This window comes from Mobula hypostoma, chromosome 5, assembly GCF_963921235.1.
Source record: "Mobula hypostoma chromosome 5, sMobHyp1.1, whole genome shotgun sequence".
Taxonomy (NCBI): Eukaryota; Metazoa; Chordata; class Chondrichthyes; order Myliobatiformes; family Myliobatidae; genus Mobula; species Mobula hypostoma.
The window spans coordinates 6093830-6157682 of NC_086101.1; the positions used below are offsets into that span (position 1 = coordinate 6093830).

The 63853-nt window shown below is 44.7% G+C and overlaps 1 protein-coding gene across 2 annotated transcripts; it reads right to left on the bottom strand.

The window, feature by feature from the left end:
• Positions 1-14241: 14241 nt before the first annotated feature.
• LOC134346522 (nuclear factor 7, brain-like) lies at positions 14242-49888 on the bottom strand. 2 transcript variants are annotated; one of them, XM_063047933.1, is made up of 6 exons: positions 49348-49888; positions 44046-44141; positions 43427-43654; positions 39780-39802; positions 39566-39684; positions 14242-14875 (listed from the first exon to the last, which is right to left on the bottom strand). In XM_063047933.1, the coding sequence occupies exons 1-6, from the start codon at positions 49756-49758 to the stop codon at positions 14343-14345; spliced, it is 1410 nt and encodes a 469-aa protein (XP_062904003.1). In that variant the 5' UTR covers positions 49759-49888; the 3' UTR covers positions 14242-14342. The 2 variants fall into 2 exon arrangements, with proteins under 2 accessions (XP_062904003.1, XP_062904002.1); XM_063047932.1 differs by having other exon boundaries at positions 43427-43660.
• Between the last annotated feature and the right edge of the window lie 13965 nt (positions 49889-63853).

Below are 63853 nucleotides of genomic sequence, written 5' to 3' on the forward strand. Positions count from 1 at the left end.
TCTTCCAGTCCTCCGGGACCATGCCAGAATCAAGTGATTCTTGAAAGATGATGACCAATGCATCCGTTATCTCTTCAGCAACCTCTCTCGGGACTCTAGGATGTACTCCATCTGGTCCACGTGACTTATTCACCTTAAGACCTTTGAGTTTGCCTCGCACTGTTTCCTTTGTAATAGCAATGGCAATCACTGCTGCTGCCTGACACTCACAGACTTCTGGCACACTGCTAGTGTCTTCCACAGAGAAGACAGGTGCAAAGTACCCATTAAGTTCATCTGCCATTTCTTTGTCCCCCATTACTACCTCACCAGCATCATTTTCCAGTGGTCCAATATCAACTCTCACCTCCGTTTTATTCCTTACATAACTGGGGGGGAAAAAAAAACTTTTAGTATCCTGCTTTATATTATTGGCTAGTCTGCATTCATATTTATTCTTTTCCTTTCTTGGAGTTTTTTAGTTGCCTTTTGTTGGATTTTAAAAGCTTCCCAATCATCCAACTTCCCACTCACTTTTCCTACCTTTTTGCCCTTTCCTGGACTTTTATGCAGTCCTTAACTTCCCTCATCAGCCACAGTTGCCTACCCCTGCCATTTGAGAACTTCTTCCTTTTTGAGACATATCTACCCGTGCCTTGTGAACTATTTCCAGAAACTTCAGCTATCTTTTTTTTCTCTGTCATGATCACTGCCAGTCTCCTCTTCCAATCCACCTGACAAGCTCCTCTCTCATGTCCCTGTAATTCCCTTTGTTCCATTGCAATACTGATACGTCTGACTTGGGCTTCTCCCTCTCAAACTGCAGTATGAATTCAATTATGTTATGATCACTGCCTCCGAAGGGTTCCTTTACATTAAGCTCCCTAATAAGATCCGGGTTATTGCACAACACCCAATCTAAGATAGCCTTTCCTCGAGTAGGCTCAAGCACAGGCTGCTCTAAAAAGTCATCTCGTAAGCATTCAATAGATTCCCTTTCCTGCAATCCAACACCAACGTGATTTTCCCAGTCCCCTTGCATATTGAAATCCCCATTACAATTGTGTCATTGGTTTTTCTTAAGTGCCTTTTCCAGCTCTCTTTGTAATCTTAACCCCACATTTTGGCTACTATTTGGAGGCCTATATATGATACCCATAATGTTTTTTTTTTTCACTCTTGCAATTTCTTAACTCCACCCACAAAGATTCAACATTCTCTGACCCTATGTTACCTCTTTCTAAAGATGTAATTCCATCTCTTACCAACATCCACACCACCACCTATGCCTTCCTGTCTGTCCTTTCGATACAAAGTATGTCCTTTGATGTTAAGCTCCCAACTATGACCTTCTTTCAGTTACGACTCATGCTGACCAGTCTCAGATTGCGCCACGAGTTTGTCCACCTTATTCCGAATGCTACACACATTTAAATACAGTACCACCAGTCCTCCATTCTTTGCCCTTTTGAACTTTGTCTCTGTGGTACAATTTAACTCTTTGCTCTGTCTGCATTTGTACCCAATCATTGGCTTGTCCTTCCCTACGTTCATGTTACATCCATCATCTACTTGTAAATCTGCTGGTTCATCCTCAGCTCTATCATACTGGTTCCCATCTCCCTGCCATGTTAGTTTAAACCACTTCCAACAGCTCTAGTAAATCTGCCCGCAAGAATATTGTTTCCCTCCCTTTTGTATATGTCCCACCTGCCCCAGAACAGGTTCCGAATATTCAGAAATCTGAATTGCTGCTCCCCTGCTCCAATTATTCAGCCATGGATGTATCTGCTACCTCATTCTATTCCTATCCTCACTGTCGCATGGCACAGGGAGCAATCCCGAGATTACTACACTTGAGGTCCCGCTTCTCAGCTTCCTTCCTAACTCCCTGTGTACTTTTTTCAGGACCTCCTTCCTTTTTCTTCCAATGTCGTTGGTACCAATAGGTACCTCAGCATCTGGCTGTTCACCCTCCCTTTTCAGCACATTGTGGACCATTGAGCACATCCACTTGAAACGCTGTCGTAGGAAAGCAGGTCCATCAGAGATACTCACCACCCAGGCCATGCTCTTTTCTCACTGCTGCCATCGGGTAGAAGGTACAGAACCCTCAAGACTCGCACCTCCAGGTTCAAGAACAGTTATTACCCCTCAACCATCAGAATCTTGAAAAGATCACAACCAATGATTCATATTAAAGGCTCTTCAACTTGTTATGACATTCTCATTGTTTATTGCACTGTATTGATATGAGCATTTACATAGTTTGTCGCCTTCTGCACTGGTTGATTTTTCATTGATCCTGTTAGAGTTACTATGCTTCAAAGTTGCTGGTGAATGCAGCAGGGCCAGGCAGCATCTCCAGGAAGAGGTACAGTCGACGTTTCAGGCTGAGACCCTTTGTCAGGACTAACTGAAGGAAGAGCTAGTAAGAGATTTGAAACGGGGAGGGGGATATCCAAAATGATAGGAGAAGACAGGAGGGGGAGGGATGAAGCCAAGAGCTGGACAGTTGATTGGCAGAAGGGATATGAGAGGATCATGGGGCAGGAGGCCCAGGGAGAAGGAAAAGGGGGAGGGGCAAAAAACCCAGAGGATGGGCAAGGGGTATAGTAAGAGGGACAGAGGGAGAAATTCCCATCCCATTCTGATATGTCTATCCATGGCCTCCTCTACTGTCAAGATGAAGCCACACTCAGGTTGCAGGAACAACACCTTGTATTCCGCCTGGGTAGCCTCCAACCTGATGGCATGAACATCGACTTCTCAAATTTCCGCTAATGCCCCAGCTCCCCCTCGTACCCCATCCGTTATTTATTTATATACACACATTCTTTCTTTCTCTCTCCTTTTTCTCCCTCTGTCCCTCTCACTATACCCCTTGCCCATCCTCTGGGTTTCTTCTCCCCCCCCCCCCCTTTTCTTGTGGCATCATCTTTGTGTAAGTGTGCTGGGTGCTGGATGTTAATGCCCATGATGGAGGTGGCTGAGTTTACAACTTTCTTCACTTTTCTTCTGATCCTGTGCAGTTGCCCCTCCATACCGGACAGCCATGCAACCAGTTAGAATGCTCTCCATGGTGCATCTGTAGAAAGTTGCAACTGTCTTTAGTGACATACCAATTCTCCTCAAACTCCTAATGGAAAATCGCATGTGTTGTTCCTTCATTGTAACTTCATCAATATGTTGGGCCCAGGAAAGTTCCTCAGAGATGTTGACAGCTGGAAACTGGAAACTGCTCACCCTTTCCACTTCTGATCTCACAATGAGGACTGGTGTGTGTTCCCTCGACTTCCCCTTCCTGAGGGCCACAATCAGTTCCTTTGCCTTAATAATGTTGAGTGCAAGGTTATTATTGTAACACCACTCAACTTGGTGATCTATCTCATTCCTCCTCGTCACCAGCGGAAATTCCACCAACAATAGGTGTGTCATCAGCAAATTTATGGATGAGCTTTGCAACACAGATCTGGGTGTAGAGATAGTAGAGCAGTGGGCTGAGCATGCATCATTGAGGTGTGCCAGTGTTGATTGTCAGTAAGGAGGAGATGCAATGTCTGAACTGCACAGGGTATAGTCTCCTGGTGAGCAAGTCAAGGATCCAGTTGCAGAAAGAGTTTCAGGGGCCCAGGTTTTGGAGCTTGCTGATTAGAATTGAGGGTATGATTGTGTTGAACTCTGAGCTGTAATCAATAAACAGCAGCCTGGTGTGTGTATTGCTACTGTCCAGGTGATCTAAGGCCAAGTGTAGAGCCAGTGAAATTGAATCCGCTGCAAACATACCTAAGTATTTGGATAAATGGGACCTGATTAGAAACAGACAACATGGTTTTCTGCATGGTGGGTCATGTCCAACCAACTTTTTTAGCATTTTATAAGAGGATACAAAGATGATTGATGGAACAAAGGTGTTGTGTATTGTTCATATAGACTTTATCAAGCCCTTTAACAAAGTGCTGTATGGGAGGTTGATCCAGAAAGATGATTCATTTGGCATTCAGGATGAAGTAGTCAATTAGATTCAATATTAGCTTAGCTGATGAAGGCAGAGAGTTGTGGTCGATGGTCACCTGTCTGATTGGAGTCCTGTGGGTAGTGTGTACTGCTAGGGCAGATGTTTGTTGTTTGCCATTTATATTAATGATTTTGATGTTAACCTGGTATCCTGCATCAAGGCACACAGCAGGAACTGGACCAGTTGGGAAATTGGGCTGAATTGGCAAATAGAATTGAATGTAGACAAGTGTCAGGTGTTGCATGTTGACAGAACAAACTGGGATAAGGTAGGTTTAGTGAATGGTAGGGCACTGACGTGTGCAAGAGAACAAAAAGATTTGGAAATGCAGATCTTTAACTCCATGAATGCAGCATCAAAAGTTGCTTTTGAAACTTTGGCCTTCATACATCAGGGCACTGAATACAGGAGAAAGGATCGCAAATGTGAGAAAAGATGCAGATGCTGGAAATTCAAGCAACACACACACAAAATGCTGGTGGAACGCAACAGGCCAGGTAGCATCAATAGGAAGAAGTAAAGTCGACGTTTCGGGCTGAGACCCTTCGTCAGGACTAACTGAAAGAAGAGATAGTAAGAGATTTGAAAGTGGGAGGGGGAGGGGGTGATCTGAAATGATAGGAGAAGACAGGACGGGGAGGGATAAAGCTAAGAGCTAAAAAGTTGATTGGCAAAAGGGATACAGAGCTGGAGAAGGGGGAGGATCATGGGACAGAAGGCCTAGGGAGAAAGAAAAGGGGAGGGGAGCCCAGAGGAAGATGAAGAGAAGGCAAGGAGTGAGAGAGATAGAGAGGGGAAAAAAGAGAGAAGGGGGGGAGGAGAGATAAATAAATAAGTAAACAGACAAACAAATAAATAAAGGATGGGGTAAGAAGGGGAGAGGGGCATTTTATGGAAGTTACAGAAGTCAATGTTCATGCCATCAGGTTAGAGGCTACCCAGACAGAATATAAGGTGTTGTTCCTCCAACCTGAGTGTGGCTTCATCTTGACAGTAGAGGAGACTATGGATTGACATATCAGAATGGGAATGGGACGTGGAATTAAAATGTGTGGCCACTGGGAGATCCTGCTTTCTCTGGTGGACAGAGCGCAGGTGTTCAGCGAAACTGTCTGGGAGACTGTTACTGTCATGCCACCATCGTGCTTTCTGGGTAGCTGCATCGATATGTTAGGAGCAGGACAGATCCTCAGAGATATTGACACCCAGAAACTTGAAATCACTTGCTCTGTCCACTTCTGATCCCTCAATGATGACTGCGTGTCCCCTTGTCCTACCCTTTCAGAAGTTCACAATCGGTTGTTTGGTCTTGGTGATGTTGAGTGCAAGGTTGTTACTGTGACAGCACACATCTAACTGGTATATTCCGGGAATGAGAGGGTTAACATATGAGGAACGTTTGTCCGCTCTTGGACTGTATTCCTTGGAGTTTGGAAGAATGAGGGGAGACCTCATAGAAACATTTCGAATGTTGAAAGGCATGGACAGAGTGGATGTGGCAAAGTTGTTTCCCATGATGGGGGAGTCTAGTACGAGAGCGCATGACTTAAGGATTGAAGGGCGCCCTTTCAGAACAGAAATGCAAAGAAATATTTTTGGTCAGAAGGTGGTGAATCTATGGAATTTGTTGCCACGGGCAGCGGTGGAGGACGAGTCATTGGGTGTATTTAGGGCGGAGATTGATAGGTATCTGAGTGGCCAGGGCATCAAAGGTTATGGTGAGAAGGCAGGGGAGTGGGACTAAATAGGAGAAAATGGATCAGTTCATGATAAAATGGTGGGGCAGACTCGATGGGCCGAATGGCCTACTTCTCCTTTGTCTTATGGTCTTGTGGATCTTGCTCCTGTACCCCCTCTCATCTCCATCTGAGTTTCTACCAACGATGGTTGAATCATCAGCAAATTTATAGACAGAATTTGAGCTATATCTAGCCACACAGTCATAGGTGAAAGGGAGAGCAGAGCAGTGGACAAAGCACACATCCACATGGAGCACTAGTGTTAATTGTCAATCTTTCAGTTAGCAAGTAGAGGTTGCAATTGCAGAGGGAGGTACAGAGTCCCAGGTTCTGCAGCTTTTCAATCAGAATTGTAGGAATAACGGTGTTAAATGCTGAGCTATAGTCAATAAACGGCATCCTGATAAACATTTTTGCATTGACCAGGTGATCCAATGCTGCATGGAGAGTCATTGACATCGCATCCGCTGTAGATCTATTATGGAGATGGGCAAATTGCAGTGGGTCCAGGTCCTCAATGAGGAAGGCTTTTAGTTTGGGAGTGTGCAGTAAGTTTTCATAGGCACACACTCATTCGCACAGGTATAATGAAGTCAGTGACAACTGTGGTGTGCTCATCCAGACTCGAAGATGACTCCCTGAATACCGTTCAGTCCACTGATTCAAAGCAGTCCTGTAAGCGCCTTCATGCCTCCCTGGTCCATACCTACTTGATCCTCACTACTGGTGCTACTTGATCTTCAGTCTCTGCCTATACTCAGCGAGTAGAAGTACAGACAGGTGATCAGACTTACCACAGTGTGGGCGTAAGATAGCACGGTAGGCACAGTGGTCCAGTGTTATTTCCTCTGGTGCTACAGGTGATTTGCTGATAATTATTTCATGACTTTACCCGGCTGGCCTGGTTAAAATCCCCCAAAACATCAGAGTGTGCTGTTTCATGTCTGTTGTTGACATTGCTCAGTTCCTCTAGAGCAGGGTTTCCTGAGGGTCCCGCTCGGGGCACCACGATCTCTCTTGCCCTGAGAGAGTTCTCCGTAGAGTGCTGCTTTCGGTAACCTGGAGTTGTCCATTCAAGGCCTGAACAGCAGAACTCCTTGAGCGGCAAGGTGGCTTCAGTGCTTGGAAGTTGAGCCTTCCCCAGGACCACATTGTTGGAAACACCTTCCCGCCAGCTGATACCCATGATGGAGCAGAAGAGCTTGAGAAACCAGATTTGCTTGTGGTGCAAGACCCAGGTTTTGGAGCCGTACAGCTGTGTTGTGATGATGACAACTCGTACACCTGGATTTTTGTGGACTGGCACTGCTGGTGGTTCTTCCACACATGTTCTGGAGGCATCTGAAAGCACTGCTGTCTCTGGCGAGTCCGTGGTCAACATCCCTTTCTACCATAGCATTGTTGAAGATGACGCTGCCCAGGCAGGTGAACTGCTCAGCCATGGTGAGGGGGTGGTCTTCAATGGTGATCTGAGAAGGGTTGTAAATGTCATGAGGGACTTCTGATGGAGGATCATTGTTTCCTTCAGACTGACCATTAATACGAAAGCCCTTTCAGCATTGGCGAACTGTGACTGCCGCCTGTAGCATGTCGTGTGTGTGTGTGTGTGAGAGAGAGAAAGAAGAGCACAGTCGTCCGCATATGGTAGCTCGAGAATGGGCTTCTGCATGGTCTTTGTTCAGGCGAGACATGCCACATGATGCTGAAGAGGTTTTGTGTGATAATCTGAAAAACAACAGCTTCTCTATCCACGTTGATAAGTCAACAGGTTTCAACAATAAATGTCATGTTGTAGCATTTGTAAGATTTGTAAATGATGGTGAAATTCAAAAATGATTTTTCTGTTGCAACAAGCTGCATGAAACAGGGAAAGGCCAAGGTATATTTAATGTTTTGTTTCATATCTGGAAACAAAAGGTCTGTCTTGGAGGAACTGTGTTGGCATCTGTACTGATGGTGCCCCATCAATGGTCGGCTCCATGAGAGGTTTTGACACTCTTGTCAAAAGAGGAAATCCTGACAGTGCTCAATACACTGCTTTCTTCACAGAAAGGGGCTGATATCAAAAAACTCGATGTGAAATGAAAGAAGTTCTGGATGATGCGACAAAACTGGTTGACTTTATTAAGCAAAGACCAGTTTACTCAAGAATGTATAAAGTACTGTGTGAAAGCCTGAACAAAGAGCACACCAATCTCCTGCTATATACAGAAACCCAGTGGCTTAGAGTTCTCAACAGGGTATTTGATCTGAAAGGCGAATTGCAGGAGTACTTTCAAGAAAATAGTAAATTTTGCTGAGTACTTTGAAGATGAAGAATAGCTGCAGAAACTAATCTAAGTAGCAGACATTTTTCGTCATATGAACCAGTTGAAAAAGTCTCTGCAGGAAGACCCTGGAGAAAACGTTTTGGCTTCATGTGACTAAATTCATGGACGTAAGAGGAAACTGAATCTTTGGAAAAATCATGATGTAAAAGGAAATCTTGAAGTGTTTCCACTGCTGCTTGGGCTTGAGAGTGAGGAAGGAGCAGAAAGTCAGTCGAAGCAAGCAGCTGAGAAGAAGGGAGTGAAGAAATCGGGTGCAAAAAGTCTTTTTTTTTAAACACTGCTCAGGGAGAAGGGTCTGCACTGTGCAGGCGCGTGATGTAGCGCGCCAATGTTTAAAAAGAGAAATTTTCAACGGTTCTTGTTTCAGTCGAAGCAAGCAGCTGAGAAGATGGGAGTGAAGAAATCGGGTGCAAAAAGTCTTTTTTTAGACACTGCTCGGGGAGAAGGGTCTGCACTGCACAGGTGCATGACATAGCGCGCCAAGGTTTAAAAAGAGACCACTATATATAAAGGGCAATGTTGTGAGCAGGCAGAGGAGTGAGAGGGAGCAGAGTGGGACGGCTTTGGCTCAACAGGCTTCAGCGAGAACAGGCAGAGGCCAGGGTAGTTTCCGGTAAATTTTTTGTCCAGATTGTTTAGAGAGAATGCCAGGCAGAATGTTGGAATGCTCCTCTTGCAGGATGTGGGAAGTCAGGGAGCCCTCCGGTGTCCCTGACAACATCACCTGCAAGAAGTGCATCCAGCTGCAGATCCTAACAAACCGTGTTGGGGAACTGGAGCAGGAGCTGGATGACCTCCAGATCATTCGGGAGAATGAGGAGATTATAGATGGTAGCTACAGGTAGGTAGTTACGCCAAAGGAACAGAGGACAGGAAATTGGATTACTGTCAGGCGAGGGAAGGGGAAAGGGCAGGCAGAACAGGGTTCCCCTGTGGCCATTCCCCTCAACAACAAGTGTACCGCATTGGATACTGTTGGGGGGGATGACTTACCTGGGACAAGCTGCAGTAGCTGGATCTCTGGCACTGAGTCTGGCTCTGCAGTGCAGAAGGGAGGGTGGAAAAAGAGGAGAGCGTTAGTGATAGGGGACTCGATAGCTAGAGGTGCAGATAGGAGGTTCTGTGGTCGTGACAGAGAATCCAGGATGGTTTGTTGCCTCCCGGGTGCCGGGGTCAAGGATGTCTCTGATCGATTGCATGACATTCTGAAGTGGGAGGGTGATCAGCCAGATGTCGTGGTGCACATCGGTACCAATGACCTAGCAAGGAAGATTGAGGAGGTCCTGGAGAGTGAGTATAGAGAGCTTGGTAGGAAGTTGAAAAGCAGGACCTCGAGGGTGGTAATCTCAGGATTGCTACCTGTGCTAGGTGCCAGTGAGGGTAGGAATAGGATGCTCTGGAGGATGAACAAGTGGCTGAGGAACTGGTGTAGGGGGCAGGGTTTCAGATTTCAGGATCATTGGGACCTCTTCTGGGGCAGGTGGGACCTGTACAAGAGAGACGTGTTACACTTGAACTACAAGGGGACCAATATACTTTCAGGGAGGTTTGTTAGTGCTGTTGGGGAGGCTTTAAACTAGATTTGCAGGAGGATGGGAACCAGAGTGCCAGAGCTGACAGTGGGGCTGGGGTGTAAATAAATGATGTTAAAAGTTCAAGCAAAGCCGCAAATAGAAAGGTTGTGAGTGGTGGTAAAAATCTTCTGAGGTGTATATATGTCAATGCTAGGAGTATTGCGGGGAAGGCAGACGAGTTGAGGGCATGGATTGACACGTGGAATTATGACATTATAGCAATTAGTGAAACTTGGCTACAGGAGGGGCAAGACTGTCAGTTTAATATTCCAGGGTTCCGATGTTTCAGATGTGATAGAGGCAGAGGAATGAAAGGTGGGGGGGCGGTTAGCATTGCTTGTCAGGGAAAATATTACAGCAGTGCTCAGGCAGGACAGAGTAGAGGGCTTGTCTACTGAGTCCATATGGGTGGAGCTGAGAAACATGAAAGGTATGGTCACATTAGTGGGGTTGTATTATAGACCACCCAGTAGTCAGCGAGAATTGGAGGAGCAAATCTGCAGAGAGATAGCAGGCAACTGCAGGAAACATAAAGTTGTGGTGATAAGGGATTTTAATTTTCCACATATTGATTGGGACTCCCATACTGATAGGGGTTTAGATGGTTTAGAGTTTGTAAAATGTGTTCAGGAAAGTTTTCTAAATCAATATATAGAGGTACCAACTAGAGGGGATCCAATATTGGATCTCCTGTTAGAAAATGAGTTAGGACAAGTGATGGAAGTGTGTGTAGGGGAGCATAACACCATTAGTTTCAACTTGATCATGGACAAGGATAGATCTGGTCCTAGGGTTGAAGTTCTGAACTGGAAGAAGGCCAAATTTGAAGAAATGAGTAAGGATCTAAAAAGCGTGGATTGGGACAGGTTGTTCTCTGGCAAGGATGTGATCGGTAAGTGGGAAGCCTTCAAAGGAGAAATTTTGAGAGTGCAGAGCTTGTATGTTCCTGTCAGGATTAAAGGCAAAGTGAATAGGACTAAGGAACCTTGGTTCTCAAGGGACATTGCAACTCTGATAAAGAAGAAGAGAGAGTTGTATGACATGTATAGGAAACAGGGAGTAAATAAGGTGCTTGAAAAGTATAAAAAGTGCAAGAAAATACTTAAGAAAGAAATCAGGAGGGCTAAAAGAAGACATGAAGTTGCCTTGGCATCAAAGTGAAGGATAATCCAAAGAGCTTTTACAGGTATATTAAGAGTAAAAGGATTGTTAAGGGATAAAATTGGTCCTCTTGAAGATCAGAGTGGTCAGCTATGTGCGGAACCAAAGGAAATGGGGGAGATCTTAAATAGTTTTTTTGCGTCTGTATTTACTAAGGAAACTGGCATGAAGTCTATGGAATGAAGGAAAACAAGTAGTGAGATCATGAAAACTGTACAGATTGAAAAGGAGGAGGTGCTTGCTATAATGAGGGAAATTAAAGTGGATAAATCCCCATGACCTGACAGGGTACTCCCTCGGACCTTGAAGGAGACTAGTGTTGAAATTGCAGGGGCCCTGGCAGATATATTTAAAATATCAGTGTCTACGGGTGAGGTGCCGGAGGATTGGAGAATGGCTCATGTTGTTCCGTTGTTTAAAAAAGGATCAAAAAGTAATCTGGGAAATGATAGGCCGGTAAATTTGACGTCGGTAGTGGGTAAGTTATTGGAGGGAGTACTAAGACAGAATCTACAAGCATTTGGATAGACAGGGACTTATTTGGGAGAGTCAACATGGCTTTGTGCGTGGTAGATCATGTTTGACCAATCTATTGGAGTTTTTCGAGGAGGTTACCAGGAAAGTGGATGAAGGGAAGGCAGTGGATGTTGTCTACATGGACTTCAGTAAGGCCTTTGACAAGGTCCCACATGGGAGGTTAGTTAGGAAAATTCAGTCGTTAGGTATACATGGAGAGGTGGTAAATTGGATTAGACATTGGCTCAATGGAAGAAGCCAAAGAGTGGTAGTAAAGAATTGCTTCTCTGAGTGGAGGACTGTGACTAGTGGTGTGCCACAGGGATCAGTGCTGGGTCCATTGATATTTGTCATCTATATCAATGATCTGGATGATAATGTGGATCAGCAAATTTGCTGATGATACAAAGATTGGAGGTGTAGTGGACAGTGAGGAAGGTTTTCAAAGCTTGCAGAGGGACTTGGACCAGCTGGAAAAATGGGCTGAAAAATGGCAGATGGAGTTTAATACAGACAAGAGTGAGGTATTGCACTTTGGAAGGACAAACCAAGGTAGAACATATAGGTAAGGAACTGAGGAGTGCAGTAGAACAGAGGGATCTGGGAATACAGATACAAAATTCCCTAAAAGTGGCGTCACAGGTAGATAGGGTTGTAAAGAGAGCTTTTGGTACATTGGCCTTTATTAATCAAAGTATTGAATATAAGAGCTGGAATGTTATGATGAGGTTGTATAAGGCATTGGTGAGGCCGAATCTGGAGTATTGTGTTCAGTTTTGGTCACCAAATTACAGGAAGGATATAAACAAGGTTGAAAGAGTGCAGAGAAGGTTTACAAGGATGTTGCCGGGACTTGAGAAACTGAGTTACAGAGAAAGGTTGAATAGGACTTTATTCCCTGGAGCTTAGAAGAATAAGGGGAGATTTGATAGAGGTATATAAAATTATGATGGATATAGATAGAGTGAATGCAAGCAGGCTTTTTCCACTGCAGGCTTTTTCCACTGAGGCAAAGGGAGAAAAAAACCAGAGGACATGGGTTAAGGGTGAGGGGGGAAAAGTTTAAAGGGAACATTAGGTGGGGCTTCTTCACACAGAGAGTGGTGGGAGTGTGGAATGAGCTGCTAGACGAGGTGGTAAATGCGGGTTCTTTTTTAACATTTAAGAATAAATTAGACAGATACATGGATGGGAGGTGCATGGAGGGATATGGTCTGTGTGCAGGTCAGTGGGCTAGGCAGAAAATTGTTCGGCACAGCTAAGAAGGGCCAAAAGGCCTGTTTCTGTGCTGTAGTTTTTCTATGGTTTCTAAGTCGCGCGTCTTATTGAAAACCATCTGGAAGAACTGCGGGACAAAATTGAACAGTAGTTTCCTCCCTTTTAACACAAGTGTATGACTGGTGAGGGATTCGTTCTGAGTCTTCTGCTCAGCCTGAGAACTTTGAGAGAAGAGCAAGAAGTTGTGAGATGCAGTCTGATCATGCACTCAAGATGAGATTTACTGACCTGCCCTTGGACAAGTTCTGGATTTCTGTGAAAGAAGAGCATCCTGCCATTCATAGGAAAGCAATGAATATTTTGCTACAGTTTTACACGTGTGAGTAAACTTTTTCTTGTTTGACAAGCATCAAGAGCAAGGATAGAGCGTCTCATTTCAGTTGAAGGTGAAATCCGTGTGCTTATCGCAAGTTTGACGCTCAATTGTGTATTTGTGCAGGGAAAAAACAAGCACAGGTTTAACATGCAGGGCCTATATTTGAGTCTGTTTGAGCCATGTAGAAAATGTTTTTTTTTCAGTCTTGTATAAAATAGACTTAGGCTATATTTTCATTCATATTGTAAATAGCAATAATTAAAATCAATTTACAACCTTTATTTAAATTTAATCTAAAAAGCCTACCTTTAGAAAAATTAAATCCCATTTGGCTTAAGCCAGTTATTTAACAGAAATTTATTATGTTTACCTTAGGAGTTTTTAAAATTTATGCAAGGGAAAGAAAGAGGTTAATTTTAAGAAAGGTAAGCTAAGCTTAACTACCATTTTCAAGAAAGTTTGGTTAAAATTCATTCTCTACTCAAAAGAGCATTGACAATTATTTTGGGATTATTATATCTACAATTTACTGATCACGCTAACATACCGTGAGCTGTAGATATAACATTGTTTACGCAGGGGTTCCCTGAGACCTGAAAATTATTTAAAGGGTTCCTCCAGGGCAAAAGGTTTGAGAAAGACAGACTTACCGCAGCCTGCAACATCAAACTCTAAACTTCCGGTATTCACTCCCCCACCCCCTCTGTCAATTTTCCTCTTAATTCTCTTTTTCTTCCTGATTCATCAGCCCCCATCACCCCATTTCTTTCCCCTCATCCTCATTCTCACCATCTGCCCATCACCGACACACTCCTCCCCACCTCCCTTCCTTTATTCCGGGCTCCACTTTCCTCTCTGACCAGATTCCATCACCTTTGTCACTGCCACCTCTCATCTCCCGGCTTCTGACACATTTCCACACTCCACCCCTCCCTCATCTGTCTATCGCCCCCCTCACGTGCCAGCTGTTACCCCACCCTTCTCTGCACCAATCTACACCAGTCATCTCCACTCTTACATTCAGTCCAGTTGAAGGGCATCAAGCCAAAACGTCCAATTACTGTATCCATTTCCTTCTAAAGATGCTGCCTGACCTGTCGAGATTCCCCAGCACTTCACTGCTTACCGCCACCACGTGTCCCACCTCCCCATGATTCACCCTGACCTCCCTCTCCCAGTCAGCACCGCCACCACTTGTCCCACTTCACCTGTCTCGGTGCGAGCGGACTTTAGCACCCGGGGGAGCCGGGGAGCTCAGGACCCGCCGCCCGCGGCTGCTGCTGAATCCGCGGTGTTTCTGTCCCGTTGACGGATGCGGTGAATGAGTGAAAATTAATAGATTGATAATTCTCATATCATATTTATTGCACTCTCTGTAAATTTATATTTACACTGACTTACTCCTGACGCTGGTCCCGGGACCCGACAAGTTTACAGACCCGGAGTGGAATCGGAGCAGATTCTCAGCCACTGGTTTTTATGCCAAGTCCAGAAGAAAGGATAAAGCTTCTCCGTGAATTTATTCCCAGTGAAGGTGTGGAGATGGGACTTGGTCTCCACGTTGTAAAATGAAACTGTCCCGGACTCATAACTGAGATAAACTCCAACCCTCCAGGGGATGGGACCGGCAGGGAGACGGAATTCAGGGGAGGTGAGAATCTTTATCATGTGATCAATCCACTTGATAGTCCAGAATCCGGTCCCCGGACTAAGTCTGAACCTTCCCTTCCTCTCCACAGACTCTGCAGCGACTCCCAGACTCCAGCACCGATTCCCCGACACATCCACCTCCCAGTAATATCTCCCTGATGTGACTCCCTCCGATCCCAGCACACATTCCCAGTATGTGAACCTTCTCCTGTTGTCAGGGAGATTCTTCCGGGTCTCGGTCAATCTCACACTCTTCCAATCCTCAGACACCTCGAGCTGCGGATGCGCCGTTTCCATATTCAGGGTGATAGAGACTGGGGGGGAGAAGCAGAGAATTAGAGAGTCAGGGGGAGACTCGGGCAGCTCAGCCCCAGGACCGGGCGAGAGGCCGCTGGGCCTCGGGCACCTCAGACAGGAACTGTTACCTGAGTTGACCCAACTACAGCAAATGGACAACTAGTCTCTTACGGAGGTTTTTGCTCCGGGATAGAGAGTGGAGTTTTTCCAATCAACATATACAAAATGCTGGCAGAACCGAGCGGGTCAAGCAGCTTGTGTGGAGTGAGATGGACAGTCCACGTTTCAGGTCGAGATCTTTCCTCAAGAATGTTAAGAAATAGAGGAGATAGCCAGTAAAATGGGTGTGGTGAAGGGGTGGAACAGCAACTGGATTCAGATGGGTAGGGCGTGAGTAAATAATGGAGGGATCTAAACAGGAGGACGGAGATGCTCTTTAACCCAACTTGTTTGTGCTGACTGACTTCCTTTAAGGAGCTCATCCAATTTGCCCATTATTCCTTTAAAACTTTCTTATCCAGGTACCTGCCAAGATGTCTTTCAAAACATTGTAGCTGTACCCACCTCTGAAGCTTCCTCTCGCAGCCTCCCGAGCCTCCGGAAGAAAGTCCCAGTCTATCCCACCTCTTCTTATAACCCAATCTCTCCAGCCCCGGTGACATCCTTGTAAATCTGTTTTGCACCCTCTCCAGTTGAATGACATCCCTCCTATAGCAAGGTGACCAGAACTGTACACACTGCCCCAAATGTGGCCGGACCAACGTCCTGCACACACGGAACAGGAAGTCCCAGTTCCTGTACTCAATATTCTGACCGATGAAGACAAGCACTCCCCCGTCTCTCTCTCTCTGTTCTGCAACACTCTCCACAGCCCCATCAATTGCTATTTCGTTCTAACCTGGTTTGTCTTCATAGAACACAACACTCCGCGTTACTCTGAATTAAACTCCACCTGCCATCCCTTTGCCCATTGTAAGGTTAGATAACCTTCTTCACTGTCCACTGTACCACGAATTTTAGTGTCGTCCACAACCCTATTGTGTCACCAACATTCTCATCGAAATCATTAATGTGAATGACAAACAACAGTGAACCCAGCAGCGATACCTGCAGGTCACAGGCCTCTAGTCCACTGTGTTTAAGAGACACTCAGATTGACACTTCAATCGGCAAGGCACAGAAGGAGACTGACCTGATGCTGGCCAGTGGGATGAGTGTGGATGGGTAAGTAGGTCAGCACAGAGGTGATGGAGCAAAGGCTGCATTTCTGTGCTGTACAACGATGACTCTGACTTTAAATGACTGAGACCCCACATCCCTCCGGTGCAGAGTATCCCAGATACACCATCCTCTGAGGGTCCACCCCATCCTCAGACAGTGACCCCTGACCCTTGACTCCCCAGATAGGGGAAACATCCTCCCTGCATCCTGCCTGTTGATCCCTGAATGAATTTTGTGTTTCCCTGAGATCTCCTCTCAATCTTCTGAATGGAGGACAGAGAGCATAAACAGCACAGCACAGGGACTGGCCCTTCGCTCAATGTGACAGTGACTGATCGATTCCGGCATCGATCCCTCTTCTGTACCAGTCGGCAACACCTCGAGTCATCGCAATTTCAAAATGATCTCTAGCTCCACCTTAAACATATCCAATAATCAGGCCTCACACAGTCTGCTGGAGGAACTCAGTGGGTTGGGCAGCATCTGTGGGAGGAAGGGGACTGTCAACATTTCAGATTGAAACCCTACATCAGGACTGAGAATGGGGAGGGGAGACGCTGGTTTACAGAGGAGAGGGGGAGTGAAGAGACAGGAGCCTGAGGTGACTGTGGAGTGGGGTGGGGTGAAAGGTGGCGGGCAGTTTGCCCTGAGTAGGGGCAGGGTATGGGTGTGGGCTGGAGTTGGAAGACACTGGGAGGTGAACGATCGATGGAGAAAGAGTGAGAGGAGGATGGAGTGAAGTGGTGGGGGAAGGTGGGGGCGGGGAGAGATGGTTGGAGACAGCTGTTGAATGGTGAAAAACAGGAACAGGAACACAAATGGATACCTGTGCTGGAATCTGCTAAGCAAAGGGGCTGATAATGGGAACCACTAGGGGAGAGATGAATGGCGGATGGAACCACATCCAGGTTGGGAAGAGGTGAAAAGCCTTTGGAGGATCTGTGTGCGTAGATTGAATGGAGAGCCGGCAAAAATGGATGATGAGGGTCCCTTTGTCCTCTTTCCCACCCCCTACAGCCCCTAATTACAACAGGGGATGAAATTACAGGAACCCTGGCTTCCCATTTAGCCACAGGTGATGTCCCAGATGACTGGAAAGTGGCTGATGTTGTGCATTTTGTTAATAGGCTGGAAGAACATCCCAGGACACTGAGCCTAACATCAGTGGTTGGGAACTTTCTGAGAGACAGGATCGAGTTGCATTTGGAAAGACAAGGACTGATCAGGGACAGTCAGCACGGCATTGTGCATGGAAAATCACGTCTCAGAAATTCCAGTTTGTTGAAGAGGTGACAGAGAGGATTGACCAGGATAGGGTGGGAGACATTGTCCACATGAACTGCACCAAGTCCTTTGATGTTGAAGGTAGACCACACTCGGAATACTGTGTGCGTTCCTGGTTCCTGGACTATGGGACGGATGTCATTACACTGCACAGGAAGCTTCAGGAAGATGTTACCAGGACTGGAGGGCTTGGCTTAAAATGAGAGACTGGATAAGCTGGGGTTATATCCCTGGAGTGTAGGATGTTGAGGGATGACCCCTTATGGAGGTATATAAAATCATGAGGGGCATAGGTAAGGTGTCTTTTCCCCAGAACAGGATGTCCAAAACCAGGGTGTAGATTTATGGTGAGAGGGGAATGATTTGTAAGGGATCTTTGTCCCCCTTCCCACAAACCCACTCCCCACACTGGTCCTCATGAGCCACACCTTCCACTCTCTGTCCAGATGCAGGGTTTCAACTCATTAAGGAGCAGTTCATTGAGACATAGAGGGGAATAGGTCCTTCCAGCCCTTCAAGCCGCACTGCCCAGCAATCCCCCAATTCAATCCTGGCCTAACCATGGGACAGTTTACAATGACCTACCAAATGGAACATCTTTGGACTGTGGGAGGAAAGTGGAGCACACAGAGGAATCCCACGTGATCACAGGGAGAATGTACAAACTCCTTGCAGGCAGCAGCGGGAATCGAACCCAGGTCACCTGCACCATAAGGCAGCGTGCGAACCAGTACACTACTGTGCTGCCCCATCCAGAGACACAGGAGATGGGAGAGGTTTTAAATGTATTTCCCAAAGACATAGGTATGGAAAATAATGCATTATAAATTACAAATACTTAATTCTTGGTACATCTCCATATTACAGAAGAGGTGTGCAGGTTGGATTCACAATTGGCTTGTCCATAGATGACACAGGGTTGTGGTGGAGGGGTGTTATTCTGCCTGGAGGTCTGTAACCAGCGGTGATCCACAGAGACTTCTGCTGTTGCCTGATATAGGCGGGCTGATCAGTAAGCTTGCAGGTGACACAATTTTTGCGGATTTGTAGATAGTAAGGACCAGGATGCAGCAGGACATTGATCAGTTCGAGATATTGGTGGAGAAATGGCAGATGGAGTTTCTCCTGTACAAGTGAGAGAGGATGTATTTTGGAAGGTTAAATGTCAGAGGAAAGGACACAGTAAATGGCAGGACTCTCAGAGCTTTGATGTACAGAGGGATCATGGGTTACAAGTCAATAGCTCCTTCTAGTGGCAAAATATTGAATATTGTGGTGGCTGGCATGTTTGCCTTCATTGGTCAGGGCACTGGATAAAAATTCTAAACCTGCCCTTTTGCCGCTGTATGGAACTTTGGTGCGGTCAGATTTGGAGTGTTGTGGAGACACAAGGGCTACAGATGCCAAACTCTGATGCAGGGTCTCAACCTGAAATGTCACTGTTGTTTGCTGAAAACAGCATTTCAGGCAGATGGGTTAGTGAGGAAGGTGTTTGTACACTTGCTTCATCAGACAGGACAGTGAGTATACGAGTTGGGAAGCAATGTTGCTGTTATATAGGAAATCAGCAACGCCGCAATTTCAGTTACTGTGCACAGTTTTGGTCACCCTGATAAGAAACGTTATTAAACCAGAAAGAGGACAGAAAAGATTTATCATGATGTTACCAGGACTCTGGGGCCTGAGTTACGTGGAGTGGTTGAGCAGACAAGGATTTTATTCACTACAACAGGAGACTGAGGGGTGACCTGATCAAGGTATATAAGATCATGAGGGCCATAGGAAGGTTGAAGACCATTAGACCAGAATATACATGAGCAGAATTAGATCATTTGGCCCATCCAGTCTGTTCCACCATTCCACACTGGCTGATTTATTATCCATCTCAGTGGTATTTCTCCCCGTAACCCTCGTCACCCTGACTAATAATCCAGAGCCTAACAACTTCCACTTTAAATATGCTCAGTATCTTGGTCTCCACAACTGTCTGTGGCAATGAATTCCATATATTCACCACCTTTGTGCAAAATAAATCCCTCATCTTTAGGGATGTCTCTATATTCTGAGGCTGTGGCCTCTCATTCTAGGCACTCCCACCATAAGAAACATCCTCCCCACATCAACTCCACCTAGCCTTTAAATATTCGAAATGTGTCAAAGAAATCCCAGTTCATTCTTCAATACTAGAAGACCATGGCTAGTCTTGGCAAATTTTTCAGCAGAAGTAGTTTTCAATTGCCTTCTTCTGGGCAATGTTTTTATAAGACGGGAGATCCCAGCCATTATCATCACTCTTCAGAATGGTCACATAACCAGGACTTGTGACAGATAAGTAGATAGATACTTTATTGATCCCAAAGGAAATTACAGTGTCACAGTAGCATTACAAGTGAGAAGGGAAGTAAGAAAGATGAAAAATAAGCTACTTTAAAAATGAGATGTACAAGATTTACGGATCAAGGGTTACAAGATATAAAAGATTTCCAAGTTCACACTGATAGGAGGGTAGTCCAAGAATTACCATAATATGATTCCGTAATGGGCACATATTCCCACCGTCCAGATAAGAAGTGATGGTAGTGTTGCACAGTACTGCACAGGGTGTCTACGATAGCAGGGTGTGGTAAACAGAGCTAAACTGACCTTAAACAGAGGCTAATAACAGTCTAACAGGAGAGGGTCATCATTTCCCTGGCTATAGGTTAACTCATCATAGATCCTAATGGCCAAGGGTAAGAATGACCCGCTCTTTGGAGCAGCCCAGTTGTATTAGTCTATTACTGAAAGTGCTCCTTTGTTCATCCAAGGTGGCATTCAGAGGGGAGAAACATCATCCAGAATTTCCAGGAATTTCTGGAGGGTCCTTTGTTCTACCACAGCCTCCAGTGTGTTCAGTTTGACTCTGATAGTAGAGCCAGCCTTTCTAATCAGTTAATTGAACCTGATGGCATCACCATGTTGCCATTGTCCCAGCACACCAGCACATAGAAGATTGCACTGGCGACAACAGACTGATATAACATGTGAAGGAAGGACCTCAGTCTCCTCAGGAAGTAAAGGCAACTCTGGCCCTCCTTGTACACAGTCTCTCTGTTTGTTCTCTACTCAAGTCTGTCATCCAGGTGAACCCCCAGGTACTTGTAGGTCCTCACCGCATCCACGTCCGCACCATTAATAATAACAGGGAGCAGTGCAGGCTTGAACTTCCTAAAGTCCATCACCATCTCCTTTGTCTTACTAGTGTTGAGCTGCAGATGATTCAATTTGCACCATTTGGCAAAGTCCTCCACCAAAACCCCATATTCATTCTTTATACAACCAACTATTGCTGAGTCATGAGAGAATTTCTGCAATTAACATAACTCATTGTTGTAATTTCTCAATCTAAAGTCCGCCGTATACAGGGTAAACAGGAAGGGACCCAATACAGTCTCCCGTGGGGCCTCAGTGCTGCTTATAGCCATGTCTAACACACAGCTCTGAAGCTGCACAAATTGGCCTGGCAGTAGGGTAGCCCATTATCCAGGATACAATGGAAGTGCCAACCTGCACTGAACCTGGCTTTCCCCGCAGCAGTGAGGGCTGTATGGTATTGAAAGCACTTCAGAAATCAAGAAAACATGATCCTAATAGTCCAAATGGGATATGCCCCAGCTGCTCATACAACCATCCACCACCTGCTCCCACGGACCTTGATCATGGAGCTAAGCAGGTTCTACACCTTGCCCAATGGTTACCTGCAAGATAGCGGAGGGAGGGAGTGCCTTACACTTGCTTTGCTGGAGATGTATCTCCATCCCACCATCCAATGGACCCAAAACTGCTCACAATACTCCAAATGAAGTCTGACCAATGCCTTAAAAAGGCTCAGCATCACATCCTTGCTATTATATTCTAGTTCTCTGGAAATGTATGCGAACATTCCATTTCATTCCCTTACCACTACCTCAAACTGCAAGTTAACCTTTAGGGAGTCCTGCACAATGACTCGCAAGGCCCTTTGCAATTCTGATTTTTGAATTTTCTCCCTGCTTTGAAAATAGTTCGCACTTTTATTTCCTCTACCAAAGTGAACAACCATACCCTACACTGTATTCCATCTGCCACTTCTTTGCCCATTCTCCTAATTTGTCTAAGTTCTCCTACAGACTCTCTGCTTCACCAGCACCACCTACCCCTCCACCTAACTTTGAAACGTCAGCAAACTTTGCCACAAAGCCATCGATTCCATTATCCAGATCACTGACATATAACATGAAGTGACGCAGCCTAACACTGATCTCTGCGTGAAACCACTGGTCACATAATCGGACCTCTTTATTCCCACGCTCTTCCTCCTGCCAGTCAGGCAATCTTCTATCTATGCCGGTATATTTCCTGTAATTCCAAGGCCTCTGATCTTGTTAAGCAGCTTCATCTATGGCACCTTGTCAAAGGCCTTCTGAAAATCCACGTACTTAACATTCACTGATTCTTCTTTGCCTATCCTGCTGTTCAAAGAATTGAACAGATATGTCAATCAAGATTTCCCATTGAGGAATCAATGCTGGCATTGGCCTACTTCACAATGTGCCTCAAAGTACACCAAAACAACATCTTCCCAACCATTGAATTCACACTGACTCGCCTATACTTTCCATTCTTTTGGCTCCCTCCCTTCCTAAAGAGTACAGTGCAATTTTCCAGTCCCCTGGAACCATTCCAAAATCCAATCATTCTTGACACATCATCAGTAATGGCTCCACAATCTTTTCAGCTATCTGTTTCAGAAACCTTTGGTGTATTTCATCTGGCCCAGGTGACTGAAATACCTTCAAAACTTTCAGTTTCCCAAGCAACTTCTCCCTAGTAATAGAGAAGATTGATGCAAAATAATTATTAAGTTTGTCTGCCATTACTAACTCTCCAGCATCATATTCCAACAGTCCAATATCTACTCACACCTTTTTTTTTATTCTTGGTATATCTGAAAATCTTTTGATATTCTGTTTTATATTATTTGCTAGCTTATTTTTATATTTCATATTTTCTCTCCTTATCCCTTCTTACGTTGCCTTCTGTTGCATTTTTAAAGCTTCAAATCCTCTAACTTATCACTAACTTTTGCTATATTATATGCCTTCTCTTGCTTTTCTGCGGTCCTTGACTTCCCTTTTCAGGCACAGTTGCTTCAGCCTCCCTTTAGAATATTTCTTCATACTTGGGATGTATCTTCTGAATTGTCCCCCAAAACGCCACTTATTGCTGTTCTGCTGTCATCCGCTATGGAGCATTATTACAGGAAAGCAGCATCCATTATCAGGGACCCTGCCATCAGCAAGAAGGTACAGGAGCCTCATGAATCACACCACCAGGTTCAAGAACAGTCATCACCCCTAAATCATCAGGCTCTTGAAACTGATGGAATGACTTCACATGCTCCATCACTAAACTGTTCCCACAATCTATGGTCTCACTTTCCAGGTCTCTTATTCTCACATTCTCGATATTTATTGCTTATTTATTTGTTTTTATTCTTTCTTTTTGTATTTCCACAGTTGTCCTTTGCAAACTGGTTGTCCACCCTGTTAGTGCAGACTTCTATTTATTCTATTACAGTTATTAGATTTATTGAGTATTCCCTCAAGAAAATGAATCTCACAATTGTATACGATGACATATATAGAAACCACAGCACAGAAACGGGCCTTTTGGCCCTTCTTGGCTATGCCGAACCATTTTCTGCCTACGGTCCCTGCACACGGACCATATCCCTCCATACACCTCCCATCCATGTATCTGTCCAATTTATTCTTAAATGTTAAAAAAGAACCCGCATTTACCACCTCATCTGGCAGCTCATTCCATACTCCCACCACTCTGTGTGAAGAAGCCCCCCCTAATGTTCCCTTTAAACTTTTCCCCCCTCACCCTTAACCCATGTCCTCTGCTTTTTTTTCTCCCCTTGCCTCAGTGGAAAATGTAATTTAATAATACATTTACTTTGAACTTTGAATCATCCCTGATGGTGTCTCCTTCCAATCAACTTTGGCCACCTCTTCTCGCATGCCTCTGTAATTCCCTTTACTCCACAGTCATATTGATATATCTGATTTTACTATTCCCTCTCAATCTGCAGGATGAATTTTATCATATAATGATCACTGTCTACTAAGTGTTCCTTTACCTTAAGATCCCTAATCAAATTCAGTCACTACACAATGTCCAATGTGAAATAGTTGATCCTCTTATGTGCTCAACCACCCCAAGTGGCTCTTGTATGCAGTAGAACATAGACCATAGAACTCCACAGCAATTACTGGCCTTTTGGCCCACAATGTAACCCGACCAAGTAACCTACTCTAGAAATGGCCTAGAAATTCTCTACCGCATAGCCCTCTATTTTTCTAAGCTCCATGTACCTATCTAAGAGGCTCTTAAAAGACACTATTGTATCCGCTTCCACCACTGCCGCTGGCAGTGCATTCCACACACCCACCACTCCGTGTGAAAAACATACCCCTGACATCCCCTCAGTACCTATTTCCAAGCACCTTAAAATTAAGCCCCCTCATGTTAGCCATTTCAGCCCTGGGAAAAAGTTTCTGGCTATCCACACGATCAATGCCCCTCATCATCTTATACACCTCTATCAAGCCATCCCTTATCCTCCGTCACTCCAAGGAGAAAAGGGCAAGTGCACTCAACATATTCTCTTAAGATACACCCTCCAATCCAGGCAATATCCTTGTAAATCCCTCTCTGCACTCTCCCTATAGTATCCACATACTTCCTGTAGTGAGGAGACCAGAACTGAACACAGTACTCCAAGTGGGGTCTGACCAAGGTCTTATATACTGTAGCTGTAACATTAACTCATGGCACTTGACCTCAACCCCATGGTTGAAGAATGCCAACACACCATATGCCTTCTTAACAACACTGTCAACCTGTGCAGCAGCTTCGAGTGCCCTATGAACAAGGACCCCAAAAACTCCAGATGCTCCACACTGCCAAGAGTCTTACCATTAATATTATATTCTGTCTTCAAATTGGACCTACCAAATGAACCACTTCACACTTATTTGAGTTGAAGTCTATTTGCCACTTCTCAGCCCAGTTCTGCATCCTATTGATGTTCTGCTGTAACCTCTGACAACCCTCCAAACTATCCACAACACCCTCAACCTTTGGTCATCAGCAAACTTACTAACCCACCCTTCTACTTCTTCATCCAGGTCATTTATAAAGATCACAAAGAGGAGGGATCCCAGAACAGATCTTTGCAGAACACCACAGATCATCGACCTCCATGCAGAATATGAACCATCTACAACCACCCTTTGTCTAATGTAACCCTACTTTTTAAAAAAGGAGGGAGAGAGAAACCGGGGAATTATAGACCGGTTAGCCTAACGTCGGTGGTGGGGAAACTGCTGGAGTCAGTTATCAAGGATGTGATAACAGCACATTTGGAAAGCGGTGAAATGATCGGACAAAGTCAGCATGGATTTGTGAAAGGAAAATCATGTCTGACGAATCTCATAGAATTTTTTGAGGATGTAACTAGTAGAGTGGATAGGGGAGAACCAGTGGATGTGGTATATTTGGATTTTCAAAAGGCTTTTGACAAGGTCCCACACAGGAGATTAGTGTGCAAACTTAAAGCACACGGTATTGGGGGTAAGGTATTGGTGTGGGTGGAGAATTGGTTAGCAGACAGGAAGCAAAGACTGGGAATAAACGGGACCTTTTCAGAATGGCAGGCGGTGACTAGTGGGGTACCACAAGGCTCAGTGCTGGGACCCCAGTTGTTTACAATATATATTAATGACTTGGATGAGGGAATTAAATGCAGCATCTCCAAGTTTGTGGATGACACGAAGCTGGGTGGCAGTGTTAGCAGTGAGGAGGATGCTAAGAGGATGCAGGGTGACTTGGATAGGTTGGGTGAGTGGGCAAACTCATGGCAGATGCAATTTAATGTGGATAAATGTGAAGTTATCCACTTTGGTGGCAAAAATAGGAAAACAGAATATTATCTGAATGGTGGCCGATTAGGAAAAGGGGAGGTGCAACGAGACCTGGGTGTCATTATACACCAGTCATTGAAAGTGGGCATGCAGGTACAGCAGGCGGTGAAAAAGGCGAATGGTATGCTGGCATTTATAGCGAGAGGATTCGAGTACAGGAGCAGGGAGGTACTACTGCAGTTGTACAAGGCCTTGGTGAGACCACACCTGGAGTATTGTGTGCAGTTTTGGTCCCCTAATCTGAGGAAAGACATCTTTGCCATAGAGGGAGTACAAAGAAGGTTCACCAGATTGATTCCTGGGATGGCAGGACTTTCATATGAAGAAAGACTGGATGAACTGGGCTTGTACTCGTTGGAATTTAGAAGATTGAGGGGGGATCTGATTGAAACGTATAAAATCCTAAAGGGATTGGACAGGCTAGATGCAGGAAGATTGTTCCCGATGTTGGGGAAGTCCAGAACGAGGGGTCACAGTTTGAGGATAAAGGGGAAGCCTTTTAGGACCGAGATTAGGAAAAACTTCTTCACACAGAGAGTGGTGAATCTGTCGAATTCTTTGCCACAGGAAACTGTTGAGGCCAGTTCATTGGCTATATTTAAGAGGGAGTTAGATATGGCCCTTGTGGCTACGGGGGTCAGGGGGTATGGAGGGAAGGCTGGGGCGGGGTTCTGAGTTGGATGATCAGCCATGATCATAATAAATGGCGGTGCAGGCTCGAAGGGCCGAATGGCCTACTCCTGCACCTATTTTCTATGTTTCTATGTCTTCAGTGGGCAAGCCAATTCTAGATCCACAAAGCAGGGGCTCCTTGGATCCCATGCCTCCTTACTTTCTGAAGGGCCCTTGCATGAGGAACCTTATCAAATACCTTACTGTAATCCATATACACTACATCCACTGCTCTACCTTCATCAATGTCTTTTGTTACATCCTTAAAGAATACAATCAGGCTCAAAAGGAATGACCTGCCCTTGACAAAGCCCTGCTGACTATCCCTAATCAGATTATGTCTCTCCAAATGCTCATAAATTCTGCCTCTCAGGATCTTCTCCAACAACTTGCCCACCTCTGAGGTCCGACTCACTGGACTATAATGTCCTTGGATATATCTACTCCCTTTCTTGAACAAGGGAACAACATTTGCAACCCTCCAATCCTCCGGTACTTCTTCCGTCCCTATTGATGATGCAAAAATCATGGCAAGTGGCTCGGCAATCTCCTCCCTTGCTTCCCACCGTAGCCTGGAGTATATTTCATCCAGTCCCGGTGACTTATCTAACTTAATGCCTTTCAAAATTCCAGCACATCCTCTTTCTTAATGTCAATATGCTCAAGCATTTCAGTCCGCTGTAAGTCATACCCAAAATTGCCAAGGTCTTTTTTCCCTGGTGAATACTGAAGCAAAGTATTCATTAAATACTTCCGCTACCTCCTCCGACTCCAAGCACATGTTTCCACTATCGCACCTGATTGGTCCTATTCTCACATGGCTCATCCGCTTGCTCTCACATACATGTAGAATGCCTTGGGGTTTTCCGTAATCCTGCTCACCAAGGCTTTCTCAGGGCCCCTTCTGGCTCTCCTAATTCTATTCCTAACCTCCTTCCAAGTAACTTGTAATTTTCTAGAGCTCTAACAGTATCTAGTTTCTTGAACCTTTCATAAGCTTTTCTTCTTAACTAGATTTTCTACATCCTTTGTACACCATGGTTCTTTAACCCTACCATCCTTTCCCTGCCTCAAGGGAACATACCTATGCAGAACTCCATGCAAATTTTCCCTGAATATTTGCAACATTTCTGCCGTGCATTTCCCTGAGAACATCTGCTCCCAATTTATGCTCCCAATTTCCTGCCTAATAGCATCATATTTCGCCCTACCCTCATTAAAAGTTTTCCCAAATTGTCTGTTCCTATCCCTCTCCAGTGTTATGGTGAAGGAGACAGAGTTGTGGTCGCAACCACCAAAATGCTGTTCCACTGAGAGATCTGACACCTGACCAGGTTCATTTCCCAATACCAGATCAAGTACAGTCTCTCCTCTAGTTGACTTATTGTGCCAAGAAACCTTCCTGAACACACCTAACAAACCCATCTAAACCCTTGCGCTAAGGAGATGCCAATCAATATTAGGAAAGTTAAAATGTCCCATCACAACAACCGCGTTATTACTGCACCATACCAGAATCTGCCTCCCTACCTGCTCCTCGATATCCCTGTTAATATTGGGAGGTCTATAAAAACACCAAGTAGAGTTATTGCCCCTTTCCTGTTTCTGACTTCCACCCACACTGACTCAGTAAAACCATCCTTCCATGAATTTCTCCTTTTCTGCAGCCATGACACTACCCCTAATTAGTAATGCCACACCCCCACCTCTTTTCCCTCTGTCTTTGTGCTTTGTGAAACATCTAAAGCACTCAGTAGTCATTTCTGCTCCTGAGGTATCCAAGTATCTGTAATGGCTACAACATTACAGTTCCATGTATTGATCCATGCTCTAAGTTCACTCTACAAATTCTATATCTTATGCTTCAGCCCAAATAAATTTTCCCAGCCCATCTGCATATTGAAATCCCCCATAATTATCGGAACATTGCCCTTATTACATGCCTTTTCTATCTTCCATTGTAATGTATATCCCATATCCTGGCTACTGTTTGGAGGAATGTATCTAACTCCCAATAGGGTCTTTTTACCTTTGCAGTTTCTTAGCTCTACCCACAAGAATTCTACACCTATGTCATCTCTTTCTGAGGATTTGATTTCAATTTTTACCAACAGAGCCTACCTGCCAGCCCTTTCAATGTATTGTGTATCCTTGGATGTTAAGCTCCCAACTATGATTTTCTTTCAGCCATGATTCAGTGATGCCCATAATGTCATACCTACCAATCTCTAACTGCACTACAAGATCATCTACCTAGTGCATTCAAATATAACACCTTCAGTCCTGTATTGGTCACTCTTTTTAATTTTGCCCCGTTCCACTGTAGCTCATCCCACCGACTGCAATTCTACCCCACCATCTTTCTTCCGCACAGTCCCACTACACAATGCATCAACTTGTATATCAACTGCCCCATCCTCAGCCCTATCACTTCGGTCCCCATCCCCTTCTAAATTAGGGATTTTCCCCAGAGAGGGTATGTGAAGAACAAGAGTGCAGAGGTTTAAGATCAGAGGCGATGGATTTAAAAGGGACATCAGGAACATTTTCTTCACACAAAGGGTGGTGCATATTTGGAATGAGCTGCAAGAAATAAGCAACATTTAAAAGAATCTACAGTAGATAGTACATAGATTGAAGAGTTTTATAGGGCTATGGACCAAATGTGAGCAGGTGGCACCAGCTCACTGGGCAACACAGTCAGCATGGACATTGGGCCAAATGTAGGACACCCTGACTCAAATATGTCAACCTAAGGATAGATGTGGTCATCAACAAAAGGAGATGGGGGAGGTTTTAAATAAATATTTCCCAGGGAGAGCAATGAAACTATGGAATTAAGGAACATGAACAGTAGTGTCTTGGAACATATCACAGTGCAAAAGCGAAGGTGCTAGAAGTATCAGAGGTTAATGAGCCCCAAACCGTGATCTGCTCTGTCTGAGTACCTTAAGACTAGGGAACGAATTCAGGGCCCTGTCAGATATATTTGCTTCACATTTCACCCCATGTGAGGTGCTGGAAGACAGGAGGGTGACTCAGATGGTGCCTTGAGTTCAGAAGGACTGGAAGGGCAAGCCAGGGAACTCCAGGCCACTGAGCCTAACATCAGTGATGGGAAAATTACTGGAACGGATACTAAGAGACAGATTTACCAGCATTTGGAAAGGCAGGGACTGACTTGGGATAGTCAACTCTGTTTTATGCCTGGGAAATAGTGTCTCACAAATTTAATTAGCTTTTTCTTTGACAAGCTGACAGAAAGGAATGTTGAGAATAGGGTGGTAGACATTGTGTACATAAACTTCTCATTCTTTTTCTCCGTCTTGTTTTACGGCGGTTGGCACCCAGCTTAACGGTGCATTACCGCCACCTTCTGCTCCAGAGTGTGCAACAGACTTACATTCTAAATCCCATCTCTCTCTCTCTCTCACTCTCACTCTCACTCTCACACCCTAACCTCCACTTTATCCTCCCATCTTTGGCCGTCCTAGTATCCTATTCCTGCTTATCCATCATATCCTATAAAAAACCCCTGTACCCCTTAAGAAAGCTAGAAATACCCTGACTTGTGCTCTCTCACCCATGCCCAGCAACCCTTTTAATGTGAATTCCTGCACCCCCAATTCCCTTAAATTAATTCTCATCATCTCTCTCTGTATCCCATACTTCCTGCAACTCAGAACTACATGTTCTACTGACTCCTCTTAGAAACATAGAAAATAGGTGCAGGAGTAGGCTATTCGGCCCTTCGAGCCTGCACCGCCATTTATTATGATCATGGCTGATCATCCAACTCAGAACCCTGCACCAGCCTTCCCTCCATACCCCCTGATCCCCGTAGCCACAAGGGCCATATCTAACTCCCTCTTAAATATAGCCAATGAACTGGCCTCAACTGTTTCCTGTGGCAGAGAATTCCACAGATTCACCACTCTCTGTGTGAAGACGTTTTTCCTAATCTCGGTCCTAAAAGGCTTCCCCTTTATCCTCAAACTGTGACCCCTCGTTCTGGACTTCCCCAACATCGGGAACAATCTTCCTGCATCTAGCCTGTCCAACCCCTTTAGGATTTTATACGTTTCAATCAGATCCCCCCTCAATCTTCTAAATTTCAACGAATACAAGCCCAGTTCATCCAGTCTTTCTTCATATGAAAGTCCTGCCATTCCCAGGAATCAATCTGGTGAACCTTCTTTGTACTCCCTCCATGGCAAGGATATCTTTCCTCAGATTAGGGGACCAAAACTGCACACAATACTCCAGGTGTGGTCTCACCAAGGCCTTGTACAACTGCAGTAGTACCTCCCTGCTCCTGTACTCGAATCCTCTTGCTATAAATGCCAGCATACCATTTGCCTTTTTCACCGCCTGCTGTACCTGCATGCCCACTTTCAATGACTGGTGTATAATGACACCCAGGTCTCGTTGCACCTCCCCTTTTCCTAATCGGCCACCATTCAGATAATAATCTGTTTTCCTATTTTTGCCACCAAAGTGGATAACTTCACATTTAACCACATTAAATTGCATCTGCCATGAATTTGCCCACTCACCCAACCTATCCAAGTCACCCTGCATCCTCTTAGCATCCTCCTCACAGCTAACACTGCCGCCCAGCTTCGTGTCATCCACAAACTTGGAGATGCTGCATTTAATTCCCTCATCCAAGTCATTAATATATATTGTAAACAACTGGGGTCCCAGCACTGAGCCTTGCGGTACCCCACTAGTCACTGCCTGCCATTCTGAAAAGGTCCCGTTTATTCCCAGTCTTTGCTTCCTGTCTGCTAACCAATTCTCTATCCACATCAATACCTCTTCCTGACATTCCTCACACAATCCTGCCTGGTGTTTCCCTATCATTTTCAATATTTTGTTTAATGCACAGTGCCCCAGCATTAACCTAGTCCACACAGTTTCCTCTCTTCTGTATCCACCACCTACCCTAGTACCCACAACACTTTTTTGTATTTGATATAAATGTCTCCCTTTCCCCTCCCTGTCTCATCTTTCTTGCCACATTTGGTTGATTTGTTTCCCAGATTACACACTTAACCTCTGCTTTACTGATACTAATGTGCATTTCTATATTTTCTTCCTTTAACATCCTCTTTGCCAACTCATCCACCCTCTCATTCCCTTTCACCCTTACATGTGCTGGAACACACAGAAATTTTATCTGACCTCCCTGATTTGTAATTCTCGTGACTGACTGAAGGACTTCATAAAGTACATCTTGCCGACTGTTTGAGTGAAAAGACCTTAAACTTGCTGGAACTGAGGATGAATCTGAACATATCAACACTTTGACTTGTCTAGCTTTCTCCACCCATCACAATGCAACCAACACTGCCAGCATCTCCACTGTAAACACCCCTAACTTATTAGGTGTTCTTCTGCTGATTCCAATTTCTTTTGCTAGTATAGCCACCCCAAACCCTGTCAGTCCTGTTTCAGGTTCCTTAGCACCATCCATATAAATCTGAGTATAATCACTATACTTTTCCATCACATGACAGTTAAATGCACTTACCAAATCAGTTTTATATTTTCCTTTCCTTTTTACCTCTAACAAATGCCAGTCCATGTCAGGTCATACAAGCTTCCATGGAGCTACAACCGGGTAAACTACTAAAGGACTTATCCTCAGATCAAACACTCCACATTCTTTAGCAATATCGTTCCCAACGCGACTAAAGTTATCCCTCTGAAACCTCCCATTTTCCCAGCACTCCTGCAACACTCCTTTTGCAGGGTGAGAATCATTGTGCCCCTGCAAATTAGCCCAGTAGTTTGCCATCAATTGCATTCTTCTTAGTTCCAAAGGCACTCCTCCCATTTCTACCTGTAGGGCTGACACTGGTGATGTTTTAAAAGCCAAACTGGACACTCTCAAAGGCCTGAGCCTGAATCACATCCAGTTTCCTTATAAGAGACCTAGCTGCTGATCAACACAGCTCTTACTAAAGCCACGTACATTCTCTTCAACGCTGAATAACTTGCTCCCCATTCCCTACCAGTCAAATATCTCATCACATTTATTACTTTTTCACATTTCTCCTCAACTTTCCTGATATGGTCTGCCCATGTTAATCGTGAATCAAATATAACTCCCAGAAATTTAAATGATCCGACCCTTGCTAATTCAATCCCATACATCCTTAACTTCTTCCCTACCTCAATTCTTTTCCTGGTGAAAAATACAGTTTGAATTTTTTCTACTGAAAATCTACATCCCCAATCATAACCCCACTCCACCACTTCATCAATTGTTCCTTATAGTTTCCTGATTATATGCTCCATGTTCCTGCCTCTTTTCCACAAGGCCCCATCATCCGCAAACAGTGATCTACCTATATCCACTGGTACCTTTGTGAAGACATCATTGATCATAATGATGAAAAGTAACGGGCTAATCACACTACCTTGAGGTGTGCCATTTTCCACTATGTACTGTTTTGATAATTCTGATCCAATCCGAACTTGAATTTTTCTACCAAGCAAAAAATCTTTAATCCAATTAAAAAATCTCCCACCAACCCCCATCTTATGTAGTTTAATTAACAATCCTTCCTTCCACATCATATCATAGGCTTTTTCAATGTCAAAAACACTGCAACTACTGACTCTTTATTTGCCTGGGCCTTCCTTATTTCAGTCTCTAACCTTATCAGTGAATTCATGGAATTCCTTCCCTTCCTAAAACCACTCTGATAACTTGCCAGCATTCCCCTCTTCTCAAGCTCATACGATAACCGTTCTGTTATCATCCATTCCATTAGCTTACATACATTTGATGTTAATGCTATTGGTCTGTAGCTAGTGGGTTCTGACAGATCCTTGCCAGGTTTCCTTATTGGAATTACTACTGCTTCTTTCCATGCACTTGGTAATCCTCCCTCCTCCCACACTCTGTTATAAAAATGCAGCAACTTCAAGAGCGCTCCTTCTCCTAGATTTTTTTTTTTAGCATAACATAGTATATCAGATCTTTCCTTGGGGAGGTTGATCTTGATCTCTTTATTGCTCTCACCATTTCTGCCAACATAAATGGATCGTCAATTATATCATCAGTTTTTTTCCCTCCTGTTCAACATACCTGGGTGTTGACTCATTGTTCTTTCCCTTCTCCTTCTCCCTTCTTCAGACAAATTTTCTGAACTGTGCATCTGTATAAATGACTTGGCCATGATCTCAGCCTTATCCCTGCTGGAGACTGCTGTTTCCTCTTCAGATATCATTACTGGATATTCCCATTCCCTTCTATCTCCCCCCATCCTCTTAATCATTCCCCATCCCTCTCCTACAGGTGTTGTTCTTCCTATTTTGTTGAAAAAACTCCTCCAACTTGCCCTTTTAGCTTGACGTGTAGTTTTTCTCACCACTGCCTGTGCCTTCTTATATTGATTCAAATGTTGCATATTATGCGTTCTTTTAACTAGCCTGAATGTTTACAGCCTGACAACATTCCTCTGTCCACCATGGTACCAGTTTTCTATTCATCCTATTTTTACTACTGGGTATAGGTCCTTCTGCTGCCATGATAATTGCTGAAGTCACCTGACTGTTTAATTCATCTATATTTCCGGAAATGTCAATCTTTGTCAATGCTTCTTCACTCAACTTCCGGAACTTACCCCAATCTGCTTTTCCAAACACCCACTTTGGGATTCCGCCACCTGGTCTTACTTCAACTCTTTCACCCACTGAACACAAAACTGGGTAGTGATCACTGCCTACTGTTGAAGCAGTCCAAACTCCCCAGTTACTAACGCCAGCCAAGGTATTAGACACTAACGTAGTATCTAATACTGACTCAGTTCCTGTTGTTATGTTTATCCTTGTTTCTCTACCGTCAGTCATACACACCAAATCCCTTTCTTCCATCAAATCTTCAATTACCTTTCCATTTGAATCTGTAATTGGATCCCCCCCCCCATATTGTGCTGTGAGCATTGAAATCTGCACACCACACCACTTTCTGTCTGTTTTGTCCTTGTATCCTTAATAGGCTGTCCAAATCCTACCTTTTACATGGATTGTAGTAGTTAATTATAACCACTCCCTCCCCTCTCTCCCACACTTCCACCACTATGTATTCCTGATCATCTCCTTTTTCTCGTACCCTATATGGTATACCTTGCTTGATTAATATAGCACAACCCCCTCCTCCCCCTAGATTTCTATCTTTCCTTATCATGGTATACCCATATACCACAAACTCTAAAGTTGGTTTCAACCAAGTTTCCTGAATACACACTACATCCGGTTTTACAACCATTTCTTTAATAAAGTGCTTGAATTCCTGGCTATTGGCCAGTAAGCTCCTTGCATTCCATTGTAAAAGAATCACCATGATTAGTATTAACCAACCCATGACACTTCCTGGCTTGACTGATTAGTGAGGTTCTCCCTCACTCCTCCCATGTCAGTCCTACTAACCCTAAATGGTTTACTGTTGCTTTTACCACCAGCTGAATTTTGTCACTTTTTGACTTTACCTCAGCCGTACTATTAATCACTCCTGCAATGAATGTTACTAGAGCCTTTTTGTCTACATAAATCCTGTCATTTGCTCTTTGTTGCATCTCTCGCATCTCTATTGCTTCCTGTTCATTAGGAGCATTATTCTATTCTCTTGACATTCTTACAGCTTCTGCATAAGTGATCTTCCTTTTCACAATCATTTCTTGAATTTTATTCTCCGGTCTCGTAACGTCACTCCCACTATATGCCGCAGTATGAGCTCCTCCACAATTGCAGCATTTTGGTTGAACTCCTGTTCTGCACTTTCCATATTCATGATCACCCCCACATCTAGCACATCTCCTCGGCCTTTTACAGTTTTTAGCTATGTGTCCAAACCTTTGACAAATATAGCACCTCAGTGGCTTTGGCACATACACCCTTACTGGGTGACTCATGAAACCCAGGAACACCTTCCTTGGCAATCTTTCTTCTTCAAATTCAATCAGTACTGATTCACTTTCCTTTTTCACTCCCTCCTTTGTTGTTTTCAGTCTTAGAACATTCATTACTTTCCCTCCTTTGATATGCCTCTTTAACTCCTCCATATTTATACTCATTGGTATCCCCCTGATCACTCCTTTACAACCACTGTTTTGTGCTCCCACCCTCCCAGTGTATTCCACCTTGCATTTTCCTATCTCTTTTAGATTGAGTGCTTTCTCAAGTTGTTCCTCATTCACACATCTTACCAATAAGTTGCCATCATTAAGGACTTTTGCAAATACTATTTCCCCTATCTTATTAGCCAGAATTGTCGTTAGCACAAACCGGTTAATTTTCTTCATGTTTCTTTGAGCCTTCTCATTAAACCTAATTATGACAACAACTTCTCTCTGAACTTGTTCATCTTTCTCACTTTCAGAGCTCTCTCCACTGTCATTTCTTATTCTTTTATTCCCTTTGTCTCGATTTTTATTCATCCGACCCCTCACTACCTCCTCATTCCTTTTATTTCTCCTTTCACAATAATCAATTTCTCCCCAGCTGCCTACCTCTGATCCCAAATCCCTATCCCTCTCCTTCTCCACTCTCTTTCCCTCTCCTCTCCGCCCCCCCCCCAGCTTGTCCGCCATTACCGGACCCACACAACCCCCTCCCAGCAATTCCAGCTCCTTCCCTCAACAAGTTCCACAACCACATTCACGCATGCGCCCACTCACAACCTCCTACATAAACTTCAGCGGGGCTATTGACAAGGTTTCATGAGGCAGTCTCGTAGAGAAGGTTTGATCACACGGGATCCAGGGTGAGCTATTCAATTAGCAGTAAAATTGACTGCAGATTGGAGACAGAAGTTGGTGGTGGAGAGCTGTTGTCCAGACTGGGGCACTGTGACCGGTGGTGTACCATGGGGATCGGTTCATGTTCCACTGTTCATTGGTACTAATGATTTGGAAGATAATATGGATGGCATGGTTGATAAGTTTGTATCTGACAGCAAAATTGTTGGTATAGTGTACAGTGGAGGCTTTTATCTAGATCACAGAAGTGTTTTAGATTATTTATAATATTATTGATACATTTGAATTATTTATAATTATAATGGTTCCTTAAGGTTATTGTAGCTGTGGTGGTAATGTGGACAAGCTCTCACTACCTATTAAATGCTCCCAATGGCATGTGCGCCAAGTGGCCTCTGACAACCAGGTCCTACATTGAGTTCAAACCTGACCCCTGCGACATTGCTGGTACCAAACTGTATCAGTCTCTGCTGTTCCTTTTGGTTCATCAGTTGCATGGAGAGGAGGAGCTTGCTACATGGGTAAGAGTCTACTGCTTGCTCTTGATATCGTACGACCCACAGTCCTCATAATTATAGTATGGACAAGGTGGACAGAAGGGCCATATTCCATGTGGTCTATCTTATCTAGAATGAGACTTCGACAGAGGATGTGGGAGTGTTTCTGCCTTTAGTATTGTAGATTTTGAGTGAATGTCCTGTTCCTCAACTCGATGAAACAGCCACCCGAGGGGAGGTAATGAGGATCTGACAACAGCAGAAACACTGTGGACTCAGTGTAGGGAGGTGCCAGCTTCTGAAATGATCATACCTCAGTGCAGTCAGATTTGTGGGGAGAGGAGAAATAAACGTGAACTAAAGCTGTAACTGGAGCATCAGTGAACAACCACAGAATGTTCACCGTTTACTGGCCACAAATGTGTGTTAAGTTCCTGAGAATGAACATCCGCCAAACCCACTGTACACTGTACCTACTGTGTGTAGTGTCTATAAAAAGTATTCACCCCCCCGCCCACCACCACAAATGTTTTCATGTTTTACAACATTGAATCACTGTGGATTTAATTTGGCTTTTTTGACTCTGATTAACAGAAAAAGACTCTTTCGTGTCAAAGTGGAAACAGATCTCTACAAAGTGATCTAAAATATAAAACACAAAATAACTGATTGGACAAGTAAAAACACCCCTTTAATATGACACATCAAATCATCACTGGTGAAGCCAATTGGTTTTAGAAGTCACATAAATAGTTAAATGGACACCTGTTTTTTGAGATCTTTGTGCAGTCAAGGTGTTTCAATTGATTTTACTGAAAATACACCAGTATCTGGAAGGTCCAACTACTGCTGAATTAGTATCCTGGCAAAAGAAACACTCCAAGTAACTCCGAGCAACGGTTATTGAAAAGCACAAGTCTAGAGATCGCTACAAGAAAATTTCCTAGTCATGGAATGTCCCTTGCACTACAGTTAGGTCAATCATCAAGAAATGGAAAGAATATGGCACAGGTGTAAATCTGCCTAGAGTAGGCCATCCTCAAAAACTGAGTGACCATGTAGGGAGGGCATTAGTGAGCGAGGCCACCAAGAGACCTATGGCAACTCTGCAGTTACAAGCTTCAGTGGCTGAGATAAGAGAGACTGCATTTGCAACAACTGTTGCCTGGGTGTTTCACTAGTCACAGCTTTATGGGAGAATGGCAAAGAGGAAGCCACAGCTGAAAAAAAAACTCACATGAAATCTTGGATAGAGTTTGCTAGAAAGCATGTGGGAGACTCTGAAGTTAGCTAGAAGAAGGTTCTGTGGTCTGATGAAACCAAATGGAATTTTTTGGCCGTCAGACGAAACACTACCTCATATCATCAAAAACACACCATCCCTACCATGAAGCATGCTGGTGGCTGCATCATGCTGTGGGGATGCTTCACTGCAGCAGGCCCTGTAAGGCTTGTGAAGGTAGAGAGTAAAATGAATGCAGCAAAATGCAGAGAAATCCTGGAGGAAAACTTGATGCAGTTTCTAAGAGAACTGCAACTTGGGAGAAGATTTGTTTTCCAGCAAGAATATGACCCCAAGCATAAAGCAAAAGCTACACAGGAATGGCTTAAAAACAGCAAAGTTAATGTCCTGGAGTGGCCAAGTTAGAGTCCAGACCTCAATCCAATTGGCAATGTGTGGCTGGACTCGAAAAGGGCTGTTCACTCACTATCCCCATGCAGTCTGACAGAGCACGAGCAGTTTTGTAAAGAATGGGGAAAAATTGTAGTGTCAGATGTGCAAAGCTGGTAGAGACCTATCCACACAGACTCAAGGCTGTAATCACTGCCAAAGGTGTATCTACTAAATACTGACTTGAAATACTGATTTATGCAATCAATTATTTTGTGTCTTATATTTGTAATTAAGTTAAATCACTTTGTAGAGATCTGTTTTCACTTTAACATGAATGAGTCTTCTGTTCTGTTGATCAGTATCAAAAACCCCAGACTAAATCTCCTTTGTTGTAAAACTATAAAGCATGAACACTTCCAAGGGGGTTGAAGACTTTTTATAGGCACTGTAGATTAATTCCATGGAAAGTTATAAATTTCTAACAAGGCTCGACGGGCTGGATGCAGGGAGAATGTTTCCCTTCGCTGATGAGTCTGGGACCGGGCTCAGACACTCAGAATAAGAAACATGTCATTTAAGAAGAGGAGAACTTTCTCCTCGTAGAGGAGTGTGACTCTTTGGAACTCTCTATCCTGGTGGCTCTGGAGACTCAGTCACTGGGTTCATTCACAACCGGAATCTTGCCAACCACACACACAAAATGCCAGACAAACTCGAGTCACGCACAGTTTACGGAGGGAAATGAACACTTTGGGCTGAGACCCTTCACCTTGACTGGAAAGCAAGGCAACAGGATGAAGAATAAGGTGGTGAGGGAGGGGAATGAGGCAAAGCTGAAGGGTGATAGGTGAGTCTGGATGAGGGAGAAGGCGGATGGAGGGGAGAGGGGGATGGTAGGGAATGATATAAGAAACTGAGATGGGATTGGTGGAAGAGACGAAGATCTAAAGACGAAGGTAGCTGATAGAGAGGGCAGTAGACCTTGGAATAAATAAAAGAGAGTGGGGAAACAGAGGTAAGAGATGGGCAGGTCATGAGGTACTTCCTCCTCTCAGTTGGACTCATTATTGAGGCTTTGACCATAATCTGCCAATAGTTCTGTGTATGTATGTGCTGGAGCTTTGCCAGGCCGGTTATGATGTGTGAGCTTCTCCCGAGATGAAATCTTGACTGAGGTCAATGGTGGTTGGTGTGTCCGGACTCAGTCAGACAATGCTTCAATGTGGGGGTTTGATAATAGTGAGACTCGCGAGTCCAGCAGGGGCAGACCTGAGTCAATCAGAGTCTGCGGTCACGGACAGGTAAGACAGGGTGAATGGTGCAGATTTCCTTCTCTGAAAGATTCGGGAGTATTTTTCTGACAGTACTGATCACCCAACGGATGCCAGATTTTATTTCCCAGCGATATCTTAGTGTGTTTGTGCAGTGTGGATTGGTTCAGGATTCAATGGATTATATAACAGTCCTGTGTATTGGTTGTATCGTGCCCCTTTGCTGGTGTGTTCAGGGGTTGGACATCTCCAGCTGACCATGTGACAGTGATGCCTTCACCCAGAGTTACAGACAGTCTTTGCAAGTAAGTATCACGTAAAATTGTTCACAAACAAGGAGAAAGGAAACTGTAATTGTTTACCTCGCTTAATTGTATCAAACATTTCTCTCAACGTGGTGTTCAGCAAAAAGGGGTGATCGAATTTTTCAACAGGTAGGGTGCCATGTGTCACTGACAGCAGTTGTTCATCTTCACTAATCCTGTAAATATTACACAGCTGGTTATAAACTGAACATCAGTGATATTTGAACTATTTAAAAATCCACACCGTGTTTCAGTAAAGACCATGTCCTACCTCCTCCTCCGACGAATTTCCTCCTGAAATAAATAAAACACAGATATCAGTTGACTGACTGTCTGCATCCCAACAGCAGGAATTTGGCCCAGGTTATTACAAGCTGCTGAAAATTCCCATTTCCCAGCTCACTGGCACTGACACACATGGAGAAACAGAACAGTACAACAAGAGACACAGAACCCAGGAGAAAGTTCAAGGAATGTTTATAACCGTATAACAATTACAGCACGGAAACAGGCCATCTCGGCCCTTCTAGTCTGTGCCGAACTCTTACTCTCACCTAGTCCCACCGACCTGCACTCAGCCCATAACCCTCCATACCTTTCCTGTCCATATATCTATCCAATTCTATACTCCTATACTCAGTGCTCTGATTAATAAAGGCCAACATACCAAAAGCTTTCTTCGCCACCCTATGCACATGAGATTCCACCTTCAGGGAACTATGCACCATTATTCCTAGATCCCTCTGTTCTACAGCATTCTTCAATGCCCTACCATTTACCATGTATGTCCTATTTTGATTAGTCCTACCAAAATGTAGCACCTAACTTTTTTCAGCATTAAACTCCATCTGCCATCTTTCAGCCCACTCTTCTAACTGACCTAAATCTCTCTGCAAGCTTTGAAAACCTACTTCATTATCCACAACGCCACCTATATAAGTATCATCTACATACTTACTAATCCAATTTAACAGCCCATCACCCAGATCATTAATATATATGACAAACAACAATAGACCCAGTACAGATCCCTGAGGCACACTGCTACACACTGTCCTCCAATCTGACAAACAGTTATCCACCACTACTCTCTGGTGTCTCCCATCCAGCCACTGCTGAATCCATTTCACTACTTAGATATTAATACCTAACGATTGAACCTTCCATGTGGAACCTTGTCAAAGGCCTTACTGAAGTCCATACAGACAACATCCACTGCTTTACCCTCGTCAACTTTCCTAGTAAGCTCATCAAAAAATTCAATAAGATTTGTCAAACATGACATTCCATGCACAAATCCATATTGACTGTTCCTAATCAGACCTTGTCTATCCAGATAATTACATATACTATCTCGAAGAATACTTTCCATCAATTTACCCACCACTGACGTCAAACTCACAGGCCGATAATTGCTAGGTTTATTCTTAGAACCCTTTTTAAATAGTGGAACCACATGAGCAATACGCCAATCCTCCGGCACCATCCCCGTTTCTAATGACATTTGAAATATTTCTGTCACAGCCCCTGCTATTTCCACACTAACTTCCCTCAAGGTCCGAGGGAATATCTTGTCCGGACCTGGAGATTTATACACTTTTATATTCCTTAAAAGCCCCAGTACTTCCTCTTCTTTAATCATAATACTTTCCATAACTACCCTTCTTGTTTCCTTTACCTTACACAATTCAATATCCTTCACCTTAGTGAATACCGAAGAAAAGAAATTGTTCAAAATCTCCCCCATCTCTTTTGGCTCCACACATAGCCATCCACTCTGATTCTCTAAGGACCGATTTTATCCCTCACTATCCTTTTGCTATTAATGTAATTGTAGAAACCCTTTGGATTTATTTTCACCTTACTTGGCAAAGCAGCCTCATATCTCCTTTTAGCTTTTCTAATTTTTTTCTTAAGATTCTTTTTATATTCTTTATATTCTTCGAGCACCTCATTAACTCCCAGCTGCCTATATTTTTTGTAGATCCCTCCCTTTTCCTGAACCAAGTTTCCTATACCCCTTGAAAACCATGGCTCTTTCAAACTTTTAACCTTTCCTTTCAACCTTAACAGGAACATAAAGATCCTGTACCCTCAAAATTTCACCTTTAAATGACCTCCATTTCTCTATTGCATCCTTCCCATAAAACAAATTGTCCCAATCCACTCCTTCTAAATCCTTTCGTGTCTCCTCAAAGTTAGCCTTTCTCCAATCAAAAATTTCAACCCTGGGTCCAGTCCTATCCTTCTCCATAATTATATTGAAACTAATGGTATTGTGATCACTGGACCTGAAGTGCTCCCCAACACTTACCTCCCTCACCTGCCCTATCTCATTCCCGAACAAGAGATCCAACACTGCCCCTTCCCTAGTTGGTACCTCTACGTACTGCTGCAAAAAACTACCTTGCACACATTTTACAAACTCCAAACCATCCAGCCCCTTTACAGAATGGGCCTCCCAGTCTATGTGTGGAAAATTTAAATCTCCCACAATCACAACCTTGTGCTTACTACAAATATCTGCTCTCTCCTTACAAATTTGCTCCTCCAGTTCTCGGTCCCCATTAGGTGGTCTATAATACACCCCTATAAGTGTCACAACACCTTTCTCATTCCTCAATTCCACCCAAATAGCCTCCCTAGATGAGCCCTCTAATCTATCCTGCCAGAGCACCGCTGTTATATTTTCTCTGACAGGCAATGCAACACCTCCCCCTCTTGCCCCTCCTATTCTATCACACCTGAAGCAACAAAATCCTAGAATTATTCAGTTGCCAATCACATCCCTCCTGCAACCACGTTTTACTAATAGCTACAACATCATATTTCCAGGTATCAGTCCATGCTCTAAGCTCATCCACCTTTCTTACAATGCTCCTAGCAGTAAAATAGAAGCATTTAAGAAACTCTCCACCTCCTACTCTCTGTTTATCCTTAATGGAGCAAACAACTTTGTTATCTTTTTCTTCCTTGTCCCCTACATCTTCGGTCTGAGTGCTCCCGATCTCTGTCCCCTGCCTATCCTCCCTCACACACTGTCTACTAGCTTTCTCTATTTGCGAACTAACCTATCCCGTAACTGAGAGGATGGAACTGATGGGAAAGACTGGACAGGCTGTGCATTTTTATCTGGATATGATGTCGGGGAGGATCAGATAATGGAATTTAATATTTGTGGTGGATTTGACTGGCTGCTTGAAATGTAGTGAAGAGAACGTGGACTCACTGTCATAAGAGTGGTTGAAGTGGAACAGCAGAGATTGAATGTAATGGGGAAGCTGCAGAAACACATGAGGGACCAGGGAGTTGGGGGCACTGTAGCTGGGTGTGGTGAGTAGGAGGGAGAAGGCTTGTGAAGCAGGGAAACTGATAGGAGGGAATGGACTGAAAGACCTGATTGTGATGTGAAATGGGATATAATCCGATAAAGAATACATCTTAAAAAGAAAACAGACAGCACAAACTTCTCTAAAACAATGAACCTGATACAAACCGATACTGATGGTAAATCTGACGTGTGGGTCTCATTCTGCAATTCAATCTCAGTTCCCACTGATTAACAGAGAGACCCTCACACCCACCTCACCAGACACACTCACAGTAGCTGGATGTTACTCTGAGTATTGGGGATATTATACATGCGAATCACAAGAAATGATCACCAGTTCAGTGCTGTGATCAGAGTAACTCATTCCTGAGAAGGTTGCAGACTGTCCTGTGATGTACAGGTGTTGTGGGAAGCCAGTTTGTGAAACGACAACAGTCCTGAACAGTCAAAACATCTGTCAGGTTTAAATCAGTTTACAACTACAACAAAAATCAGATTACAACTACAGTACTTGTAAATACCACTTTGATTTTAAATACATCATTTAACACTGTGCACTTTTACAGAACTTAACTGAAATCTCTCACCATAAGGAACAAGATATTTTCATGTTGATCCATCTGTTCCTGTAACTTTGAGATTTCCTCCTGGATAGAATTTAAATTCTCTTGAATCTCGCGAAGATTGTTCTCCATTGGATTCAGAACCCTCTCCACCTCTTCCCTGAGATCTCGGAGTAAGTGCTGCTCTTTCTCAGTGAGAATCTGGTGCAGTTCATCAAATTGGGATGTGATGTGGGACTGAACACTGTGTGACTGTTCCTGACAAATGAAAGGAGAGACTAGTTTATTATTTGGCTGTAAAGTATTTCCTTATGACACTCAGCCCATTGATTTTATGCTGTTTCTCAGATCTTTAATCCTATTCCCTCACTTGCCCTGAAACCGATTCTTCCACACTGATCCATCAGTTCCCACCTGATTTACGGACCACCTGCCTTCACAGGGTTAATTACAGTAGTGAATTCAGGATTTCTTGGCATTGTTAGCCCACTGTATTCTCAAGTAGAACATGCAAACTCCACGCAGACAGCACCAGAGGTCAGGATCGAACCCAGGTCACTGGGGCTGCGATACTCTGCTATTCTGCATTAAAGAGGTTAAAAATACACAACAATATTGGAAATTCTGCCCAGGAAATCCTCACCCGAACTCCGGAAATCTTCTCTTTCTGTTGCCGCTCCATTTCCTCGAAGTCGGATTTCTTTTCTGTGAGAGATTCGAATGCAGATTTAACCCGGTCCTGGGAAGCAGAGAGTGAAGGAATCAGACAATAACAGTGGCGGCGCTGAGGTGGTGCGAGCTGGTGCTATAGCACCAGCAGAAATTGCAATAGCACCACCAAGAAATTAACTGAAATTTGACATACAAATTGCAGCTGCTTTGCTTTCTCTGTATAGTTTTGAATACAGCTTGTTTCTCCAGTTGATCTAGTGAAACAGCGCCCCCAATTACCATAGCACCCATGCAGCAATAAAGTTATAAGCTCTGTCAGATCCACTCTACACTTCTGCTTATTCGTTCATTGTCAATGTCTTGCCGTTGCTGTCCTCAGAGCAGTTAAACTGATCTAAGATCACTTAAGGTGATGATGTCACTCACTCTCACTCACGCGAGAGATTGATAGTATTCATACATTGTGCAGGATCCAGGTGCAGATCCATGGTCTCGCACGTCTAACAGATGTCACACACACACATTGTGCTTTCACAAGCTAGCGTAGGCCTGGCACGTGCATTATTTTGGCCGGCGTGAAAAATGGATTGATTTTTAGTGAGAAAACGACCTCATCCAGAGGAATCAGTGGTCTCTCAGCCTGAGTATGTCTTAATTGAAAGTGACATGCAGAAATAAGTAAGTGGGGATGAGAACGACAGCAGTTCATCGAAGGAGTGTGAGGGCGAAGTAGTGGAATAAGAAATGGAGCAGGATTCGGAAGAGAACATGGATGAAGCTGCTCTTAGTGCGAGTGGGAATACTGTCAGCGATGTTAGCCAGCAGCCTGAGGAAGGACCCCGTCGGCCAGCATTGAAAAAGTACCCTTTGCAACAGTTTAGCAATCAGCAAAGGAGTTTTATTTGTGGCTGGTTTTGTCTGTAATCCTGGCTGGAATATTCGATCACGAAAGATACTACGTTCTGCTTCGCATGCAGGCATTTCCTGTGTGGAGGACATGGGTTCCATTCTGAGTCTACCTTCACTGTCACCGGTTACCGCAACTAGGGGAAAGCTACAACAGCTTTCAAAACCCACCATGTAAGTGCAGCTCATAAGTTTGCTATGGAGGCATGGGCCGAATTCAGATTGAGAAAGCAAAACGGTTCAAGAATGGGAAATATGCTTGATAAAGGACATGCAAAGATTGTCCAAGAAAATCGTGAGTATATGAGAGCAGTGATTGAGTCTCTACACTATACGGCGTGCCAAGGCATTGCCCAGCGAGGACACCAGGAGGATGATGGATCTGGCAATAGGGGAAACTTTGTTGAGTTGCTCAGTGTAATTGGGCAGTTTGATAAAAATGCAACACAGAGCGTCATAGGAAGTGATACCTGTCTGTGGCCATCAAAATTTACAACTCCTCCCTTGGAGGGTCAGACACCCTGAGCCAATAAGCCAATAAGGTCCTGGACTTATTTCCTGGCATAATTTACATATTACTATTAATTATTTATAGTTTTATTACTATTTAATTATTTATGGTGCAACTGTAACGAAAATGAATTTCCCCCGGGATCAATACAGTATGACTATGACTATGACTAAAAAAATAGAGGACAATCCTGGAAATGCAAAAAACACCCATCACAATATCCAAAATGAAATTATGGGTATTAAGGCAGATATGGTCAGACGTCAAATAAGTGCAGAAATCAAGGAGGCTGGACATTTTGCCATCACGGTGGATGAATGTAAAGACTTGAGTAAAAAGGAGCAAGTATCAGTGGTGGTGTGGTTTTTGAATAATGAAACAGTGCTTGAAGAATTCTTGCACTTCACTCCAGCAGAAGGGTTGGACGCAGAGTCACTTCTTAAAAGCATTGAACAGACACTCGCCCAGTGTGTTATTGATATGAACGTGTGTATAGGTCAGTGTTATGACGGGGTGGCAGTGATGTCCGGGTGCAATAACGGGGTACAAGAGAGGTTCAGGAAAGAGGTCCCACAGGCATTATATATACACTGCCATGCTCACAGACTTAACCTTGTTTTAGTGGATGTTGTGAGCAATGTACAACAAGCAGGTGAGTTTTTTGAAACTGTGCAGCTGCTTTACAACTTCTTTTCAAACTCTGTTGCCCACGATCTTTTCACGAAGAAACAGAGAAAACTGGAATCAACTGCACAGCCCGTGGAGTTGAAGAAATTGTCAGATACACGCTGGGCATGGCAGTATACAGCTTTGTGGGCTACAGGGAAATCACTCCCTGCCATTCTAGCTACACTACAGGATATTATGGGTCAACCAAATGCACTGAAGAAAACGGAGGCCAGAGTTGTAAATGGACTGATTGACGAGCAGTTTGCTTTACTTCTCACTCTGTCTGAGGATTTATTCTGAGTCACCAAGTTCATGTCAGACTAGCTACAATCTCAAAGCAGCACTCACAACGCACAGGAGGAACTCAGCAGGTCAGGCAGCATCCATGGAAACGATGAGTTGACGTTTCGGGCCGGAACCCTTCGTCAGGACATGGTTCCGGCCTGAAACATCGACTCATTGTTTCCACGGATGCTGCCCGACCTGCTGAGTTCCTCCAGCACGTTGTGAGTGTTGCTTTGACCCCAGCATCTGCAGAGTATTTTGTATCTCCAGTCTCCCTGTTTGGAGCTTTCATTCGCTGTGGACTTGGCTCAGTCTGTTATCAATGCACTCTCAGCAAAACAGGGAGAGGAATCATGGAGTGAAATTCAGGCAAGAGCTAGGGACAATAGACAATAGGTGCAGGAGTAGGCCATTTGGCCCTTCAAGCCAGTACCGCCATTCACTGTGATCATGGCTGATCACCCACAATCAGTACCCCGTTCCTGCCTTCTCCCCATATCCCTTGACTCCATTGTCTTTAAGAGCTCTATCTAACTCTTTCTTGAAAGAATCCAGAGAATTGGCCTCCACTGCCTTCTGAGGCAGAGCATTCCACAGATCCACAACTCTCTGTGTTAAAACGTTTTTCCTCAACTAGGTTCTAAATGGTCTACCCCTTATTCTTAAACTTTGGCCTCTGGTTCTGGACTCCCACAACATCAGGAACATGTTTCCTGCCTCTAGTGTGTCCAATCCCTTAATAATCTTACATGTTTCAATCAGATCCCCTCTCATCCTTCTAAATTCCAGTGTACACAAGCCCAGTCGCTCCAATCTTTCAACATATGACAGTCCCGCCATCCCGGGAATTAACCTCATCAACCTACGCTGCACTTCCTCAATAGCAAGAATGTCCTTCCTCAAATTTGGAGACCAAAACTGCACACAATACTCCAGGTGTGGTCTCACCAGGGCCCTGTACAACTGCAGAAGGACCTCTTTGCTCCTATACTCAACTCCCCTTGCTATGAAGGCCAATATATCATTAGCTTTCTTTACTGCCTGCTGTACCTGCAGTGACCTGTGCGTCAAGGCCGGTATACAGAGCAGACCACATGAAAGGAGACAGGCCAAGCCACTCTGATGCCTACATGACTTTGTTGTTGAGGCCCAAGCCGAAAACACACCTGTCACATCCTCTGATGACCATCACAAGCACTGTTTCTATCCGGTTACAGACAGACTTCTGATTGAAATGAAAAGACGGTTCTCAATAGAGACTGGGAGTGTTCTGACTGGAGTCTCAGCATTGAGTCCCAAAGACAAGCTCTTCCTAGAAAAGAATTGTCTTTGGCCAATGGCCCAATACTATGGAGTGACTGAAGTGAACCTGACTGCAGAGCAACATCAGGTTCGGTGTCCACAAGACAAAGGAGCAGAAGTCGGCCATTCAGCCCATTGAGTCTTCTCCGCCATTTTATCATGAGCTGATCCATTCTCCCATTTAGACCCACTCCCCTGCCTTCTCACCATAACCTTTGATGCCCTGGCTACTCAGATACCTATCAATCTCTGCCTTAAATACACCCGATAACTTGGCCTCCACTGCTGCCCATGGCAGCAAATTCCATAGATTCACCACCCTCTGACTAAAAAATTTCTTCGCATTTCTGTTCTGAATGGGTGCCCTTCAATCCTTAAGTCATGCCCTCTCGTACTAGACTCCCCCATCATGGGAAACAACTTTGCCACATCCACTCTGTCCATGCCTTTCAACATTCGAAACAAAACAAAAGCAAGGACAGACAGTGAATGACACAGTGGAATTTTTAAGCTCCAATGAGACCCTACCGCGATGCATTTATAGATTTATACAAACTAATATGCATATCACTGACTCTACCTGTGACATCTCCTTCATGAGTTTCTCTTGCCTCAGACACCTCAGAAACTACCGAAGGAATAGCAGCGGCGATGCTTGGAGCAGCAACTTGGCCCTGTTGGCCATAAACAGCCGGAGGACCAAAGCACTTGAAAATCACTGATGCTTTCGCCACCAATCACAACAACAGACAGATTGTGCTTCTCTGAAAACATCAATGGTGAGTGCAGTTGATTCTTTTTTTAAATTTGGGCAGAGACTAATGCTGATTATTATTATTATTTTGTGGTGGATACCCCATAGTCCTTATGTTTCCTGCAAATCCTAAAATATTACATTTACTGCTATTAAGCCTACTGCTTTTGCTTAGACTTCCAAGCAGTTGTTCTGTTGATTTTTGTTTTAAATTCAGTAGCCGAATTAATTGAGGTATTGCATGGTCAGATTATGATTTGTCCAACTCCTGGTAAAGCCTTGCATCAGTTGTTTGCCTTATTTGACTTTAATAACGGTGTATCTTTTGGCATTGTCTGTCTATGTAATGCGAATAGCAGTGGACACTGGGTTAGTGTTGTGTTTTTCAGTTGAGAAGCATGCATTTGACACTGATTGCGGGATTGGTGCGTGATTCATGTTGTGCGCTGTGGGTTGGATGCTCTGTTTGTTTGTTTGTTTGTTTATGCTCTGTGTAGCCCGGGTTGTCTCCAATGCTGTTGACACTGTCACAGTTCACTTCTATATTAGATCTATCAATTGCTGTTGCTTGTGAATCAACAGAGGCACATAATGCTTGAAACTGACTTCTGAACGCCACGCGTCTGGCCTTGTGAATACATATTACCATCGGGTACATCCCTCAGCACCATCACTGAATAATTCAGCCCCACTGTAGCACCAGGAAGAAAAAATCTCTGGCGCCACCAAGTGGACAATAAAGATGCAGTGCCGATTCGGGACAGTTTATTATCAAAGTCACCAGAGGTTAAAAAATAAATATGCAATGAAAAACACATCAGGTGTTCAAAATCAGCTTGTTTTTACCTTATAGACTGCAACAGCTTCTTTAATCGGCAGGAAGCGGTGGTCTCTGTGTTCCCGTGCATCTCTACAGATCAGACAGATCAGTGTCTTGTCCGTTTCACAAAACAGCTTCAGTTCTTCCTCGTGTTCCTCGCAGTGAAGTTTGCTTTCCTTCTCTTTCGGATTCAGGTTTAGTTTTCGAGCTTTCTCAGACAGATTTGCCAAGGCCCGATTGGCCCTAAGGGTGCGGTCTGCAAACTCCTCTCTGCATTCCGGGCAGGAGTTTCTCTCCTCCCTTTCCCAACTCCGTGTGATGCAGGAGCGGCAGAAGTTGTGTCCGCAGTCCAGTATAACCGGATCGGTGAAGAAATCCAGGCAGATGGGACAAATCGCCTCTTCGGTCAAACTCTCGACCTGTCCTTTCGAAGCCATGTTAACTCCCGGTACTTCCGGGTGCAGGATCGTTTCACGTTCGTGGAGCTGCGGAACCGCTGCAGTACCGCGATTGTCCACTAGACGCGCTGCAGTATCCCGGAACGAAGATCACGTTGTTAAGGGCATTCAGTGGAAAAGCATCGCAGCCATTTCTACATCCTGATAGGATGAGTAACACTTTAAACGGATCGGAACACAGAACGAAAACTCGGCCATGGACAGTGTCAAGCCCAGCTTCGAAAGGAGGAAGGTTGCGCATGGGGCTAGCAATCCCATTCATTAAAACGCATTCCGACAAAAACGTCAACTAAATTTCCAAAGGCCCCGTCCCTGGAATAGGAAGGACCTTCCCCTTAAGGACGATTGAATTCGTGTTGCGGATCAACCTTCGGCCCAGGACGGAGGCCTCTGGCGAGCTGCTGTTGGCAGCCGGTGCCACAGTGGGCGTGATGAGTATAAGAAGAAGCAGAACATAAATCAAGCCGGAGAGAAGAGCCTGGTTCCGTCTATTGTAGTATTGAAAGGGAAGGGTTCTGAACAGAGAAACATTAGAGACTGCAGATGCTGGAATCTCGAGCAAGAATCAAGATGTTGGAGAACTGAACGGGACAGGCAGCATCTGTGGAGGGAAACGTGCAGTCGACTTTCCGGGTGAGATCCTTCATCTGGACTGTCTCATCCCGAAAGTCGATTGTCAGTTTCCTTTCACAGATGCAGCCTGACCCGTTGAGTAACTGCGGCAGCCCGTTTTTATTTCTATCGAGGTCTAGAGGGAGATACCGTGATATCTGTCAGCTACACGGAGGCTGCCCGAAGTTTTCCCGCCGTGGATCGGGGCAGCTGCCTCCTGAACCCGTCCCCAGTTGCTGGGAGACGGGAGCTGCACCGGAGCTGCTGCCGATGGATGTTTGGAACTCTCGCCGCTCCACTGTGCAATCCGGCAGGCTGAAGGCCAAGGGAGGACAGGGCGCAAAGGTAAAGTCGTGCTTTAGAAAATAAACGAGAGCAGGCGTGGTCGTTCAAACTCTCGCACCGGCACTGCCCTTCACTCAGAACAAGGCTGATCTTTGACCTCAGTTTAGGGCCACTTTCCTGCAACGTTTTCATCATCGTCGAGCCCCTAAATTTGCCCTTTTGAATTTAGAAACCTTGTGGAGAAAATCCCAAAGATTCACCGCGCTCAGAGTGTGGAAATTTCTCCTCATCTCAGTCCTGATGCGAATTTTCAGTCTGTGACCCATCCAGGGGAAACATCATTCCTGCCTCTAACCTGTCAGTACCCTGTGGGACCGTGTCAGTGCCAGTGAAACTCCCTCTTCTAATTACGAGACCGTCTCAGTCGGTGTAATCTCCCTGAGGGCACTGTGAAGGGCAAAGCTTTGAAGGAAAAGGGTCAAAGTTGAACCGGGATAATCAAGGCATGATTTTGGACACAATGAGTTAATACCCTCTGAGGCCTTGTCTGTATCAGTCAGAGCACCTCATAGTCTTCTAATTCCAAGACAGTCCCAGTCAGTGTCATCTCTCTGAGGACACTTCCTCCCTCCCCCCCACCCCACCCGGCCAATCAAACTGGGAATCCTTTTCATTCCCTTCACCCCACAGGCTGACTTTGGGAGGGAGACCAGACCTGTGCACAGTCTTCTATGTATGCTATCACCAGGACCCCAGATAACTTCAGAGGAGATCTTTATTCTTGTATTCAAACCTTCCTTCCTATTCAATGCTCTTCATTGAACATAGAACTCAAACACTGAACAGATACAACACATCCTTAACCATGAATTGAAGGGGCAGGTGTTGCAACAGTTTGAGCATCATACTAGGGGCCATGGAGCAAGCAGGACCACAAAGGGAGGAATGTGGGAGTGTTGTCTGACTGAGCCCAGCTGTGTGTGTTTCTGTATCAGAATCAGGTTTAATGTCACCAGCATATGCCATGAAATTTGTTGTTTTGTGACAGCAGGTCATTACAGTACACAGTAATAAAAAAACTATAAACTGCAATAAGTATATATAAAAATAAATTTAAAAACAGAGGGGGAAATACTGAGGAAATGTTCATGGGTTCATTGTCCATTCAGAAATCATTGTTGGCTGTTCCTGAAACATTGAGTGTGTCTTTAGGGTCCTGTACCACCTCCTTGATGGTAGCAAGGAGAAGAGGGCATGTCGTGGGTGATGGGGGTTCTTAATGACGGATGCCACATTTCTCTGGCATCATCTTTTGAATGTGCCCTGGATGCTGTGGGGTCTAGTGCCCATGATAGAGATGGCTGAGGTTAGAACTTGCTGCAGCTTGTTCCAATGCTGAGCTGTGGCCGCTCAGTACCAGACAGTGATGTAACCAGTTAAAGCGCTCTCCACAGTACATCTGTAGAAATTTCTGGTGTCTTTAGTGACATACCAATTCTCCTCAAACTCCTAATGAAATATGGCCGATATTGTACCTTCATTGCAACTGCATCAATACGTTGGGCCCAAGATAATTTTCTCAGAGATGTTGACAGTCAGGAACTGGAAACTGTTCACCCTTTTCACTTCTGATCCCACGATGAGGACTGGTGTGTGTTCCCTCGACTTCCCCTTCATGAAGTGCACAATCATATTCTTTGTCTTATGTTCAGTGCAAGGTTGTTTCTGCGACACCACTCAGCTTGGTGATCTACCTCACTCCTGTACTACTCACCATGATCTGAATTTCCAGCAACAAATAGTCATGTCGTCAGCAAGTTTATAGATGTGCCTAGCAACACAGACGTGGTTGTAGCGAGAGTAGAGCAGAGGGTACCAGTGTTGATTGTCAGTGAGGAGGAGATGTTACTTCCAATCCACATGGACTGTGGTCTCCTGCTGAGGCAGCCAAGTTGCAGAGGGAGGCTTGCTGATTAGACTTGAGGGTATGATTGCGTTGAATGCTGAGCTGTAATCAATAAACAGCAGCCTCATGAGTGTATTGCTACTGTCCAGGTGATCTAAGGCCAAGTGTAGAGCCAGTGAGATTGTACCCACTGTTGACATACTGTGGCGATCGGCAAACTGCAGTGGGTGCAGGAGTTGATTCCAACCATGACCAACCCTCAAAGCACCTCATGACAGTAGGTGTGAGTGCCAGTGGGCGACAGTCATTGAGGCAGCTCACTCTGATCTTTTTGGGCACTGGTATCATTGTCACCCTTTTGAAGCAGTTTGTGTGTGTGTGTGTGTGTGTGTGTGTGTGCGCGCACGCGCGCTTGAAATGGACAGAGAATCTGCAACTTCTCAGTTCAACACAGGAATGTTTCCAGTAACCGTTGCTTGGAAAGAGGGGGCACAGTGATGGGGCGACCATTCAGATCAGAACAAAATGATTTACCCAGCAGGTGGTGAACCTTCAGAGCTCAGAGCACACTCTTGTGTTTGAGAGAGGCATTTACAAATTTAAATTTACGAAGTAAATTTATTATCAAGTATATGTATGTCACCACATACATATACTTGTCACCCTAAGATTTGTCTTCTTGTGGGCATACTCAGTAATTCCAAGAACCAAATAGAATCAATAGACTGCGCCTAACAGGACAGACAAAAAAATGTGCAGAAGACAACAAGCTGTGCAAATACAGAAGAAGAAAAAATAAATATTAAGTAAATAAGTAATTCATATCGAGAACATGAGATGAAGAAAGGGAGTCCATTGGTTGTGGGAAGTTCAGTGATGGTATGAGTAAATTTGAGTGAAGTTATCCCCTCTGTTTCCGGAGCCCAATGATTCAGGGGTAACAACTGTTCCTGAACCTGGTGGTAGGAGTCCTGTGGCTTCTGGACCTTCTTCCTGATGGCAGCAGCAAATGAGAGCCTGTCCTGTGCGTTGTGGTCCGGAGGGCTTTAGCCATGATGGACTGGGCCATCCTCTACTTTTGGTAGGATTTTCCATTCAAGGGATTTACTGTTTCCATACCAGGCCACCATGCAATCACTGAGCATACTCTCCACCACACATCTGTCGCCGTTTGTTAAAGTTGAAGAAGTCATGCTGAATCTTCGCAAACTTTAAGGAAGTACAGACATGACTGAGCTTTCTTCGTAACTGCTCTTACATGTACGGCCCAGGACAGGTCCTCTGAAATGATGACATAGAGGAATTTAATGTTGCTGACTCTTTCCACCTTTTCTCCCTGATGAGGACCTCCTGTTTCTTCCTCCTCAGGTCAATAATCAGCTCCTTGTTCTTCCTGACACTGAACGAGAGGTTGTGTTGTGACACCACTTGGCCACATTTTCAATCTCCCTCCCCTCCATGTGCTGATTCGTCACCACCTTTAATTCGACCAACAGCAGTGGTGTTGTCAGCAAACTTAAATATGCCACTGGAGCTGTGCTTCGCCTCACAGTCAACAGTGGAAAGAGTGTAGAGTGGGGAGGGGTGTCGTAGCAGACAGCTTTGTAGTGCCCGAACTGACTGGGCAGAGGTTTGGATGCGAAGAGGAATCAGTGGAAATGGCATCAGCACAGTGAAGTGGTGTTTTGGCTTATTTAGTGACACAGCAGGTGAGGGGCTGAATGGCCTCCTGGATTCTATTCCTGATGTTCTTCAGAGCTGTGGACCAACTGAACTGAGGGAGCATAGAAGGCACTAGTGAGTAAATAAGAGGTGTAGAGCAGGAGGGTGAAAAGGTGGGTAAATATAAATAAATGGTCAGCACAGGGATGATGGGCCTGTTCCTGCTTCTATTGCTTTTCCTTCTGTCCTGTGGTGAAATATAAATAACTGTCAGGCAAACAGCTTGCTCAGTGAGATGGGAAACTTAATGCAACATGACATTGGGAGGTGACGGATACACTGGGATCACTGACACGGGTGCAGGAAGACATCCTGACATCATCACCCCGTGCAGAGCTGTTGTGCAGTATGGTCCTGCTCTGCCTAATTAGATACACAGAGACAGACAGCATGGACAGAACAGGAAAGAAATAGGATTTTCTGTTAGACTATTTGATAATTAGATAAATATGATTTCAGCAAGACTTCTGGTGAGGGGCTGAACAGCCTCCTCTTGCTGCTATTTCTGATGTTCAGAGCAGTGAACAGACTGAACTGAGGGAGGATAGAAGGGGTCGGGGAATGAATAGAGGTGTAGAACAGGAGGATGGTCCCAAGTGAACAGACACCTGGCAAGTGAGCGGCTTTAAAACTGAGCTTGGAAGGATTCAGGATCAGCCTGTCCTTGTCAGAGTGAATGGCGAGACTGGAGGGATGAGGGAACCCCGGCTGACGAGGGTCATTGAGGCTCTGGTCAGGATGGAGTCGTAAGTCAGGGGAAAGCAGCTGGGACAGGTGAATCCCTCGAGGAGTAGAAGGGATGTAGGAGAAAACTGAAGAGAGAGAATCAGGAGGCCAAAAGGGGGACACTAGATAGCTTTGATCCATAGCCTCGATCCCCTGCCTGTTCGTTTTCCTGTTTAAATGCCTCTTAACCATCACCATCAAATCTGCTTCCACCACTCCCTATCCCGGTCGCGCATTCCATGTTATGGTCACTACCTCCTAATGCCTCCTTTACCTCAAGGTCCCTGATCAAATCCGGTTCATTGCACAACACTAGATCTAGAATTGCCTTCTCTCTGGTAGGCTCTAATACAAGCTGTTCTAAGAATCCATCTCTGAGGCATTCCACAAACTCCCTTTCTTGTGGTCCACTACCAACCTGATTTTCCCAGTCTACCTGCATGTTAAAATCCCCCATAACAACCGTAGAATTATCTTTGTGACATACCAATTTTAACTCTTGATTCAACTTACACCCTGCATCCAGACTACTGTTTGGGGGCCTGTAGATAACTCCCATTAGGGTCTTTCTACCCTTAGAATTTCTCAGTTCTATCCATACTGACTCTACGTCTCCTGATTCTATGTCCCCCCTCGCAAGGGACTGAATATCATTCCTCACCAACAGAGTCACCCCACCCCCTCTGCCCATCAGTCTGTCTTTTCGATAGGACGTATGCCCTTGAATATTCATTTCCCAGGCCCTGTCCATGAAGCCATGTCTCTGTTATTCCCACAACATCATACTTACCAATTTCCAACTGTGCCTCAAGCCCATTCACTTTATTTCTTATACTCCGTGCATTCATGTACAATACTTTTAATTCATTATTCCCCTCACCTTTCATATCAATTCCTATTTCAGTTTGCCATACTGCATGATCCCTTCTTGAGCTTTCTGCGCTGTTGATTCTGCTGTCATTCTTAACTTTTCTTATTCTCACTTTCCCTTTATCTCCATCCTTATGTTTCCAGTTCGTCCCCTCTCCCCCCACTACTTAGTTTAAACACACCCGTGTTGCAGTGGCAAACCTACCTGCCAGAATGCTGGTCCCCTGCCTATTAGGGTGCAACCCGTCCCTTTTGTACAATTCATCCTTACCACAAAACATACCCCAGTGGTCCAAGAATGTAAATCCTTGCTTCCTGCACCAGTTCCTCAGCCACACATTCAGATCCATTCTCCCTGTTCCTGCCCTCTCCAGCATGAGGAACTGGAAGCAAATTGGAGATAACCACCCTGGAAGTCCTGCTTTTCAGCCTTCTTCTGAGTTCTCTGAATTTGCTCTGTAGAATGTCTTTCCTCTTCTTCCCCACGTCATTTGTGCCGACATGCACCACCACTTCCGGATGTTCTCCTTCACCCTCGAGGATTCCCTGCACCCTGTCCGTGACATCCTGGATCCTGGCACCAGAGAGGCAACACATCATCCTTAAATCTCGCCTGTTGCCACAGAAACCCCTTTCTGTACCCCTCACTATGGAGTCCCCTACTACCACGGCTCTGCCTGATGTCTGTCTCCTCGGCTTTGCTTCAGAGCCAATTTTCGACTCGCAGACCTGACCGCCTCTCAGGCTGGCAATGTCTTCTGTCCCAACAGCTTCCAAGAGGGTGAACCTGTTTACGAGAGGTACATCTCTTGGGGTCTCCGGTACTTCAAGCATCCTTTCCTTCCTCATCATCGCCCTCCTTCTCTCTTCCGGTATCCTCGGTGTAACGACCTCACTGTAGGTCCTGTCCAGAAAACTCTCGTTTTCCCGGATGAACCTGAGGTCATCCAGTTACCTCTCCAGTGCTGCAACACGGTCCTTCAGAAGCTGAATCTGGACACATTTTCCACAGGTGTAGGAGCCAGAGGCACCACGCACACAGCACACTGAATCAGCCTAGCGGTCATTCCTTCACTACTTCTCCCCCTCTCCAACTGTGGCCAACTGTCAAGACTGCCAGAATCTCTCGAGCCAAAGCCTCAAAGCTCCACTCACTCACTGGCCGCTTCGCTTGAGCTACCCCTCTATTTATCTGTTTGAGCTTTTGAAAATGCTTGGTCACTTGACCTCGATTGCCCAATCAGCTGCTTTCTGCTGAGTCTGAGCTATTCAAATCTTGAATGTCTAATCAACGGCTTTCTGCTGATCTATTCAAATCTTGTTTGACTTGATTGCACAGACCAACTGCCAAAACTGCCAGAATCTCTCGAGTCAAAGCCTCAAAGCCTCAAAGCTCCACTCACTCACTGGCCGCTTTCCACAGGTCGCTTTTCGCTTTGATGAAGTGTCTCAGACTGAAATGTCAATTGTTTATTCCCCTCCATAAATGCTGATTTCCTGCAGCACTTTGTGTGTGTTGTTCAGGATTCATAACATCTGCAGAATTTCAAACTGGCAGAATGACAGAGGGATTTGAAAGAAGGCCTCCTCCAATAAATGTCTGGGCAAGGGATGAAACGCTTCTCTCAGTTTCTTACAACGTGCCAGCCAGACTGAGTAGCAAGGAACGAGCCTGCAAAGGCCATTAACGTTGTTTATGGCCAAGGATTCATCTTTTCAACCTCATTTCGATACCTCATATGTTCCACTCACAATCTGAGAGGTCACTGTTGGGTCCCAGTGCAGCTGTGCACATACCTACAGATATTTTCTTTCAATTTCCTCTTACGTTCGAGGTTGGAAGGTCTGCTCCCTCACAGGACTCTCTCCGTCCAGTTACGATGATGAACTGGGTTGATAGAAAACGTGGGCATTGAAGAAGAGTAACACACACACAAAATACAGGGGGAATTCAGCAGGTCAGGCAGCATCCATGGAGAGGAATAAAGAGTCGACATTTCGAGCTGAGACATTTAAGATTTTTTTTCAGGTTCAGCTTGAGATTTGTTTATCACATGTACAAGGCAACGTACAGTGGTATGCATTGTTTGTATTAACAACCAACATAACCTAACGATGTGCTGGGGGCCGCCCACGAGTGTCACCACACATTCCAGCACCAACATAACATATCTAAATGTTTAGCAAAACAACACAGAACATGAACAATACAGAACACAAGAGACAACAAAACAACAGGAAAATAAAGCCCCCTGCCTCCTTCCCGTCCACCCACACCCACACATGGTAATCCTACAACTCCAGGACAGGCCTTTGGGCCTCCAGTCCCAGGATTTGACCATCCAGTGTCAACTTCCGGACTGCCCAAAGACCTTTGGGCTTTGAACTGCAGTATCAAGTCTCAGACTAATTGATGATGGGCAGCTGATTTGATGTCATCTGCAAACTTACTAATCAGGCGATCTGCATTCTCACCCTATTCATTAATATATAGCACATGACTAACAACAGTGGCCCTGAACAGATCCTTGTACAGGATTCACAGGTCACAGGCTTCCAATCTGAAAAAACAAACCTCCACTACCACTCTCTGACTTCTCCCAACGAGCTGATTTTAGAACATAGAATGATTTTAGTACCCGGGGGTGGGGGGGAGGTGACGGTAGCATGGTGGTTAGTGTTAATGCTTTACAATGCCAGTGACCTGGGTTCAATTCCTGCCACTGTCTGTAAGGAGTTACAACCATTGTCACTCTCCTCAGTACTGAACTGACTCTGTGGCTACGGCCTGTGGCCAAGGGCTCCTGGACCAGTTTCCCCCACCTCAGTCAATGTGCCAGTGAATCGTGACCACAGCTGAAATTGATCCTCAGTCTCTGAAAATTGAGCAAGGAATCCTGAATGGTTTGACAGACAAAGCAAGTGGGGATTTCAGGTATTGATTGTACTTCCAGACTGGAATTTCAGCTATTTTCAAATTACATTCCTCCAGTGCTGGGTCCTTGCTCATTCATAGCTTCCATCGCTCCACCACTGGCATTCCTACTCTCAGGTTTTGATTAGATCTCAGATCTTAGAATTAGATCTCCTAACCACACTGTTTCTACATCCTCCTGAAACCCATTCTCTTTATCTCTGAGCATCTGAAGAACTGTATCAGTCGGTCCCTCCTGTAACTGAGTATGTGTTTGTGGTCTTCTGCTGCTGTGACCCACCCACTTCAAGGTTTGATGCGTTCTGTGTTCAGAGATGCTCTTCTGCCCATGTGTCACCTGTTCTAACACATGGTTATTTTAATTACAGATGATACAAAGGTTGGTGGAGGGGCAGGTAATTTTGAGAAACCAGGAAGGCTGCAGAAGCATTTGGACTGATTAGGAGAATGGGCAAGAAAGTGGCAAATGAAATACAAAGTCATGCACTTTGGTAAAAGAAATAAATGTACAGTGTTACATAACCGGCAACAATGAATATTAATCGAGACAGGGTTTATAAAAACAACCGAACATTTATTAAACACGTATAAACGATAAGGAGAAAAAAACAAAGGAAAACTTTGACCGGAGGTTAAACAGGTACGCAGCCATTCATCAACTCCACTCAGCTCTGGTTCTTAAAGTGTTAAATGCGAAAACAGTTCTTAAAGCAATACAGTCGGATATAGTTCTTAAAGCGATAACTTCGAAAGTCCAACAGTTTTACATATTCAATCCGGAGAGACTTCTCTGGAGAAGGATTTCATCACCGACGCACCTTTACTGCTGGTTCTGTCCACAGGATTCCCGATGCCGAAAATAAACAGTTTAAATCAACTGACCTTAAATTCCTTTTAGAGAGAGAGAGCGTTTGTGCATGAACTCATTGCGCTTTTACAAGAGTTATCTCAACGAAGACTCAATAAGGTCGATTCTTTATTAAACTGCCAACCGATGCCGACTTCTCTCGATCCTTCACTCTCCCTTTAAAACTGTCAGAATTGAGTAAATTGGCACTTCCAGCCACAAACTTCCAGTCCAAGTAATATGGAATCTTTCAACAGAATGTACAACCGTTTTAAAACTGAAACTGCATCACAAAAACAAACCTGCAACAGAAACGGAGGCACAACACGTTCTACCTGGAAATCTACAAACTCAAAATCCCCCTGCGTCACCTGGGTCGACCCTTATATAGTCACGGGGGCACCTGTCATCACGTGACCTCACAACGGTGGGAAAATCACATCAGGTGACCTCCAAAAGACCATTACAGCATTCTAAAAAAAACAGATCTCCTTGAGCATGTAACAACAGACTATTTTCTTAACAGGACCAAAAATCTGAGATGCAAAGGGACTTGGGAGTCCTTGTGCAGAACACCCTAAAGGTTGAGTTGGTGTTAGCTTTCATTTTAAGAGCTGTAGAATAAAGAGCAGGTATGTAATGCTGAGGCTCTATAAGGCAGTGGCAAGGCCTCACCTTGAGTACTGTGAACAGTTTTGGGCTCCTTATCGAAGAAAAAATGTTCAGGGTTGTAAAGGGTTCAGAGGAGGTTCACAAGGATGATTCCGAGAATGAAAGGGTTATCATTACAAGGAATGTTTGATGGCTCTGAGCCTGTACTCACTGAAATTTATATGGATGGGGAGGGGAGGGGGAAATCTCTTTGAAACCATTTGAATGTTGAAAGGACTCGACAGAATAGATATGGAAAGGATATTGCCCATGGTGGGGGTCTAGGATAAGAGGGCATAACCTCAGGATAGAGGGGTGTCCATTTAAATTGGAGGTGCAGAGAAATTTCTTTAGCCCTAGAATGGTGTATTTGTGGAATTTGTTACCACAGGCTGTGAAGGCCAGGTCATTGGATGTATTTAAGGTGAAGATTGATAGGTTGTTGTTTGGCCATGGCATCAAATGTTACGGTGGAGGTTGGTGGGAAGGCCAGTAATAGAGCAGAGGAGGGGAGACAGGTATCAGCCAAGGTTGAATGGCAGAGCAGACTCAATGGGCAAAATGGCCTAATTCTGCTCCTATTCCTTATGGTCCTACTTCTGGCCATTACTTAGCTACTACTCATCCACTCATGCACACTTGGTGTGACCAGTATTACGTTTTCATCTATGAGACACTTGGAGGAAACCAATGTGGTTCACATACCCACTATACACAGCGATGGACTTGACCTCTAAACACGGTAATACCCCAAGCTGTAATAGCTAACAGCGACACTTGTGTGACATGTGCACACGTAGTAATAAATTTTCGCCGAACTTCTAAGTTTTCATTTAACATTGGTGCTGGTTACCTGAACATACAACCTACATTACAACTGTTATAGACTTTCCTATTTCTTCCAGCATGGACACAGAAACAGTGCATTGACAGCAGGAGATACCCAAGGATCTGAAGAGTGCGAGGCTGACCAGTTCCCAGTTCCTGAGAATGAGGAGGGTCTTGGGAATGTGTGTTGGTATCAGACAGATCTACGTCAGGGAAACATTACTGGGAGGCAGAAGTTGTGGAAATCACAAGTGGTCTCTGGGAACTTCTGGAGAAAAGACAAATAGAAAGGGCGACCTTACATTAAAACCAATGACTAAATTCTGGACAGTTGGGCGAAATGAGAAAAAACTCCATGCAGACATTACCGATAAATTGGATATCCCTTATCACGAGTTTCCCAAGAAGATTGGAGTTTATCTTTGCTGTGATACTTGGACAGTTTCATTTTACTTTGCAAACACAAAGTCTTTCCTCTACGCTTTCAATGAGAACTTCTCTGAGTAGCACTGCCATTTCTTTCACACAACACATCACAAGCAATGGCTGAGAATCTGCTCCGTGCAGGAATCAAAGCCCTCTAAACACTTGTAATTTAACCCAGCAGGTCTGTGCAATATGGATCAAATATGTAAATATGGAATTTCTTTGAACTACACACACAAAATATTGGAGGAACTCAGCAGATCAAGCACCATCTATGGAGAGGAATAAACAGTTGATATTTTGGGCAGAACCCCAACATCACAACTGGAAAGGAAGGGGTAAAAGGGCAAAAGCCAGAATACGAAGGGAGGGTGAGGGCGAGAATACAAGCTGGCAGGTGATGGATGAGATGAGGCGACCTCCCATCCCACCTGTGTTCCCATCCTGATGGCATGAACATTGATTTCTCTAACCTTCGGTAACTTCACCACAGACTGTGTCTGTGCCAGTGAGGCCACCTCTTATTCTTCTAATTATGAGACAGTCTCAGTCAGTGTAATCTCCCTGAGAACACTTCGTGAAGGATAAAGTTTTAAAGTAAGAGGGTCAAAGTTGAACCGGAATGTTCAAGGCATGTTTTTGGACACAGTGAGTGGTGTGTTCCTGGAATGCGCGACCGGGATAGGGAGTGGCGGAAGCAGATTCCATAGAACCATAGAAACTACAGCACAGAAACAGGCCCTTTGGCCCTTCTTGGCTGTGCCGAACCATTTTTCTGCCTAGTCCCACTGACCTGCACATGGACCATATCCCTCCAAACACCTCCCATCCATGTATCCGTCCAATTTATTCTTAAATGTTAAAAAAGAACCCGCATTTACCACCTCGTCTGGCAGCTCATTCCATACTCCCACCACTCTCTGTGTGAAGAAGCCCCCCCTAATGTTCCCTTTAAACTTTCCCCCCCTCACCCTTAACCCATGTCCTCTGGTTTTTTTCTCCCCTTGCCTCAGTGGAAAAAGCCTGCTTGCATTCACTCTATCTATACCCATCATAATTTTATATACCTCTATCAAATCTCCCCTCATTCTTCTACGCTCCAGGGAATAAAGTCCTAACCTATTCAACCCTTCTCTGTAACTGAGTTTCTCAAGTCCCGGCAACATCCTTGTAAACCTTCTCTGCACTCTTTCAACCTTATTTATATCCTTCCTGTAATTTGGTGACCAAAACTGAACACAATACTCCAGATTCGGCCTCACCAATGCCTTATACAACCTCATCATAACATTCCAGCTCTTATACTCAATACTTCGAGGAGGCAATTTGAGGCTGCCTGGATTTCTTCACTGATCCAGTGTCGCTGGACTGTGTTCACAACTTCTGCCGCTCCTGTATCACACGGTGTTGGGAAAGGGAGGAGAGAAACTCCTGCCCGGAATGTAGGGAGGAGATTGCAGACCGCACCCTCAGGGCCAATCGGGCCTTGGCAAACCTGTCTGAGAAAGCTCGAAAACTAAAACTGAACCGAAAAGGAAGAAAAGTAAACTTCACTGCGAGGAACATGAGGAACAACTGAAGCTGTTTTGTGAGACGGACGAGACACTGATCTGCCTGATCTGTAGAAATACGCGGGAACACAGAGACCACCGCTTCCTGCCGATTAAAGAAGCTGTTGCAGTCTATAAGGTAAAAACAAGCTGATTTTGAACACCTGATGTGTTTTTCATTGGATATTTATTTTTTAACCCCTGGTGACTTTGACAATAAACTGTCCCGAATCGGCACTGCATCTTTATTGTCCACTGGTGGAGCCAGAGATTTTTTTCTTCCTGGTGCTACGGTGTGGGCACGTGGCCAAGTGGTTAAGGCACTGGACTAGCGACCTGACGGTCGTGAGTTCGAGCCCAGCCGAGGTAACTTAATCACAAATTGCTGTGTGAAGACACTGGTGCCAAGCTGTATGGGTCCTAATGCCCTTCCCTTGGACAACATTGGTGTCGAGGAGAGGGTTGGGCAACTGCTGGTCATCCATACAACCTGGAGAGTGAAGACTTTCCAGGCGCAGATCCATGGTCTGGCAAGACTAACGGTGCTACAGTGGGGCAGAATTATTCAGTGATGGTGCTGAGGGATGTACCCGATGGTAATATGTATTCGCAAGGCCAGACGTGTGGCATTCAAAAGTCAGTTTTAAGCATTTTGTGCCTACTATAAATGCCTCTGTTGATTCACAAGCAACAGCAATTGATATCTATAATACAGA

Coding starts and splice junctions, on each gene's coding strand:
- LOC134346522 (XM_063047932.1), bottom strand. CDS start 49,758: ATGGCTTCGAAAGGACAGGTCGAGAGTTTGACCGAAGAGGCGATTTGT. Junction 44,142..49,347: donor AAGCTGTTGCAGTCTATAAG/GTAAAAACAAGC, acceptor TCTGCTTCCCAG/GACCGGGTTAAATCTGCATT. Junction 39,685..39,779: donor GAAATTCGTCGGAGGAGGAG/GTAGGACATGGT, acceptor TAATATTTACAG/GATTAGTGAAGATGAACAAC.